Below are 61,905 nucleotides of genomic sequence, written 5' to 3' on the forward strand. Positions count from 1 at the left end.
GGTCAGTGAAAACAATTACTTTAGTACCAAGAAGATATGATCTAAACTTATCTAATGCAAATACAATAGCCAAGAGTTCTTTTTCGGTTGTGGAATAATTCAGTTGGGCATCATTCAACGTCCGTGAGGCATAGTAGATGACATGCGGCCTCTTGTCTTTCCTTTGCCCTAAAACAGCCCCTAGAGCATAATCAGAGGCGTCACACATTAACTCAAAAGGGAGGCTCCAATCAGGTGGAACAATGATTGGTGCCGTGGTCAACAACTCCTTGAGTTGATTGAATGAAGCCGTGCACTCCTTGGTGAATTCAAACGCCACTTCTTTTTGTAGGAGACGGCAAAGAGGTTGTGCAACTTTTGAGAAATCCTTGATAAACCTACGATAGAATCCTGCATGGCCAAGAAAAGAATGAACCTCTCTAACCGAAGTTGGAGAGGGTAAGTGACGTACAAGATCTATTTTGGATTTATCAACTTCAATGTCGTTTTCAGAGATGATATGACCTAAAACTATGCCTTGTTTAACCATGAAATGACACTTTTCCCAATTAAGAACAAGGTTAGTTTCAACACAACGTTTTAGAATCAAACTAAGATTATGCAAGCAACCATCAAAAGAATCACCAAAGACGCTGAAATCATCCATAAAAACTTCAATGATTTTCTCAACATAATCAGAAAATATGCTCATCATGCATCTTTGAAATGTGGCAGGTGCATTACATAAACCAAAAGGCATGCGACGATATGCAAATGTACCAAAAGGGCATGTGAAAGTTGTTTTTTCTTGGTTCTCGGGTGCTATGACAATTTGATTATAACCAGAGTAACCATCAAGAAAACAATAGAAAGCATAACCCACTAACCTTTCAAGCATCTGGTCAATGAACGGCAATGGGAAGTGGTCCTTCCTTGTGTTGGCATTTAGCTTCCTATAGTCGATGCACACCCTCCAACCAGTTTGAATGCGCGTAGGAACAAGCTCATTCTCGGCATTTGCAACCACAGTCACTCCAGACTTCTTTGGAACACATTGCACGGGTGAAACCCACTTACTATCCGAGATTGGATAGATGACTCCACAATCTAGAAGTTTGATTATCTCCTTCTTCACAACTTCCATCATCGGAGGGTTAAGACAGCGTTGAGCCTCTCTAGTTGGTTTGGCCTCTTCCTCAAGAAATATGTGATGCATGCATGTTGTAGGGCTTATACCTTTGATATCGGCCAATGTCCATCCTAGGGCAGATTTGAACTCTCTCAAAACGTGAACTAGTTTCTCCTCTTCTTGGGCCATGAGGGATGAGGAGATGATGGCAGGTAGGGTCTCATTTTCTCCCAAGAAAATGTACTTCAAATGGCTTGGTAGTGGTTTTAGTTCAAGGACGGGTGCCTGAATGATGGGCGGAAGCAAACTGTTAGTCGAAATAGGAATTGACTCACGATTAGGAAACTTACCACCATGCGTAGGCAACAACTCAAGGGCAGCAACCATCTCCCTAACTTCCTCACTAGGAGGCACGGCATAGTGTGATCTAGGTGTGCCGTGGGTTAACCTAGGTGTTACCTCCTCGTTGTTGCGTTCCATGCCTCTTGTAATGGCTTTTTCAAGCGCATCGTCATTCAAATCGTCAAGATATCCCTGCGCCAAAGAATCAATTATATCAATAGAGAAACATGAATGGTCCTCACTAGGGTACTTAATAGAATCAGAAAGATTGAAATTAATAACTTCCCCATCAAATTCCATGGACAAAGTTCCATTAAACACGTCAATCTTGGTCCGAGCCGTTTTCATGAATGGCCTTCCAAGGAGGATGGGTAATGAAGTGGCATGATCCGATTCATCCATGTCAAGAACATAGAAATCCGCCAAGAAGATTAAATGATTAACTAAAACATCTTCCAAAACTCCCTTTGGATAGGCGTTAGATCTATCGGCCAATTGTATGATTACACCATCATTTTTCAATGCTCCTACATTCATAGATGCATAAATTGAGTATGGCATAACATTTATAGAGGCACCTAAGTCTAGCATGGCAGATTCAAAGCGAATATTACCAATGACACAAGGAATTGTAAAACTACCTGGATCTTTGCATTTTGGGTAGTTTTTGTTGCAAGATGGCGGAGACATTTTCACTTACCTTGACAACCTCCTTGGTCGAAATCTTCTTCCTAGTGGTGCACAACTCCTTCAAAAACTTGGCATAGTGTGGAACTTGCTTGATTGCATCCAAAAGGGGTATGTTAACTTGAACTTTCCTAAATGTCTCTAGAATGTCTTTTTCAGCTTCCTCCTTCTTTGTTTGCATGAACCTACTAGGAAAAGGAACATTCAAAGGAAAAACATTAGTAGGAACTGAATTTGACACATTCTTACCTTTATTGGACAGATTGGATGGCTTAGGGTCACTAGAAACTTACGGCAAAGGGAGTTCCACCCTTGCCGTGGGTTTGGTTGTTTCCCCCTCTTCAAAGTGCAGTTTTTCATCCTCTTTGTGACCTGTTTTTGATGAAGAACCTACCCCAACTTCTTTTCCACTTCTCAACAGTATGGCTTTTGCACTTTCGAACCCTCCTTTTGGATTTAGAATGGTAGAACTAGGGAGTTGAACTTGGTCTCGAAATTTACCTACAAAATCTGCAATCTGCCCAATTTGTTTCTCCAAACGATCCACCCTTTTGTCATTGTTTTGCATTGCCTTGGCTTGATTTTCTTGCCCCTGAGACAATTTAGTTAGTAATTTAAGAAGTGTATCATTGTCTAAAGTGTTACCTGAGCTTGTTTGGGCAGATTGTGGAGGTGCTTGTGTGGGTGCGTATGGTTTGTTGTAGAAGCCCGGGGGTTGTTGCCTAAAGCCTCCTTGTGATTGGGGTTGTTGTGGCTCCCTCCACTTGAAGTTTGGGTGATCTCTCCAACCGGGATTGTAGGTGTTGGAATATGGATCGTTCCTTGGTTGATTTTGGCTTTGAAAGCCAATTGCATTCGCGGTCTCCCATCCACCATTCTCAATAAGTTGAGGACACTTGTCAGAAACATGTCCTTGAATAGAACATACGCCACACACCATTGGTCCTTGGATCCTCATACCTTCGGCCATCTGAGACACAATAGAAGTAAGATTAGCTAATTGAGATTGAATATCGGATGAAGAACTTACCTCATTCACTTGTGGCAGTGGGTTATCCCTTTGTCCCACGCCTTCGTATTGTTGTGCATTGTGTGCTCGGTTTACAATTAGAGTTTTGGCATCCAACGGAGTCTTGTCCACTAATGCACCACCCGCCGAGGCATCTAGCATTTGACGTTCCATGGGAAGGAGTCCCTCGTAGAAATATTGAATGAGCAGCTCCTCCTTCATTTGATGTTGTGGACATGAAGCAACAAGTGATTTAAAATGTTCATAATAAGATGGAAACGACTCACCTTGATTTTGTTGGATGCCACTAATTCGTTTCCTCAAGAGAATGATCTTTGCAGTGGGAAAGAATTTCTCTAAGAATGCACGTTTCATACTTTCCCAAGAATTGACAGTTCCGGGGGCCAATTCAAATAACCAATCTTTGGCCTTGTCCATAAGTGAGAATGGAAAGGCTTTCATCTTCAAAATACTCCCATCCACATTGATGGGTGTCATACTTGAGCAAACTACTTCAAATTCCTTAAGATGTTTGTTAGGATCTTCCATGGACAGCCCATGGAATTTAGGAATATGATGTAATAAACTAAACTTAAGTTCAAATTCGTCCGTCTTACCCTGAGCTTCCGTGGGGTATTGTATGCATAAAGGAACGACATTGTCTATACCTGAGGCAGAGAGCTCTTTGATGGTTCGATTGTCCACGGCCATGGTTTGTACTTCCTCCACAAACTGTGCCGTGGCCTCTCCTTCCTCACCTCCTTCGTCAAACTCAGATGTAGAGCTAGGAGACGGTGGGTTAGGATTTTTTTGATTCTTTTGCTTCCTCAAGGTCCGCTCAAAATCGTCGTCAAAGTCAACGATGTGCTCACGAACAGGTTTTGAACTCCTAGTCATAAACTAGGACCTAGAAACAAAAACAAGAATAAGGTCAGTAACTAAAACGAAAATATATGAAAAAGAAATAAAAGAATTAATGAGGGATTAGCAAAGTTGCTAATCCCCGGCAACGGCGCCAAAATTTGATGCGAAAATAGTTAAGCACACAAATTAACCCTCTTGTTGTCAAATTGTAGTAAGGATGCAAGTAGGGATTGTTCTGGACTGGGGATTAGGAGGGCTTGCTAAAACCTCTAAACTGACTCAAAAACATAAGAACAAAGTTAAAAACGTTCACAAAGACTCAAAGGACTCAAAACAAGTTCAAAAGACTCAAAACTGCCTAAAAACACTAACTAGGCAGTTTCTGACCTTAAACACAATTTTGGACGAATTTAAGATTATAAGTTGATTCAAAACACTTTAAAACACAAACTAAACAGATTCTAAACACTATAGAACAAGAAAGTAAAAGGGGGGTTTTGATTTGACGAAAATTGAAATAACAAAACAAGTTATAAAACTAGGCAGATTGTAAAACGAATTTTGAAAACAAGATGATGGATGGATTAGTTAGAGGTCCGTTCTCCACACATGACATATTTATATATGAATCGACTTTCCAATTGCTCTTCACTAACTATGATGCTTAACACCCCAAGTTAACCGTGATGCACTAATTAACCATCAGATTTCCTTATGTCATTAAATTGGATGATGCATGCGACAATTCAAATTATTCTCCAATGGTCCTCAACATGAATGCATAGAAGAGGTATAGTGAGAGATCATTATGCTCTTTGAGAATCATAAGTGTTGACGAGGCAATTGTAACTATGAATGCATGATACTCTTGCCAAGAATTCAATTAACGCGATTGTGACTAGCAACCTTCACTACTCATGTTTATAAACTTGTGACGATTAGGTGAAACTCGTTTATAAACTAGCATCGAGTTCATGCATGAAAACTAAGTATGCATCCTTAATCAACATACACAAACAAGTTTTTAATAAACAGATAATTGAATTGCAATCACAACTTAACAAATCACAATTGGAAGAAATCAATTCATATTTCAAACATGTTCATGGCTTCAAACTTTCCCCTAACTAATTAGGGGTTTAGCCACTCATGATTACAGCAAACTCAGAGAGTAATAACAAAGTAAACATTGAAAACAAGAACGAAGTACACCTAAGAACACTCAAATTTGCGAGCATGAAACGTTCAAGGCCTCCTTCCTCTCCTAATTGCTGCGGCACAAGGGTTTTGGTGAGTTTAGGGGGTCATGGATGATGTAGAATGATGGATTTAGGTTTAGGATGGATGTAGGGGACGGCAAGGGAAGTTTTTGGGCAGAAAATATGGAGAATGGTGAAGTATGGATGTGTTAGAGAGAAGGCATGAATTTCTGGCGTGAATGGTGAATGAATGAATGTTTTGTGGCTGCAACAAGGAGGTTTATTAATAGGATTTCAGGAATTAAAACCCTAGGTTATTTAGGTAATCAGAATTTAAGTCAAAAGCTTTTAGAAATAGGAAATCAAATCAGAAAAGTGAAGGAAACTACCTAAAACCCACGGCAAAGGATTAAACACAAAAGGAATGTGTTTTAATGCAATGAAATAGGAAAGAATCATCTCCCTTGCACGGCAAGGAAGAGGAAAGGTCAAGGGAGATGCACGGCAAGGCTTTTATAGGAAATAAGTGAGTGTTTAATTCCCCAAATCCATTCTAAGAATCAGGAATTAAGTTAAATCCCTTTAGAATAGGTAATTGAAATCAGGAATTAGGGGAAAAAGGGCTAAGTCTTGCGGCAAAGGGAGGAAAAGAAAGGGAAAGTGCAATTAAACTTGCAGATTTTGGGAGAAAATGAATGTATAGGTGCGGCTCAGACTTTTAAGACAAGGATTGGGACATAATCTTGCAGATTTTGGGAGAGAAAAGGAAGGTAACTCACGGCAAGAAAAGAGAAAGGATTTAAAGCCAGAAATTTGGAGAGAAAAGGAAGGTAAGTCACGGCACAATTTAGGACATGTCTAGGGCTTCTAGAACATGTGATTTAGGCAACCAACATTATTTGGAAACTTGCACAATTGGAAACCTTTCAAGAATAGAAACTCCCCATAATGGAAACTGGTTTCCAATTCTTGATTCCTCCTTCTTCCTTCGATTCTAGGCTCACTTGGTCTTCAATTTCGTCCAACACTTTGGCTCCAAGCATAAGCTATCCATCTTTAGCCCAAAAGTGCTCCAAAAGACTCCAAAATGCACCATTTTGCTTCCTTAGCCATATGAACCTAAAAACACACAAAAGAAGCATAAAGGACTAGAATACTAAGGAAACACAACGTAAATGCACGATAACAAGCCAATTAAGTCGCATAAATATGCTCCTATCAATCCACATCCCTCAACTGTTCGTCTCCCACAATATAAGCATACCTCAAAAACTTTTAATAACTGAAGAAAGTAGGCAAACAAACATCCTTCAACACTGTTGTTTGTAAGTAGGTACTAATGGTGAATGATTGATTGGGGATGTTTAAGAAATACGTCTCCATATTTTTAGTTGTTTTTCATAACTCCTCGTCCCTGTTCACCACTAGCACCAGCTTTAGCAGTAGAAAAGCATCAATTTTTGTATTCACACTCTAATGGTCATTGCATTAAAGGAATTAATAGAGCCATCATCAACCCTTACAAGCTTGTCATTGGGTAGAGTAACGTTCTTGATGATCTTCGAGTTCCTAAACTAGATAGGTATCTAAGGGATTTAGACACACATAGCCAACAAAGTTATAGGGTTAGATTCCCTAAACTCCACCATCCAACTTTCCAAATGAAAAATTTGTCCTCTCACATACCAGTGATGGTTGTGCATCACATACTCAACTTTATCTTTGGCAGTGAACACTAGGGTAAACCATTTATGGTTGAAATAGTATGAGAAAAATGTGTTTTTAAAACCAAATTTTCAACTCAAAGTGAGCTCCTTGTAGATGACCTCATCCTCGAAAGGTTTCCCAAACATTTTTCCATTAAGACCCTGGCCTTCATATGCTCCACGTAAATGATGAAAACCTGGTTGGTGTCCACCCTTGTCACACCCTTTTCCAAAACTTACAATTGTCAGTTTTGAAAGTAATTAGAGCATCCCTAGGGTTAGGAATTGGAATGAGTTTGCCCAGAAAGGAAGTATAGGGTTGGAGAATGATCTTCTAAGGTGGGATGAAGTAGCAACAACTAGGAAGTTGTGAGCAATTTTGGGGGAGGTGGGTGAGAGAGTAAGTGACGATCTAAAGTTTTGGGTTTGAATGAAAAAAGGGCAGGGAGATTATGTCATGCACAAATGACACCACCAACAAATAAAGGATAAAAGTGGCGTGCAGAACAATATGAACAAGCAAATAATGATTGCAAATATTTCAATTATCTGTGCATGGAAATAAAGAAACCACACATATGGTGAGTTGCATCAGTATCTATCCATTAATTAGTGTGATCAGATACAAGGTTAATTTCAGAAATCATTGCAGCCAAGGCATCCACATTGTTTTCAATCAGGTTCGCGCGGTTGTTGTTGCCTTGATTTCCTTGACCTTGATCCCTTCGATGGCGACATTCTTGAGCCCAATGTCATTGCTTTCCATAAACCCAGCAACTTCCCTTGATTTTCTTGAAGTCTTTGCCTTTCGTAACAGGGACAAAGTGTTTTTCCTTCTTCTTAGTTTTCTGGAACTTCGGCCTTTGCTTTGATGAACTTCCTTTAACAACATTCGCCTTGGCTTCCATACTCGAAACCAGGGCCTTCTCATTCTTTATGTTATCTTCCTCTATTCTTAGCCTGACAATGAGATTCTCAAGGGTCATCTCCTTACATTTGTGCTTGAGATAATTCTTGATCTCTTTCCAAGAAGGTGGCAGTTTTTCTATAAAGGACGCTAAGCCTCATTGATCACCATCCCTTCAACATGAATGTCATGGATGATTTTCTGGAGATCTTCAGTTTGAGAGACAACGGACTTGGAATCCACCATTTTGTAGTCCAAATATTTGCCCACGACAAATTTCTTCGAACCAGCATCCTCAGTTTTATATTTTTTTCTCAAGTAATTCCCAAAGTTCCTTGGCTGTTTTGCATACTACATAGACATCATACTATGAATCATCTAATGCAATGAGAAAATAGTTTCTGCAGAGGAAATCATTATGATTCCAGGCATCTATAACCATTAAAGTTTCTGCAGAAAAAATATTTTCTCCATCTACAGTAGGTACAGTCTCGCACAGAACATTAGCCAAATTCAAGGTTGTCAAATAAAACATCTTTTGCTGCCATCTTTTGAAGTCTCCGCCCTTAAATTTCTCAGGCTTCTCAGAATGAGGTTTAGTTCCTGATTGTTTCATACTGTTCGAAGATTGTTGGAGAACAATTCAGAAATAAACAAAAAAATAACAGAAATAAACAGAATTTGAAATTCTAATATTTTATTAACTAAAAATACTTGATGTCCAGAATGAAATTATACAATAAATACAGAAACTAATATAAGAATATCAATTATAGTAACTTGATCACAGAAGGTAGAGGCTAGCGTAAAAGTTATGTCCTTCGAACAATATTTTCGTCTCATTCTTGTGCTTGTGGTTCTACAATGTCTGCTCGACCAGGATTCAACTACCTACTTCTACAACCCATACTGGATTCTAGAATTTTAGCGAATTTGCTTTGTGTGCTTACTCTTTGGAAATTTTGTACGAAAGAAAAAGAGGAAGAAAGATGATCTCACTTAGATACTGTGATTGCAAATATATATGTTGTTTCACACCCTTTCAAATACCTGTTCAGTGTATTTGAAAGTATACAACTCTTTCTAATAGCTATGTTTTTTAATCAAAACATTTTTTAATTAATAAATTAATTAAAAAACTTAATCCGAAAATTAAAATTAATGAATCTGATTAATTTTAATTTCCTAGGCCCCAAGTGCCCCAAGGCCCAAAGCCCTTGTCTTGATTAATTAATATTAATTGTATTTAGGCTATATTATATTCAAACCTAATCCACACAACCATAAGGCCTAAAATATTAGAATTTCAAGTTCTGTTTATTTATATTAATTTTTGTTTATTTCTGAATTGTTCTCCAACACTTAACGCTTTCCCCAGCTTCCGTGTTCCTTACTGCCATAACTACATGGACACCGCGCAGTGCAAGAACCCGAGATGTCTCCGCCCCAATACCACTTGAGCCTCCTGAAATTTAAACCAAATGAAGCTCACTATGCCTATATCCCTTATCATATGATACAATCGTATATGAAGTTAAAGATAGAGAATGAACCTGTAACAATGGCATTAGACCAGTTCCATCAATCCCTTCAGTAACTTGCTCGGCTGTCGACCACGAGGAGAACCCAGATGCTCCTTTCTTGCTAAATATCCCACCCATTGATGTCGCAGACGATAATACGAAGTTAAAAATTTTCAATACAGAGAAAGGAGAGTGCCAACAAAGCCACCAGAAGACTGAAGTTATAGTACTCTTGAAATATTGTGTCAACGAGAATAGAGTGACACCCAATGCTACTAATTAAGGATATGGCGATAGCAATTTATAAATACAATAGATTCAATCTGAATAGCTTATATGTTTATACAAGCAAGTCTGTAGCATGCATATATATAAAAATTACAAAAAGGCTGTCATCATAATCAATGATGATTGATAGTAATCTAAGTTAATCATATGCATGCACGAAACAATCGTAAAATGATAAAAACGTTCGTATTGACACTTAAAACAATATGTTGCACGCAAAAAATAAGAAAAATGAGTGTGCATCTATTTCAGAGTGCTGAAAGACTCCGAAGAACATGTGATGTGATCTCACCCAATGCCACTTGCACCTCTTGGTATTAAACAAATTTATACACTAAAAATATTTAAACTTTAATTAACAATCTTATTTTGAGAAGAAAGACTTTTATGATACAAATATGTAATTATCGTAGTGTTTTGCCAATAGACATGTGTAAGTTTCTCTTTACATAACGTTATATCATTGAAAAAAGTGTTGAGAATGAATCCTACATTAATGAAAGCAATAACCTTATATGGGTTTATAAGTAAGTTGATCCACTTCTCATATTACTAATTGATTTTATAGTGAAACTTCAACTTCCTTCACAGATCAATGCCCATGCAAGATGGTATATACATGACAAATTGCAGCTATATATAATAGCTTTTATTACAAAAACAGATCATGTATAAGGACATTTTTTAACTTGTGACGTGGAAGGAAACTCGAAGCCAAATATTTAGTAATTTGTCATTTTTTTATCGGATGTCCCCCTTGTCATCTAGTTTATGGAATATACAATGGAAATTGTTATTGGTACTTCATAATTCACATTTGTTTTTCAAACTTTCTATATTTAGAAAGAAAAATATACTTGTGAGTACAAAATGAGATTTTTGAAGTGTCAATGACAATTTCTTATTACCATGAAGGAATAAGATAATATATATTAGTTTTCTAGGTCCTTTCATGTAGTTTATATACTCCAGTTTCTAGAACAACTGATTAAATTACAAATACAGTGCAAACGGGAACTTTAAAGTATGAGTCGTCCAACGTTTTATCACAGTTCAAAATTTGGCAATTGATTTCACTACACAAAAACTGGTCAATGGTAACGAAGCCACCACAACACGACGAACCAGCAAAGTCTAATACCCCTCATTATTTGGGATTGGTTAAAGTCAAACTAAAATCCCAGAGTTTTGCAGCCAAATCTGCATCTTTTGCCTGAGAGCTCGATTTGGCAATGTTACAGTCTACAAAGTATTCGCCGCTTACTCCCTGTACTTGTGGATGAAGTGCCACAAAGCATGTGGTTGCCGCACCCTACACGGCCATGTACAATGAGATTATTTAACCACATTGGCTATATAAAATGTCAGCGATACAAGATTCCGAACCCCCACGAACCAAACAAAGAAATTAACTGCATCATATTGTAGATCGCATTTCTAATAGAAGTGAGTCCGACTTATACTTTTGAATCTCACCTCTTCAATGATGTGGTCTACAAATATGATGCATGTGGCATTAGTCCCAAAAGTATAACAAAAGATTATATATAGGCACACTTTGTGGAAAGTATAGAAGTACATACCTGCGGAATAGTTTTACCGGTACATATACCGAACACGTTAAATAAACCTGTGTCAAGCCATTAAAAAATAGTCAGTTGATCAGTGGAAAACCAAACAGATACTCAGTGTCAACACAATAGATACTGAGGGAGGGAGAACCAAACAAGGGCCTGGATGCAATGCAAAATGTTCTTAGCAACTTAAGCTACAAATCATTTAGTTATGTACTCAAGAACTTTGGTTATGAGCTAATATGTAAAATGATGCATCATGTATCCATGAAGGTAACCCTCCCTTTGGAACAATATGACGCTGGTAAAGTACAAACGACGAATTCTTACACTGAAAAAAGCAATCATTGCGGGTAATTTTGGTGCCAATTGCTCCGGGATGAAGAGAATTAGCAGTTATCTCTACCCCTTCTTCCTGTTAAAAAATAAGTAACCATGCGAACCAAGAATTAGTGGAGATCAATAATAGCTGTATGAATACTTATATGTATAGATATATGCAGTGTATTGCACTGGGTGACCTAATTAAAATGCTCAATACCTTCATACGCCTTGTAAGCTCATTAGCATGCAAAACGTTAGCAAGCTTGGATTGTGCATAGGCGAAATATCTGTTGTAGCTGTGTAGTAGCAAACAAAGCGGTTGATTATTGACATATATTTATCCAAAACATACACCACAGAATGTTAAAAACGGAAATAAGTACGAAATCAGCATACCCAGCTGTATCATTAATTTTATCAAAACGAATTCCTTCACGGTATCCATATTGATGAAGAAGTGATGATACATTGACAATTCTCCCCTCTCTGTTGCTTTCTCGTGATGTACTTTTCATGGTCTCCAACAGAAGATTTGTGAGAAGAAAATGACCTGCACATTTTATGGTTCGAGCAAGTTGCCCAATGCATTGATAAAATTAAAGCAAATTGTACAAAACCGATCTGTTGGCTGACAGTTCAGAGTTGGAAGAAAGTTGTTAGGCAACTAACCTAAATGGTTAGTTGCAAACACCAGTTCTATGCTGTCTTGAGAGAGCTTGAATGGAGTTGCCCCTGCCCCTGCATTGTTACTTCCAACAAAGAAGAAAGTTTAATACTTAAGTCAGTGCGTTCGCGATGTGCAGATAGAATTCAAACTAATACGATCCAATAGGGTATATATCTCTAGCACAATACACACAAAGTGAAAGTATAAACTGAAGGAAAAAAATTAATAAGGTGGTTGCTCTTACATTAGGATATTGAGTGGAAGGCCGGAGGAATTATAATCTGATGAAAAATTTCTTACAGATGCCAATGAGCTGAGGTCTAACTGCCTGACATCAATTTTTGCGTTCGGAACTTCTTTAAGGATTGTTTCTTTGACGGTCGCCCCAGCATCCATGTTCCTTACTGCCATAACTACATGGAGACCGCGCAAGGCAAGAACACGCGCTGTCTCTGCGCCAATTCCACTTGAGGCTCCTGAAATTGAAGAGAGTTTAGACAATGAAATTCATACAACCTTATATATTACAGAGGAAGACATGATAATTTAGAACCAAAACTGAAGGATATAATATATCCCAGAAGAGACATCTCTATATTACACAAAAGAATTTATTATATAAGAACAAATTGATCATCCAAAAAACTAACAGAAGTACTTAAATAAATGTAAATTAAAATATAACCCATTCGAGCTCACCTTGGCATATATCACAGAATTAGTAAAATTAGTCAAAATCACCTTGTTCTATATCCTTTTTGTATTCTTACATGAGAAAAACCTTTATCACATAAAAGTAAGGTATTGAAGTTGAGTTCCACTTCTAAATCAATTGGCACATTTTACCGTGGAGTTTTCACAGGTTCCACTCCAAAATCAAATGGGTATTAGTGGAGTAGCCCAACTACTTAACAAAAAATCTGGAGTCCTTTAACTTTCCGGTAATTAGTACTTTACTTTATCACATGTATTATACGAAATTTAGAGTCAAGGATGACCTGTAACGATGGCAGTAAGGCCAGTTCCCTCAATCCCTTGAGTAACTTTCTCTGCCGTCGAAGAGGCGGAGAACCCAGATGCTCCTTTCCTGCTAAATATCCCCATTTAATTCTGCAGACGATTATGAAATTACAAAAATTACAACAAACTGAATGCTAAGAAAGTTAAGCTAACATAGTAGAGTTGTAATCTTAAGATATTGGCAACGAAAATAACTGCCAATTACGTGAGGACAACGGATATATTTGATTAATGGACATCCCTACTCCACCAAGTCGGCAACTGTTTTCTTGCTGTTGTTCCTATCCCATGTCTAACGTCGCAAAAGCTCTTGGCATTGTAACAAGAAACGACGTTGTGCCTAGGGCAAAATTTCCAAAATTTTGCAAAGTGTTCTGGACCTATTTTGATAAAAAAATTCAAAATATTCTGATTCTTTAAAGTTATTTACTAAATTTAATTTTTTAATTAATTTTGGTATTTTATTGTTAGTTTTGGATGCATGTTTTCTCGATTGTTTTATGTTAATCATACACATATATTAAAAACAATAAACATACTAGACTTACTAGTATACAACAAAATTAAATGGATTTATACATGAACTTAGTACTACGGTATAATACATGAACTTAAGACTACGGTATAATGATGTTCTTCATTAATGAGTGAGAGATCTTAGGTTTAATTACCCCTATTATGAGACTTAGCTCACTTCCCTACCTTTTAGTGTAGATAACATCGTAATGTATTAAAAAATATATTTATAAGGGCATATACCAAATATTAAGAATTGAACAATAAAAGCTATGAAAAAGTTCGAGAATATTGAAAAACTTGAAAAATATATGAAATTTTTAATTATGTTTCGAAATTTCCGTAAAATACTTAGATTCTAAAAATTGTGAATTTAAATATTGTGGTCTGATCTAATTTTGAAATTTTGGAATGATAATTGGAAACAATGTTTCCCATCCCATTCTTCCGAAAATCATCCATAGTCCCTTAGATTGAAATGCTTAGAAAAAAGCCAATAAATCATATGCATGCATGACGCAACGGTAAAATTAAAAGGCGTTGTTATATATGTGATGCTTCGCTTAATCGAAGAACAACTAACAGAAATGTATCCCTAAATCATAAATACCTTCGAATTAGTGAGAGTACAACTAATAGAAGTGTGTCATTAGAATAAAAAGTTTGATTAATGTTTATTGGAGTAAACCTTCTCGTTCGTCTTTTGTTGATTCATCATTTTATAGATGGTTGGTCTCTTTTTCTTCTTGCATACTCTAAGAGATTAAATAGTAGGTTTTTTTTTGTTTTTAATTTATTTATTTATTATTATTTTTTTTAATAAAGGAATTGCGCTCTATTAGTCAGCTAGAGTGAATCTTCCTGAATAAGAGAGAATTAAGTTATACTTGAATATTTAGTTAACCATTCGTGTATGCTATGACATAAACAACAATTGGTCTTCCATTGTAAGGCGTGTGGTTAATCTAAACAAATCAAGGTATGTTGTGTTGTGACAAGGGGCTATTACAAGTCATGTAATGCTAGGGAGATTAAATTTATAGATTAAATTTATAAATTAAATGATGTGTCACTAATAAAAAATTAGCACGTTTATTAACGTTTAAGTAATTATCCAATCATTAATTTTCATATCATTTAATTTACAAAATTTAATCTTACTAACGATACTCATTACAAGTCATATCAGATCAACGTCCGATGTGTCGTTCGCCCAATAGGTATTCTCGCTTTTTGGAGTCGTACTTCTGTACTTTCGGGATTTACGAAATGATCCACTATGGCATGACTTTAAAGACATTATCTTTTCTTTATTTTGTCAAATGAAATTACTTTCATTAAAAACTAGTACAAGAATAGAGACCAAGAAACCTCTCACAAAACAATAGAAGGTAAAATAAAAGGCTCAAACAAAATAAGATCTGCAATCCAAGATACAATGGGAGGCCTCACAAACTTAGGCATGTAGGTAGAAAAAATAAACAACAAAAAACCCTAATTTGAAGCAGCATAAACCAAACCGCTGATTCCACCACATCCTCAAAGAGAGCCAAACTCCGAACTGAGAAAGTAGATACCAGATTCAAATCTCCTTCACGAACTCGTACAACTATATACAAACAGTGTACCATATGGATAGAAAATGAAGCTAAGAGGGTATGTAAAATACCCTTACTGTGACAGAGGCCACAAAACACATGGCCTCGATGGGGCTTCAACATACCAGTTGTGGAGGGGAAGTGAGGGAGGGAAATGGATCTAATATCCAATTTCAAATCGGAGCATGCAGAACCGAGCTCATGATAGGGGAGATGGAATATCACGGCGAAAGAAGAGGGAGGAAGGAAAAGTAATAGACATAAAGTAGTAAGAATAGGCGAAAAATGCTGGATAAGGGGAATGAAGCCTAAATATGAGACAAGCTCAGAGTTATTGAAACTAAGCTCAAAGAAGATTGGAAAATGGGAAGGAAGATAGGGTGGGAAGCTGTAAAAGGGAAGGGGCAGAGGAGATGGGAGGGGAGGAAAAAAAGGAAAATGCAGAGGAGAAGGGAAGGGAGGAAAAGAGGGAAAGAGCAGAGGAGATGGGAGGGAAGGAGGAGGAAAAGTGGGAGGGTGTAGCAGGCAGTGAGAAGAAATGAAGGAGAAGAGAATAAGGGTGGGATGCCACCAGCACCCAAGCCAAAGGCTAGGGCTAACGACAAAGGAGAATATTGGGTTAGTGTTTCAGCAAAGAGAGAATTTTTTTTAGAGAGATGTTACCTACTTAAGAATAGAAAACCCAAATTCATCTTGTAGACGTGACATTATCTATATTTAAGAAAGTTTTCTTCAATGTAAAAATAGTTATGACATGATCTCCTTATATGATGACATGATCTCCTTATATGAGGTGAGATATATGTAAGAATATTTTAATATTATAGTGTGGTTCACATGACATGGTCTATATGTGATATATTCTGGTTAATAAGTAATGTTTTAGAAGCAATCATGCTGCTTCTATGCCTATAATAGTGCACATACCCATCTAATATGTACACGAATGAAGAACACATATTAGGATTTTAACGTGCAAGCAAGACTAGAGACAGAAACCTAATTTCCTTCAGAGCAACAGCTCGCCTATGGATTGCTCAAGATAGGGATGTGCAATTTACGTATTCGACAACAATCGTTTGTGAAGTTCATGGTGTTCAAGATCTTGGTTCATGGATTGGGTCTTATAAATTTACCTAATTCTAAGTTTTCTTGTTAGAAAGAAAAAAAAGAACAAAAAAAAAAGAAAAAAAGAAATTTACCTGTATCAGAGCACATGATTAAGAACTCCCGTGATTTTTCCTTATCGAATAGAGTCAAAATAATTGACCAGATTGATTGAGCCGCATAATGTTTTGGCAGCTCTATAAGGAATTGGTTTTGAATCCATCACATGGGCACACACACCGTATTGGTTTGGACTAAATAATAGTTTAACAATTCCAGAATTTGATATTATGAATCCGTTGAATCAATATTGCATATACTTTGGTCAGTTTTTCTTATACTACGTTTTTGGGATTTTTCCGTATATGAATGGGAATAATTCGTTTTTCCCTATGTATATGAATTTTGATAAGAAAATTTTATTTGAACTCATATAATCTTACTTTACACCCAACTTACATTACTACAACTAAAACTTTTCGCAACAAAGACAAATTTGTTGCATAAAGACATAGTCCGTCGCATTCACAGGTTGAAAACTTCGTCGCAAAGTAATCGTTGGGCAAAGCTCGTAAAAAAATTGTTTGCGCGACGAAATAATGGTATTCATCGCATAAAATGTAAAGAAACCAAGCCTGTTGTCGTGCAGATAACAAGGGTACGAAACTATGTTGTCATGTTGAGTTCAAGGTGACAACAAAACGTCGTTAGGTAAGACGTTGCGGGACAAAGATCTCTGCCGAGTAAACCTTTACGCAATCCAATTCGACTAATTTTTATAGTATTTAATTATTCCGTTGTTTACCAATTCACACGATGACAACCTTTCTTGCATTTAATCTTATGCGATGGAGTGATCCGTCGCGTAAAGGTTTTTTTTTAATTTTTTTTTTTGTTCGGTTTTCATATTTTAATAGATATAGGGGCTTTTAGATTTGGATCAAAAAACATAGATGGCTTTTAGGAGTGAATTCAGTTATCTAAGTACATGTTTTTCTTTCTTTTATACTCTTTTTATATTGTCTAAAAATATTAAAAATCAATTAAAATCTTTGAATATCTTATAACAAAATAATAATAATAATAATAATAATAATAATAATAATAATAATAATAATAATAAAAACTAATATACCAACATAAATATACCTGCAAAACATTCTACCCTAACTTAAGTAACAAAAATATAAATGTATATTATATCTATAAATAAGACATGAAACCTAGAAAAAAAACTTAATATACCTACAAGCAATACAGATTAATCTATGACAGGTTGATTATAAAAAAGAATTTGTCACATAGAGAGATAAATATAATTAACCTGTGATATAAGTTAATTATAAAAACTAATAAATGGGATCTAACAAGAAATAACAAAATAGTAAATAAAAAGAAATAATCAGAAAGCAACCTCAGGATGAGTGATCCACTGGAAAGTTCTCGTGTGAGTTCCCAAAAACAAAACCGTGAGGGCGTGGCCATGACCCAAGACGGACAATATCGTGCTACGGCTGAGTTGAGACTGGAATATGATAGAATGGTATCAAAGCCACTATGTCGTTCGGTGCAGATGTGTCGGCGAGGACGCCGGGTTCCCCTTAAGTGGTGTGGATTGTAAGATCCCACATCGACCAACGGATAGGAGGTGGTGTGCCTTATATGTACATGCTCCCCTCCCTAGCTATAGCACGAGGCATTTTGGGAACTCACTGGTTTCAGATTCCATTGGAACTCCGAAGTTAAGCAAGATTAGGCGAGAATATTTCTAGGATGGGTGATCCACTGGGAAGTGCTTGTGAGTTCCAAGAAACAAAATTGTGATGGTGTGACCTAAAACGGACAATATCGTGTTACAGTGGAGTTGAGTCTGGGATGTGACATTCTTTTATAGGAACCTTAACACAAAAGTATTTTTTTTTTTTTTAGTGAAAAAGTAAATTTATTACCAACAAGGAAATATTACACCGAAACATTAGACACAAGGAAACCACAATAGTTACAAAAACAACATGGACTTCCAAAAATAAAAACAAACAAGCCCAAGTATATAGTGTAGCTGAGCACACACAAAACACAACCCTAAGTTTCTAAAGCTACTGTAGAAACTCCTTCCACCGCAGACACACCTCATAATGAAGCTTAAAAGCCAACCTCCATCACCATCCAGAAAATCAAAATTGAAGATGAAGAAGAATGCTGCACCATTATCCATAGACCACCAAAACAAACACCACCCAAAAACAAAGGAAACCCGCCGGAAGAAATATCTGATTAGCGACATCACCAACAAGGGCGAACACCAGGAAAGACCAACAAAGGTCAACAAGGGTGATGGTGTGGATACCCGAGCCAAACCTCTCTACACCCTCGCGTTAAAACGTGAAAAATCGCAAGAAAAAGTAAGCAAATCGAATTGACCCACTAAAAGATGATGAGGCCAAATGGTGAGGATGTCATAGGAAGGGGAAGATATGGAATTCGAGATCCAAATGGTGAAAATAATGGCAAGAAAGGTCTAGATCAGGACAGAAAATGGGGTGGGCTTATTGCAGACAACAAAAAGGGAAAAGAAAAGAAGAAAACACAGGAAAAGCATGGACCAGTGTTTTAAAAATCGGCCTAAGCAACCGCCTAGGATGCGTTTAGGCGCAAAATAGTCGGTTACCACCGCGATTAACTTGTAATCAGTCCTAATATCAGAAAGCATATTAGGCAAACGACTAGGCGAAACTAGGCTGGATTAGGCAAAGCTGGGCAGAGTTGGGCAGGGCAGGACGAAGGTTAGGTGGGCGTATGCGCGGTACACAGGAATCTGGAAATTTTCTTGTTGCAGAGCCAGTCTTGCGTAGGGAAGAAGATGACCTCTTTAATGACACAGTTTCTCACTCAAAAGGTTCCCACCATCTTCTATTTTATTTATTTTATACTTCTTTATTGTTTTCTTTAATAGCTGCTGGTAGATACAGACCTAGACTGGTGTGGATAATCATATGGAATCCTAATAAAATATGCAAGTCTTTTCGGTTTTAGTGCTAAGTCGTTTTTTTTTTTTAACAAACGATATTATCTAAATTAAAAGGGAGAGGTTAGACTAAACCTCACAATGAATTAACAATAATATGGTTCAAATTCGTCTTTGGCTAGAATCAAACCTATGACCTCTCACTTACAAGTGAAAATGAATACTACTAAAATGCAGTACTAAGTGGCGTGATAAGTCGCTTAGACATGAAAGCATTTTGTAATTTGTAGGGCTATTTGGGCAATGAACACTGTGGACTCTTTGGGTTCTTTGCATTTTGTAGGCTTTTTCATAGATTGGTACAAAATCAATCTTTAATGTCAAAGATGATAAGTTGTATTCTTCTGTTTTGTATTTTATTTTCTTTGAAATTTTAACGTAATTATATTTTAAATAAAAATAGATATTTATTTATATAATATATAAATAAATATATGTAAATCTGCCTAGTCCACCTAGGTGTTAAGCCCTAGCCTGCTGCCCTACTAGAGCCTAGCATCTTTTAGAACCTTGTCATAGACTACCACCAACCCTGGCCATAGCAAGGGCCTAAGTTGCTCAAATTTGAAGATCTTTTACTGAAGAAGAAGACGTAAATTTCACCGTAAATACCAAAATCATCAAAATTTCGACAACCGTGTCTTAGGGTGTGTCTAAAACATGTCTTAACCGTGCCCAACCAATGTTTGGGGTGTGTCGACGTGTCTGGTTGTCCGACACTCCGACACTTCGGGGTTGGGCAGGCGATTACACAGGAAAACGGATGAGAAAGCTGAAACTCACACTATGGTGAGAAATACTCTCTTGGAGAGAAGACCTCTTATTGGAGGAGAGAACTCTTAGAAAAATGTCCTTTTACCATAACACAGAAGTAATGGAGAGATATAGATGAGGGAGTTGGGGATGTATTGGGAAAGGAAAACCAAAATTTTGGAGCCTCGCGATCAACACCTCCCAAATTGCATCGGAAAGGGAATCGATTTCTGATCAAGAATTCATGAGGATTTGTAGGATTTAAAAATCCAAACGACAATGTACCCATCATCAAAGTAGAAAGGATACGATCACGAGCATTTCCATATTTTTTTCACTCTTTTTTCACACTTGTAAATTAATTATTATGAATGTTTAATGTGCTTTAGAATTTTTTAATCTCACTTATGGGTCATTAAACACTGTTGCTATTATAATAAGTTTTTTTTTTGTAGTTTACAATTATCAAACTAAATTTTTTCTTATCAAGTTGAAATGAGTTACCCATGGGTAAACTAGCTTAACGTGTGACCCAATAATGACCGGCTTAGTTAACGTGTTGATCCAAACCTGTTATTTTCATGTCCCTTCGGATCGAGTTTACATGTCATATAAGAAATTGCCAAGTCTATTTACCATTTAGTACTCAAGTATTATCCTATAAATGTGGTCTTCATAGCCCTTTCCAATGAGATAAACTCATAGGAATATGACTTGTACATATTACTTGTCAGATCACATGGTACACCAATATAGTACAAAAAATATAGTATTCTTAACATTTTTCAAATTTTATTTTTATTGGTCATAGCCATTATGACTTCCTAATCGGAGAGTATGGTTGGAATATAAATTTTATAGGGAGTTTGTAAGATATTTTCTAGTCTTTCAAGTTAAAATTTCATTGAAATAAAGAGTAAATGTGTTTTGTATTGTATATTTTATTTTCTATTATATTGAAATCAGTTCTTTAAAAACAGACATTTACAAAAGTTGGGCAAAAATAGTATTTTCGGCATTTTACATTTTTTAAATATGTTTTCACAAAACAATCTGCCTAATGCATTTTGCACTTTTTTTTGGCAATTACAAAACGAAAAACTATTTTGCAAAGAGTGGTGTTATTCCCACTTCAATGTCTTATCTTCCCATCCACCTTTTAATAAAAAATTTAATTAATTACAAATTTAATTAATTACAAATTTGTTCATTTGTAAATTGACTAATAAGGATATTAATTACCCTCTTTTTGTTGCTGTTCTTATAAGATTGAATGCATTTACTTTAACTTAGCTTATAAATTAAATGTATTTTTATGCAAGTGTTTTTGAAACCATGTCATCCAATTACTCCTATAACAACAAACTGGAAAAGATATTGATCTTTAGAATAGGCTACTCCCTACATTATTCGTATACAATAGTTCATATCTATTCTAGAGAATACTGTCATAAATAGATAGACCGCGGAGCTTGATGAAAATTGAAGTTGGTGCAGTGGTTGTCCAAAATTTTTAAGTTTCCCATTTTTTATTGGTCAATTGTATGACTTGTTTGCAATTTTAAGCTTCAGTTCTGACGTCAGTGAAGACTTTTCCTTGGACACTCCTAGGGGGCGTTTGTTTGACCGAATTAAGGGGGACTGGACTAGACTAGACTGTAGTCCCTTGTTTGGTCGGGACAAGGATTAGGTTTAATGGGACTAAAGGGGACTCGCCCCGATTGAATGTTTCACTAAACGTTCTTAAGGAGACCCCTCGATTTCAAGCGGACTGCTAGTCCCGTTCTTTCCCTCGCCGCTGATCCCTCGTCGTCTCCCTTCTCCTTCGCCATCTCCCTTTTGATCTGCACCTTTGCCCACTCCCTTTGGCCTTCACTATCCGACCTAAAAGCCTAAACCCAGACCTCAAACAAAACTGAAAAACAATCCACTGATTCCCTTCCTTTATTCTTCGTTCAATTCACTTTCTTTCTCAGCAAAATTGTCATGGTTGCAACCACCAGACCACTACCAGACAACCATCATCAAAAGCTCGCCGTCGATCTCCGCATTCGCGCGCAACCCAGACGCAAGTTGGGACCAAAAGCGTACCAAATGCTCAAGCACCTGCGAATCCCCACATAAATTCAAAACAAAAAGGCAAAATCACCAGAGAATCCTGAGATTTTCCAAGAAAATCAGAGGAGGCACTACGTGGAGAGCTCCGATGAATCCTCCATGCGAATCTTCTGCATAAGTAAAAGAGGGAGAGGTTAGGGATAAAGTGGACGAAGGGAAAAAAAGGAGAGGGGAGGGAGAGAGTTGCCGGAAGAAAATAGGGAGAAGTATGCAGAGAGAAGAAGAATATTATGGAAAAATGGTGAAACAGAATAAAAAGATGGAGATGAGAGGGAGAATGGCGGAGGAAAGGAGGAATAGGCTAGAGAGAGATAATTTTAGGAATAAATAAATAAAAAGGTTTTGGCCCTTACAGAAGGATATATGATTCTAGAAACAAATAAAATGATAAATTAATAATAAAATATTAATAAATATAGATAAAATAATATAATATTTGAGTTAGATAATTATCCAACTTTTTAGTCCGACACTGCATCAAACGCTTTACTAAACTAGTGCAGCTTAATCTAGTCTAAGCTAGTCCAGCTTAATCGTTGAAGCTAATCTAGTCCGAGACAGTCCGGTGCAACAAACGCACCACTATAGTCCTATCCGTCGCTCTCTTCCCCTTGGTTCTTGCTCGCTTTTGTTTCTTAATTTTAGTTTTATATAGGGGTGTGATATTCACACATCTCATTTTACTTTTCACACACCTTTTTAATTTTCGGCCGTCGGATCAGATGAATTGAAGAAAATCAACGGATAGAAATTAACAAGGGGTGTGTAAGAAGTAAAATGAGGTGTGTGGATAGCACACCCCTCTATATATTATTTGTTTATATTTTTTAAGAGTAAAATGGGATGTGTGGATAGCACACTCTTTTATATATTATTTGTTTATATTTTTTAAGAGACAATTTTATAATTTTATATGTACGCATATATTAAAGGAAAATTAATGAAAATAACTTGAAACTTTGAGTTTTAACGATAAGGACAAAATAAAGCATAAAGTGAATAGTACCATGATTGACTTTTTAATGTAAAAATATATTTTTTCATTAAAGTGAATAGTATCGTTAAAATTCTCATATATTAAAAGTTATTTTGAGAATAATAGTGAGTGGAAAATAACATTTTAATCTTTTAACTTTTTAAAGTGGGTGGGATAATAATGTAGATGAGGAAATAAGAGAATGAAATGGATCTAGTAGCTCTCGTAGAAAGTTAAAGAAAAAGCTTCTTGCGGAAAGGACGAAAAATCAAACGCATTTTTTTATGGGGCAGTTTGATCCAGGTCCAAAAAATTCACCTGTTTTCGGATTGGGTCCAATTTTATTTGATTTTTTATTACATCTATTTTGCCCCTTGAAAATAAAAAATATTTAAATTTTTTATTTTTGAATTAAAAAAATTTAAAATTTGAATATTCAAATACCTTTATCTACCCATTTTCTAATTAAAAACATTTTAAAAACACATTACACCCAATCTTATAAGTTTATCAAAAATTAAAAGAAACGTTGTCGAGGTACATAAAAAATTTGTGATGTAGGTAGATAATATTAATTAATATATGATATAGGTAGACTATGGATAAAAACCTATCGTATAGATAGATAACACGAAATAATATGTGATATAGATAGACTAATGAGCAAAAACATATCGTATAGGTAGATAAAATACAATTAATCTATAACACAGATAGAATAAACAAAATATACAAATAGATTCATTACAGAAATATATAATACATGTAGATGAACAAAATATACAACATCTATCTTGTGGTTCTGTATTTTGAAGATGGGCTATGGACACGAGTTTTCCTCTACATAATCTTGTGTGATGTTATCGATTTCCACATAACTAGGATCTTCTTTGTTTTGGTTATAGAAAGGGTGAAACTTTTTTTTTTTTTTGCTCGTTCTAGTTTCTATATGCTAGATCCCAACAATGTACATTTTATACATCTTGACAACCACTATACTTGAATTTCATAAGGCGAATGAGTTGGTTTAGTATCCTGGATGTTGACTCGGATCCATCTGCCTGGTTTGGAATTTGTTCAGCCCGAAGTTACTGGTTGTTTCAGTGTTGACAAGTTTTATTGTTTCTGATTTTAGAGTAGTTGAGTCTCTGTTACATTAGGCTTGGCCTTTTCATTCCTTTTGAATTGAGACATTCTTATCGAGCAGGATGTTGGTTTCAATTTCCTTACGCCTGTGGGCTGTGGCTGTTTAATTTATCCTGGGAAGAGAACATTTTTCTGGAAATTTTAAAACTTGAAAGAAGAGGACTGAACAAGAAGGAAGGGGATCAGAGAACACAGCAGAAATTGTATACGGGAGTTATGGAAGAAGAGATATACTTTAAAATTAATTCTACAAGTAGGGGATTATTTAAAGATAAATAATTAATTTCATAATACAAGTAAATCTAGAATTAAAGGATAATGTTAATAGAGGGGTAATTTTGACAAAAGAAATGAAAATAAAATGACGTGGACAATGAGTCACTGGACTTAAATCAATAATTAAATAAAATTGGATTATATCTAGTAATTGCTTACAAATTTGGACTTATTTCAAGTTTCCCTTTTTTTAATTTAGTTTGGCCAAAGAACCCTTGAAGGTGCTTATAGGTCATAAGCCTTCGGTAAGGAAATTAAATTATGTAACGGTAAAAGGCACTTGCATTTTCCAATAGATTTTTAGTTTGACGACCAATCTATTGTTCCCAACTAGTCTGGATCAGTCAGGCTCAAGCTGAAATTCTATAGCTTCTTTGCCAATTCTGCATTTTCAGCCATAGAGTTTCGGATATCCTTTGTTCGACTAGTTTCAAATGACTTTGGAGTCAACGCATATTGCGAGAGAGCGAAACCGGGAAGAAAGGGATATGAGGGGTCACAAGTCGTGATTTGTGATTTCGATATCATTTCATTTTTCTCATTCCTTAATATAAATATATCGTTGTATATAAAGAAATTTGGTTTTTCCCTTGATTTTAAATTTACCAACTTGAGGTTTTGATACAAACACAGAAATTTTTGCACTTTCAATGCAAAAAAAACAGCAGAACTGTGGAAAAACGAAGGAGAAAGATTAAAACTTTCTTCCAGATTCAAGCACAATAATCAGTGGCAGCAAAACACTGCAAGTTATAAAGCAAAAATGCAGAAGAAAGTGTAGACAATATAGACAAAAAAGGAGAAACACAACCTTTCTTCCATGGATAGTCAAAACACTCTAGTCCCAGAAAAATATCCTCCCGACTTTTCAAACAACTAAGGAAAAAAAAAATAAAAAATCAACTAGGCTAAATGCTGAACGGGTTTAGATCCACTTTCCAATTTTTTCCTACTGGCTGCCTCAAATCTTTTGTGAAAATTTTTATTTGAACCCATTGTGTATACGCTGATGCATGCAATGTTCCTTCTTCAATTAATATGGGATTCATTCTCAACATCACTACTTAAATGTCAATGTGTGTAGTCAATCCTAAGGAAAAAGTTGTTGCTGTTTATGTCCTAAATTTACAGGATTCAAACTGAAATCACAAAGCTTCTTTGCCAATTCGGCATTGTTAGCTTGAGAGCTCAGATCGGTTTTGTTGCTGTCCACGGTACATTCACCGTTGAAATCCTTAATATAATGATGCAAAGCCACGGAACATTCAGTTGCTGCTCCCTACAGGTCATGCCAAATATATGAAAAGACAACCAAAATGCAATGAAGCTGGTTCAGCATATCTTGTAAGGATTGGCTGATGGTAACATGCCCGATAACTAAATTTTAAAGACAATTGAGTACAAATCTGAACTTTAGTCTGAATCCAGTATCTGATTACAGCTTGCAATTTGACAATTTTATTTATCGACACAACAAAAAGAACATTAACTCCTGCTACTCTGGATTGGTCAAACTCAAGCTAAAATCCCAGAGTTTTGCAGCCAAATCTGCATCTTTTGCCTGAGAGCTCGGTTTGGCGATGTTGCAGTCTACAAAGTATTTGCCCCCTATTCCCTTTACTTGTCGATGGAGCGCCACAAAGCATGTGGTTGCCGCACCCTACAAGTACGGCCATGTTCAATGAAATAATTTTAACCATAGATGATATAAAATGTTATTACATGTGTGGTTTGTGCCTGAAAAATAAAATTAGCTGCCATTGTTGGTATTTTACAGTTTACTAACTCAATACCAAAATATGTGGGTGATAAGTTTACAAACTCTATCACACCTCTTTCACTTTGCACTCTCAAATAAAATTGGACAAAGAAAGAAATAGAGAAAGGAGGGAAGCAACAAGCTTTGGCAAAACACTTGGACTTTGATATATGAAAAAGGTTTACAAACTATTGGAATAAGAAAGCTTACAAGCTTCTTCACAATTGGAAGTGGGATTTGGATGGGATGATTTACAATGCTTGAGAACTTGGGTATTTATAGCAAACCAAATGATTAAACTAAAATTATTTATTACCACACAAAACACATTAAATGCACCTAATAATTTTTATTCAACCATACCTAACATTGCCTAACTTTCCATGCCTAACTTTGACATTGATTTTCAACAATAGCTAGTAGCAACCTTTTTTTGATTTGAATTTCCAACACACCTCCTCAAATCAAAACGCCTTCATTCCTAGCATTTCACGCAGTAGCCGGAATGTTTCAATTGGCAATGGCTTTGTGAAGATGTCTGCCACTTGTTCCTTGGTGTGACAGTAGACAAGTTCAATTGTCTTTTGCTTCACATGGTCCCTTAGAAAATGGAACCTGGTATCAATGTGCTTGCTCCTTCCATGTTGAACAGGATTCTTTGCAAGTTTGATTGCAGACACGTTATCTACGTGAATCACAGTCGATTCCACTTGTGGATGACACACTGACTTCAACAGATTTCTTAACCAAATTGCCTCACACACGGTTGAGGCTACAGCAACATACTCGGCTTCACATGATGACAAAGCAACAATTGATTGCTTCTTTGAAGTCCATGAGAAAGTTGTTGATCCTAGAAAAAACACATAGCCAGTTGTGCTTTTCCTTTCATCTTGGTCACCTCCCCAATCACTATCTGAATAACCAAATAATTTTGCATCTTCACCAAAATTATAAAATAGACCATAGTTTAGAGTACCTCTTATGAACCTCAAAATTCTCTTGGCGGCCAGCCAATGAGACTCCCTTGGTGTTTCCATGTATCGACTCACGAGTCCAACACCATAAACTATATCAGGTCTTGTGATTGTAAGGTACCTTAGGCTTCCAACGAGGCTTTTGTACACTGTTGAGTTTACAAACTCACCCTCTCCTCCTTTGGACAGCTTCAATCCAGTTGCGACTGGGGTATTGACAGTGTTGCACTTGTCCATATTGAACTTCTTCAATATGTCTCTCATGTACCTTTGTTGAGAGATGTAGATACCATCACTTTCTTGCTTCACTTCTATGCCAAGAAAGTATGACATTAATCCATTGTCAGTCATCTCGAATTCACTGAACATGGATTGCTTGAACTCATGGAACATTGCCTCATTGTTTCCTGTAAACAATAAATCATCTACATAGAGACAAATAATTAAGAACTCCCGTTTTTCACCATTCTTCATGTAAACTGAATGCTCGTATGGACATTTCTGAAATCCATTTTGGTGAAGGTAGTTGTCGATCCTTGAGTTCCAAGCTCGTGGTGCTTGCTTGAGGCCGTACAAAGCCTTCTTCAAACGATACACCTTATCTTCTTCTCCTTGTACTTGGAAGCCTTCCGGTTGTTCCACGTACACTTCTTCCTCAAGTACTCCATTAAGGAAGGCTGACTTGACATCTAGTTGATAAATTTTCCATTTATGATGTGCGGCAAGAGAGATTAGCAATCTTACCGTGTCAAGTCTCGCAACTGGAGCATAGACTTCATCATAGTCCACTCCATACTTCTGTTTGTAGCCCTTTGCTACAAGCCTTGATTTGTATCGATCCACACTCCCATCTGCAGTGCGTTTGATCTTGTAAACCCACTTGACACCAATAGCCTTCTGATTTGGTGGGAGCTTTGTCAGCTCCCAAGTGTCATTCTTCTCGATGGCATGGATCTCTTCTTCCATGGCTTTCTTCCAACAATCTTCTTCCACAGCTTCATTGAATGAGAAAGGCTCGTGGTCTGCATACAAGCAGAAAAGGTTGGTTTCTTCTTCTTCTTCTTGTCCATAAATCTCTGTGAGACTCCTTAACCTCACTGGAGTTGAGGAGCTGCTTTCCTCACTAGATGTAGGACCACTCCTTGCAATTCTGTGCACTGGAGTTGTTGTGATTGTTTGAGCAGGCTGTTGCTCAATCGGTAGTACAACTTCTGGTTCTTCAAAATCAGTGGAGACGATCTTCTCTTTACTGACTTCTTTGTTGTTCCACGTCCATGTCTCTTCCTCACTGAAGATGACATCTCTACTAACCACTAGTTTGCCAGTTAGTGGGTTGTAGAGCTTGTATGCCTTGGACTCTTCACTATAGCCCACAAACACACACTTCTCACCTCTATCATCAAGTTTCCTCCTCTTGGCTTCTGGAACTTGAGCATATGCAACACACCCAAAAATTCTTAGGTGTGTAACATTCGGCTTGTATCCACTCCAAGCCTCTTGTGGTGTCATCCTCTTGACACTCTTTGTTGGACATCGATTCAACAAATAAATCGAACAAGCTACAGCTTCTGCCCATAACTCTTTTGGCAAATTCTTCTCCTTAAGCATGGACCTTGTCATGTCAAGGATGGTTCGATTCTTTCTTTCGGCTATCCCATTTTGCTGTGGGGTATAGGCAGCAGTAAGTTGATGCCTAATTCCTTGCTCCTTGCAGTATGCTTGGAAAGCATTGGAGGTGTACTCTCCACCTCTATCTGATCTCACAGCCACAAGCTTGTGGTTACTTTTGCCTCTGTGAGTGCCTTGAACTCCTTGAAAATTTTTAGGGCAGCTGACTTCTCCTTGAGAAAATAGACCCAAGTCTTTCTACTGAAATCATCAATGAAGGTAATAAAATACCTATTACCTCCATAAGACATGGGATCCAATGGACCACATATATCTGTGTGCACCAACTGCAGTGGTGCCTTTGCTCTCCATGTATCACCAACAGGGAACGATAGTCGTGCTTGCTTGCCAAGCACACAACCTTCACATACTTGGCGTGTGGCTTCAATCTGGGGTAGACCACGAACCATTCCTCCACTTGACAGCAACTTTAGGCCATTGAAATTAAGATGGCCAAATCGAAGATGCCATTTCCATGACTCATCTTCCATTACACCGATGTTGCAGCTTCCAATCTTTGTGTTCAAATTCAACGGAAACATCCGGTTCTTTGACATTCGAACACGTGCAATAAGCTTTCTCCTTGCATTCCTGAGAGTGAGAAGCATGTCTCCATATGTATAATGTACCCTTTCTGGAGCAGTTGACCAATGCTCAGAATGTTGCTCTTCATACCTGGTATGTAGTAGGTATCGGAGATGTATTCTTCTCTTCCATCCTTCTGGATGATCTTGATCTTCCCTTTGCCTTCAACTGGCAACTTTGAGGAGTCACCAAGACTTACAGATCCATAGGCCCCTTCTTTGAGTTCGGCAAAAAACTCCTTCTTTCCACACATGTGATTGCTTGCACCAGAGTCCAAATACCAAACATCTTGTTGGCTTCTGGAATCATGGTGTGCTAGTAAGACTGTAAGTTCTTCATCAGTATTTCCACTTGATTCTGCCATGTTGACATGCTCACCATTTTTATGTGAACATTCATTGGCATAATGTCCATATTGCTTACAGTTGTGACACTGGATATGCGCCTTTCCTCAAGTAGATCTCCACTCCTGAGACTGACCTTGATTTTGTGCATAGCCTCGACCTCTTCCTCGGGCTCGTCCTCGGCTACGGTTGGATGAGCTCCCACGACATGAGTTCCACTGCCCACGACCTTTATTTGGTTTGTCAATATTCAACTTTGACTCCAAAGCTTGCTCTAGCGTTGTGGGGCTTGCATTCTTCTGAATGCGTTGCTCGTGAACTAGGAGGGATCCTAGTAGCTCTTCTGCGCTCATCACCTCCAAATCCTTGGATTCCTCAATGGCAGTCACCACATGCTCAAACTTAGATGTGAGTGACCGGAGTATCTTCTCCACAACTCGTACTTCATTGAGTCTCTCGCCATTTCTCCTCATCTGATTTACTATCACAATGAGCCTTGAGTGATAGTCGGAGATGCTCTCCCCTTCATTCATATGAGCAGTTTCAAAATCTGCTCGAAGTGATTGTAACCTCACTTTCTTGACTCGATCTACTCCTTTGTAGATTGTACTGAGTGTATCCCATACTTGCTTGCTCGTTGTTGCTTCTGCAACCTTCTCGAACGTTGAATCTTCCAAACCCTGGTATAGAAGATACAGCGCCTTTTGGTCCTTCTTTCGTAAGTCCTTGAGAGTGTTCCTTTGATCCGCAGTATATACGGCTTCTTGCTCGGCAGTGGGTACAACATACCCACTACTGACAACTTCCCATAGCTCCTGTGATCCAAACAATGCTTTGAATTGGATGCACCATCTTTCATAATTTTCTTTCTTCAATGTGGGAACTTGGAGTTGCACTAAGTTGGACGCCATAACTGCTGCACCTGCCAGAATGGTATTCTGGCTCTGATACCAATTGTTGGTATTTTACAGTTTACTAACTCAATACCAAAATATGTGGGTGATAAGTTTACAAACTCTATCACACCTCTTTCACTTTGCACTCTCAAATAAAATTGGACAAAGAAAGAAATAGAGAAAGGAGGGAAGCAACAAGCTTTAGCAAAACACTTGGACTTTGATATATGAAAAAGGTTTACAAACTATTGGAATAAGAAAGCTTACAAGCTTCTTCACAATTGGAAGTGGGATTTGGATGAGATGATTTACAATGCTTGAGAACTTGGGTATTTATAGCAAACCAAATGATTAAACTAAAATTATTTATTACCACACAAAACACATTAAATGCACCTAATAATTTTTATTCAACCATACCTAACATTGCCTAACTTTCCATGCCTAACTTTGACATTGATTTTCAACAATAGCTAGTAGCAACCTTTTTTTGATTTGAATTTCCAACAGCCATATAGTACATAAATAGTTCAAAGTAAAAGAAGTACGTGCTCAACTGTTTTGGATACCAATATTCCCAGCACCTTAAGCAGACCTGTGTCAAGCCAAAGGGAACATAAATTGATCAGTCGAAAACCAGACAAAAGTTTCACTGTCGAGAACATTCAAAAGTGATCACAGTTGTAGAGTATAGGAGCTGAAACTTACACCGTAAAAAGCAATCATAGCGCATAAAATTAGCTGTTACCTCTGCCCCTTCATCCTGTTTAGTTTGTTTCGAAAATAAGTTACCGTATCAATCAAGAATCATTTTAAAGTGCATTAACAACTTATATGAATATATATGCTGAAATAAAAGACATAATGATTGATGATTTTAAGGAATTCAATACCTTCAGACGCCTTGTAAGCTCATTAGCATGCAATATGTTAGTAAACTTGGATTGTCCATAAGCATAATATTTCTGGTATCTAAAAATTAGCAAGTAAAGAGGGCAGATTGTTGATCATTATCTAACATATACCTCTAAGGCTCGAACAATTAAACAAAAAAAAACAGATGCCAACTTATTAAACCAGCAAATATATACCCTAAATGCTTCAAAATGATGCTGCATATACAAAAGTATACCTTGAGTCGTCACTAATTTTGTCAAAACAAAATCCATCACTGTATATATATCGATGACCTAGTGATGATACATTAGCAATTCTTACCGCTGTTTTTCTTTCTCGCGATGTGGTTTTCATGGTCTCCAACAAAAGATTTGTGAGGAGAAAATGACCTACACATTGGATGGTTTTAGTAATAATATTAAATAATGAAAGAAATTTTGTTAAAAACTTGATCCATTGGCCTCTGGGAAAAAATTCATTAGACATGTTAGGGAGCGTACCTAAATGGTTAGTTGCGAAATGGAGTTCTATGTTGTCTTTGGAGAGCTTGAATGGAGTAGCCATAATCCCTGCATTATTACTTCCAACCGAAATGAGAGAGTGTTAATACTTCATCGTCATAGTATAAAATAAACAACTGTTTAGTTCTGCCTATACGACGGTGAGATCTCTGTCCTTATTAAAAAAATAAAGAGAAACTGGTTGGAATCGCAGTAATAAGAATGAAAATGTTGCTTATCTTACGTAAGGATGTTCTATGGAAGGCCGGAGGAAGTATAATCAGTTGCAAATTTTCTTACAGATGCCAATGAGCTGAGGTCTAACTCCATGACACCGATCTTAGCATTGGGAACTTCTTTAAGAATAGCTTCTTTGATGTTCGACCCAGCTTCCATATTCCTTACTGCCATAACAACATGGACACGGCACAATGCAAGAACACACGATGTCTTTACGCCAATACCACTTGAAGCTCCTGAAATAAACAAAGTTCACACACACTAAAGTATTTAGCAACCTTACAACCTTAGTTTGAGAGACACAGGCAATGAAGTTAATTATATAAAGCTTAAAGAAGAACATGACCTGTAACAATGGCGGTAAGACCGCTTCCGTCAATCCCTTGAGTAACTTTCTCTGCGGTGGAAGAGACAGAGAATCCAGATTCTCCTTTCTTGCTAAATATCCCACCCATTGATTCTGCAGACGATGATATGAAGTAATAATTTGCAACACAGATGATGGAGTTCTTTTTCCTTGAATTATTTTCAATGGGATTTGGACTTACAGCGAATGTCAAAGACAAAACTATGGTTGGTGTGCCTCAATAGTTATAGATGCCAAATTTAATTTAAATAATTTTATCTAATTGATTGTTTAGCCAGCCTAAGCAATATTGTTTGTCATGTTGTTCTACTATTTAAAAAGAAGAGATTCATTTTTATTACGAGCTATATTATTACTTTAATCTACATTAAGAGATTCTTGAGGTGTTTCCAAACCCTTTTCAGTTTAAGGGCAGCTCGCCCTGTTGAAGTACCACAAAGGCTTTCTAGGCTTACACCGTTGTCTTAGCAGTGTTATCGAGTGTATACAATTATGTATCTAATATCTCTCATCATTAATAGATGGCAATGCAAATAATTTAATTTAAAAATAACCAAGGAAATCAGAAGAAAAACTAAGGGATTAATAAGAAAGCAGCTTATATCTATGCTGACGGCTTTCCTACAAGCCAACAAGGCTCCGGCCATAGCCTATATAAGTTTTACTTGATCATTCAACATTTTAGGTTCAACTAAGTCTCGAACCATTGTTGCCAAATATGGAGTACGGTTTGTTGCCAAATACAGAGTACGGTTCGAGTTCGTGATTTGTTTGGGTACGGAATTCCCTAGTAACTACAGTATCATTCGTTATAGAGTACACATAGACAATATGATATTCAGTTTGATTCGTTAAATATATAAATAGTTTGATTGTAAAAACATTTATAATTATACATTTTGCAACTATTATTTATTATAAGGAATTATTTGTGTTTTATGGAATTGATTATTTGTAAGCAATTATTTTTTTACAAATGAAAGACAATTAATTTACTTAACTGTTTAAACAAAATATAATAGGGAGATCAAATTTTTAAACCAAATTGGCAAATCAAATGATGTGTCACTAATAGAAAATAATCCAATTATCAACATCCATATCATCTGTTTTATAAAAAATTGGTTAAAAAGTTTAGGTAATATTAGGGAGACCAAATTTTAAAACCAAATTGTATAAACCAGATGATGTGTTTTAGACATGGCAATTAATTCCTCAACCCACTAACACGACACGAAAACGACACCAAAATAACGGGTTTCAAATCAACATAACAACTAATCATGTCATTATCAGGTCACTCGTTAAAAACTCATTAATAACAGGTCATTAACAGGTTTACACAAGTTACCATCAGTAACCCATTTCGACCGATTAAGAAAAAAAATTATTGATGATTTTAGAGTTAAACTACTAAAAAAGCTTACTATAGTGTATATTTGGACATTAAATATGTATTGTTGTATTATTATTCTATATAAGTAAAAAAAAAAAATGGAAATTGACATAAATAGGCCATTTTCTTAATCTTTGGACCAAAATAGGACAAACCAGCCATGCACACCATGCATAAAAGTGAAATGATGAAAATACCCACATATAAATTGTAAAAACTCACAGCTCATTATGCCATTTTTCAATTTCAAATTTGGGGGAGGGAGAGCTGTGAGCTGTGTGGGCTTTTGGGTTGAGCTCAAATGTGTGAGGTTTGATTTCGAAGAGAATGAAATTGAGAGAGAGATGAGAGGAGCGAGCTGGGTTTTGTGTTGAGCTCATAGCTTTAATTTCAAACACAGGGATGTCAAGAGAAAAGTGAAAAGAGTGAGGTCGGGGTTTTTTGGGTTTGAGGTTAGATCTGTGAACTTTGTGTATTATTCTTCGATAACCAAATACAATAGATTATTCCATACTTAAAGATAGAACATTTGTGCCATATTTTTTGTTTTGGCCGGAAAGTTCTATTTTTTCCTATGATTGAAGCTTCGGCAGGCATAGCAAGGTAGGGTGTTTAGTTCCAAGTTTTTATATTAATAATTTATGGAATAAATGGGTTGTTTCTAAGATGAACTAATACTTAAAAGTTAAATTAGGGTTTGTGTTTCATGTTGGGGCCTATGGGTTGTGGAAAAAAACATTACCTTTTGACATGCTAGAATATTGGGTATGTTCCAATTTCTGTTTCAAGTGTCCAATTACAGAAATTTGTGAAAAAATTTCCATTATGTGCATATGGCGTGCATAGTGTGCAAGGCTATAACTTAATATGAGAAGCAAGAATGTTCTAAGGCTGGAGTAAGGTGGATCAGAATACGAATACCTTTGAAGTCCGGTCATGGACTCAACATGCTCCGCTGCAAAGCTAAATACACAGAGCAGCGATGCCACCATCATCTTGTTCCAGAATAAGTGGGCGAAGTCTGCATCGTTAAGATTGCCCATGCTTGTACATTTCCACCTCTCACGGTGATGCACAAATTTGGTTCTAACACCTCAAAAGTCCAGTAATTGATCAATAGCTTTGGACTCATCGAGCTGCATAAATGAATCAGCGATGCCACCATCATCCAGTTCTATATAAGTGGGCTAAGTCCGTCGACTTTGTTGAGATTGATCATTCTTGTTCGGAAATATACAAAAACCTGATCTAGTATGGAGTCAATAAGGTTTCTATATTCTTTGAAATTCCTACAATCTAGGGATTTGGCTTGCGCCGCAAGTAATCACACTCCTAAGACAATGCAATATTTACTAAGGGTGGGCAAACGGGGTGGGTTATAGGGATTCGGGGCTGGTTCGGGGTTGGTCCAAATAATTTATAAAGAAAATGGGGCGGGGCGAGGCGGGTTCAAGTAAATAGTGGGGTGGGGTGGATCCAATTTTGAATACAAGGGCCCCCAGCCCAGACCGTATCACACACATACAATTCACACGGGTCTTCTCACTAACTCAATTCTCACTTTCATGATCTTTCTCATGAACCCAAACTAAATCTCCTCAACCCTCCCTCTCGAATCTATATAGTCGATAGTCAAGTTCTTCTGCTGGTCCATGGATCCAGGTGATGAGTTTCCAGCCTCCTCGTTTGATATATTCTTTAAATGTAAGTACTAAGTCATTTGCAGCCGCTGCCGCCGCCTCCTCCTCCTCCTTCTATTGCTTCAACCTCAGTACTCCATCGAACCTCTGACCTCACCACCTCCTAGGCCCTTGTTTCTCTTCTTCTCGCCACCCAATTTCAGTTTTATTTTATGAATTCGAATTTGGGGATTTAGGAATTAGGGGTTAATTTCCTAAATTATTCGAATGAGGGATTCAATATTGCTATTTGTGTGTTGTGGCTTTGTGGATTATCAAATGGACCATTTGTTTTCAATTGATTTTTGTATGATTTTATTTTTCGTTAATTCTGTGGTTGGGGCCTGTGAAATGCTTGAAAAGTGTTAGATTTGTTTTGGATTTGTGCGTTTCATTTCACCTATTGGATTTCTTTTGGTTTGGGGCCTGGGAAATTCTTGAAACTTAAAATGGTTATTAACAGGAAAAAAATAAAATAAAAGACCCATGGGCCCATAGGAAAAGACCCGTTTCAGCCCATTTTAAATAGGCCGAGTTAGGTACGGTTTCAAATTTGAAACACCCACCACCCGCCTCACCCCACCCCGTTGCATTTACAAACAGGTTTGGTCTGGTCCCTCTAATTTTGGGCCTGGCCTAGCCCGTGCCGACCCCTAATATTTATTTTTAGATATCCTCTAGGATTCTTCCGGTTTAGCATGGATTCTATATCCAAAAAGGCCTTTCTCTTGACTAATATAAGTACAACCCTTTAGGGTTCAATTATGGTAGCGCAATTATAACATATTTTATTTCGTTGCCTACTGGTTGTATCTTATCAATTGCTTACTAACTTGACTGTCGGAGAGTTTTTGCCCGGCACCCCACTAGTTCCAAGGTTACTTTGTGGTTATTTGCTATTTTACGAGTAATGGAGTCTGGGCATTTCCACTCCACGCGGTGGTGCGTGAATTTAGGTCCAACAATTTCTCTCTCTCTCTCTCTCTCTCTCTCTCTCTCTCTCTCCAACGACTTATGCAATTATCCTTTTTTTTTTTTGTTTTTGTTTTGTCAATTTTAGCTTTTAAATCTTAAGATAAAAATTTGTAGGATTAATCCATGTGGCACCAAATGATTGGATAGTTGGAACATACTTGTGTGCCACATCAGCAAATTGATGTAAAACTTGACGGGAAGCTAATGGAAGGACCAAATGGATTTGTGAAACTCATTTTCTGGGACCAAATCCTGATAAAACCCTATTAACATTATAATTGATAGTTAAATTTGTACTTCTGAGAACTTTTTTTTTAAGTGGAATAATAAATTGGTATCGAACTTGACATATATGAGGTTCAAACCTAATATTTATCAATTGCAAATGAAGAAAAAATATCACTAAATCATAGTACTAAATAACTATATACTTCTAAAAATTTAAACCAACTGTGCCATTATCATGAAACACAGTTAATAATTGTATTATCTTCAAGTTTGGAAAAACTGAAGCAATTAACAATTATGCGTGTTAGAAGTAGTGGATTGCCTTAATAGGTATGGTTTGCTTTTTTAACCCACTGCATCACAGGTTTAGATCTTCGCCAAATTCTAGTGTAATTTAAAATAGTAATATCCCTAATCGTGTTCTTGTCAAATTCCCCAAGTGTGCTGTGTTCATTTCGAAATGATCCTGCCCTTGAACACAAATACTTCCTAATACTGTATTTGAAGCAGTTCGAATTCCTTATGATCTGCAACTGAAAAAAGTTCTTGCTAATGGTAAAAAAGGAGTTTTGAAAAGCTCACTACTTTTTAGCCTTTAATGCGCCCTACAGGAGATTTCTACCAACGCGATTTTTTCTAATAAACGCCTGTCCAATTCAAAAAAGTTTCTCTCACCCAGCAGCTATTTCTTACTGTCACCCCCAGATAGTGATCTAGTCTCTCGTGGGGTAATATGTTACTTAAAAGAGAAAACCTGAGGCTAAGGGTACGTGAGCTTCAAAGCTGGAATTTCTGAGTCTATATACATATATTGAGAATAATTGAGAGCAATGAGATTAGAGTGAATTAAGAGGAACAGCCTATTTTATCTTCATTTGTAATCTTGTTTACTTTGATATTGGATCACTCAGAAGTGAGCCTAACTTACGGTTAACCTCATTATATCTTGTGTTTGTGGTTAGCCATCTTTAGGAAATATTTCCTAGCAGCACCGTTTTTCCTTTTAATCTAAATTATTGAGCCACTTAATATTATGGTCTAATAGTATTCCTCTTTACTTATAAGTGAGAGGTTTTAAGTTCGATTATCGCCAAAGACGAATTTGAACTACATTATTATGGCATGCCCATTGTAAAGCTTGGTCCACTCCAACCTAGACCTGTAAACGGGTCGGGTTTATTGGGTGTGGGTCGGATTTGACCCGACCCGTTAATTTAATGGATCATCCGAACCCAACCCATTAAGTTAACGGACCACCCGAACCCAACCGGTAAACTAATAAGTCACCCGTTTCACCCATTTCACCTGTTAACAATTTTTTTGTTTTTGCATTTCATCCAAAAACAAGAAAAGATTGGTGCTTTCAGTTGTTTTCTTCTGCTACCTCAAAACCCAAGTCTCCCTTGCAGCTGACTCCATCACCGCCAACCAATATCTTCAATGCGATTCAAAACCCAAGTCCTTACCCTGTCCCGGTACGCTTTACTTCGTCCTCCAATTCTTATATCATTACAATATACATATATATACCTCTATATATATATGTATATTATATTTTTATTCATTTCAGTTCTTTGCTTGTAACACTGAGATTTGTACTCTCTCTACCGCAACAGCAAAAGTCTTAGCATTTCAGAGACACCCAAAAGATTTTACAGTGCAGAGAGAAATAAAGAGAGAGAGAGAGAGAGAGAGAGAGAGAGAGAGAGAGATTTGGGTTTTGAGGTTGAGGTTCCAGTGGAGTTCGATGTTGAGGACCTGAAGTCTGGGCAGAGTTCCCAGTTTTGAGTAAAGTTCTTGTTTTTGTTTTTTTGGTAGTCTTAGGTTTACGAAATTGGACAGAGTGAGGGTTTTCTATTAGGAATATTGAAATTACACAAGAGTCCTCAATAACGGGTGTTAACGAATAGTTAATGGGTTTCGCAGGTTCACTCAAAATGATCCGTTATTTAACGGGTTGATCCGTTAACCACCTGGCCTGTTTAGCACTCATCCGAATACTAATTTTAACGGATTGAATCGGATTAGGTTAACGGGTCGAGTTGAAAATACCTGGTCTACTCCAACCCACCCCTTGGTATATAGAAGATATCATTTGGTCAAAAGAAAAAAAAAAAAAAAAAAAAAAAAAATTATTGGAGAAGGACTTGGGTGGACCGGGGACTCTCCCACGGGCTAAGTTCAGTAATACATAAACCTTAACCCATAAAATAAATTCTACATTCAAAACATGTCACAGACTTCGAATACATGATTGATTAAGTTGTACTGCATACTGAATCAATTAAGGGGGCGAAGAAGACACCAAAAAGCGAGAATGGGACACTAATTAAAAAGTAGAGATGTTGAAGAAAATTAGCTCCTGGACTTGAAAGGAATGGCCCTGATGACTATCTGGTGGTAGATAGCAGCTAGAGCAGCACCAATGAATGGTCCAACCCAGAAGATCCACTGCAAACAGAATAGATTGTATACAAAACCATCATTAATAAACCGAAAACTCATCACGAAATTGCCTAATTAGTTTTGATTAATTCACTTACGTGGTCATCCCAAGCGTGCTCCTTGTTGTAGACAATGGCCGCTCCAAGACTCCTGGCAGGGTTGATGCCGGTTCCAGTGATGGGGATGGTGGCCAAGTGAACCAAGAACACTGCAAAACCAATGGGAAGCGGAGCCAAAATCTGCATACAGATATAAATACACTCCAAGTTAAATCACAGTCCAAACTCCAAAGGAATGATCTTTCTATCCACAAAGCTTCAGAGAATGATATAGTATTAACTTAGGCTAAACAAAATTAACAATTGTTCGAAAGTGTCATCATTTGGTCAACTCCTGGAATGAGCATAATTTGGACAACGATCCGATACGTATCGTGGGTATCGGATATTGACCCTCGTCCAAATTTAAAGTATTTGTGCAGCATAGGTAAGAGACCATACAAATTAGATTGCCAAGCACATGTATAATTTCTTGTTGCTATTCTTAAAAGGTAGGTCACATTGCCTAAACAAGGATTAATCTAACACCCGCTTTTCCATTTATACGCATATATACAAAGAAGGAGGATTCTCTTCCCTCGTAATCTTTCTCTCATTTCCTCTCCTCCCACTTGAATGGTCACGGTTAAACCACGTCAACATTTTATATTAATTTTTTCATAAAGATAATAAGACAAAAAGTAATATGTGAAATGATAGAAGGAAAAGGAATGGGAATAATAAAGGTGAGAATCCTACTTCTTATACAAAACCCACCAAACACCAGTGTGGGACTCACATGCACGTGAAACCTTCTGGGTAACAGCAGAATTTTCCACCTTAAAGGCACCAGAAACAAACAAAAGCAAGCACATGGCAAGCATCATTGTTTCCCAGGATTCACAGAACTGGAGAAATGACAGATTTTACAGTCCCAATGACTAGATCCAATAACAATTTCATCCATTTGGGCAGCTTGGATGGAATTATATACCCATTTAAACATAATCTCAGAAAAGCCAAATTCTGGAATGTACCAGCTCAAACAAGAATCACAAACAATTTAATCCAACAGACTATTAATTAACCAAAAGATTCGGCACCAGCTCAAAGAAGTACTAGTCCATGGAAAAAGTAATCAACTTCTAATTCAAATTAGCAAAACAATTAACAATTCTAGAAGCTTCAAAAGCATACATATAAGTCAGAGATGATAACAAAGATTAGTAAAAATAATAATACTTACAGGGACATGAGAGTCTCTGGCATTCCTCTTGGCATCAGTAGCGGAGAAGACAGTGTAAACAAGGACAAAAGTACCAACAATCTCAGCTCCAAGGCCATCACCCTTGGTGTAGCCATGGTTAACAAGGTTGGCTCCACCACCCAAAAGCTCATACTGGTTCTTCTGAAAGCCCTTCACAACAGCAGCACCAGCAATTGCACCAAGGGTCTGCATCACTATGTAGAAAACGGCTCTGGTAAGGGAGAGTTTCCTTGCCAGGAAGAGCCCAAAGGTCACTGCTGGGTTGATGTGCCCTCCTGGTACATGCAATTGAAAACACACAGATCTTGTCACAAAAAGTATTTTATCACAACATTTCAAGCATCAAAGGTAGCAAATCCAAACGTACAAAAAATTACCCTACAGTGAAAAAATGACGAAACCCATGAAATATACACCAACAGAAAGATGTTTTCCAGTGAAAGTTACCCAACTTCATGCAAAAAATTGAAAACTGAAGATATGGGAAGGGAGGAGAAGAAAAATAAAGAAAACCAATATCAAAGTAATTTGAAAAAAAACACAAAATATTTATCCAAAAAAAAAAAAAAAAAAAAGGGAAGAAATTCGACCCATGAAATGTACACCAAAAGAAAGCATTTTTTCAGTGAAAGTTACAAACTTTATGAAAAATATTGAAAACTGAAGAGATGGGAAGGGAGAAGGAACAGACCTGAGATACCAGCAGTGGAGTAAACAAGGGCAAAGATGGTCCCACCAAAGGCCCAAGCAATTCCTTGGATGCCCACAGAGGCACACTTGCTAGTAGTTCTATTGACACCCATGACAGTAAGGATGGTGATGTAAAGGAACAGGAAGGTGGCAATGAACTCAGCAATTCCAGCTCTGTAGAAGGACCAGGAGGTGAGCTCACCTGGCTCAAACAATAGAGCTGGTGGTGGCTCCTTGTAGTCCTTGTGTGTCTGTGCAGAGGTCCCAATGGGTTGCCTCTCTGGGAACTTGTTTGCTCCAAGCTTCACATCTTCTTCCTTGCCCTCCATGGCTGAGCTTTCTCTCTCTAGGTGGTCAGGTTTTACACTCAGAGCTAGGGTTTTGTGAGTTGCAAGAAAAGGCTGAGATATGAGGCGAACTTCTATGGCTGAGTTATAAGGCGAACTTTTATGGCTGAGATGGATAATATCAGTCTATTATTATTATTATTATTTATTTTTAACGAACGATATTTTTTATATTAAAATGGTATGCTTAGTGTTATAGTGAAATAATAATAAATAGTTTAAATTCGTTTTTTACGATAATTGAATCTAAAATCTTATACTTACAAGTAATAAGAAATATTATTTTTTAAAATAAAAAACATTATTTGTGGTAGTCCTTAATAAAACTAATGTAATTAGTGCTAATTAATGTTTAGAATAATATTAATGAAGTGGGCTTTAGAGATTTTGTTTAGGACAATATTAAGGAGAGGGTTATACAGATTCGGAGATGGTTCTGGAAGGGGCAGGACTTGCCGAAGGATTGCTGACACGTTGTGGTTGGTTTGTTTTTATGTTCTTATACTCTACAACAGTTTTCCTTAATTATTTATCTGGATTTGTGGGGCTTTTAGAAATTAAGGAATAGCTTCGGTTCGGTAATCCATACCAAAAATTGAATCAAACTAGTTTAAGAATTAAAAATCTGTATTGAAACCAAACCGTATTTTTTAGGTTTTCAAAAAGAGAATTATTATTGGAACTCTAAAAATCTCATTTTGCACTCCAAATTTTCTATAATTAGAAATAAAAATATATTTATGAGGAGTGTAGATTAAAACTTTTGGAATATTGATAGTAGTTCCCTTCAGAAATTCGAGAATCGAATTGGTTCAGTAAAAGCATATCGAAAAAGAAGAAGACAGGAGAAATTGCGGGAGGATTCCAAATAGCAGCAAGCTTGCAAATAAGAAACAACCATCAAATTTTTAAACTCTCAAATTCAACTCATCCCCTAATAATTTATCCCAAATTAAAACCCTCAATTTTGAAATACAACCCCCATTTGGAAATTAAGACCCAAATTCCCTTTCACAAATTCTTAAACCTTGAAATTTATCCCATGATCTTAGTAATTTATTCCAAATTAAAACCTTAAATTTAAAATTTATCCCCAATTTGAAATGAAGATCCTTAATTTCTCAATTTCATAATTCGTAGTTAGACTTACTTTGAAGGAGAGAGACAAGCGGGACAAAGTGGTGTTGGCTGGGTGCCGTCTAGAACAAGGAGAGAGACAATTGAAGGAGTGGTAGTGGTGATTGGGTTCAAGATAGAGAGAGAGAGAGAGAGAGAGAGAATTGACTCTTGTTGTGAGATTGTATCGTGTGGTATATTGTTGCTGGAGAAAAGGATAGAGAGAAACTGTCGGAGTCTAAGGAGAGAGACTGTCAGAGTTGAGAGAGAGAGAGAAAGATGGGTGAAGTTGTTGAGTCGAGAGAGAAGATGACAAGTTCTGAGGTGAGGTCGAGAGAGAGTTGAGTTTAATTCAATGGTTGAGAGTAAATCACAACTAATCTAACGACAAAAGGGTTAGCCCTTCAAAAATCTCATTCTACTCTTCACAAATGTATTTTTTTTTTTTAAATATAGACAGTTTGAAGTGCAAAATGAAAATTTAAAAGTGTCCATAACAATTTCCAATAAAAATTATACCTCGGTTTTCCCCAACTAATGTGTCTGTAATCTTTAAACACATACTGAGTTTTTTGGAATTTTTCGGTTCGGTTACCAAATGGTTCAATATAATGGGCTCGATATTCTTTCGAGTCTGTTTTGTTACGATTAAGATCGGGTTTGATTTTTTCGATCATTTTTCCAGCCCTATTTGGAAAGCTATTTCATCAGTTGTTCTGTTAAATTCATCTAGGTAGCGTTTGGTACGTGGGACGGGATGTAACGTAGTGGGAAGAGGCGTTCCGTCCCACATTTGGTGCGCCAAATTGACTGGGACACGTCATCCCATGGAATGAATTTTAGTCATTTTTTGATTCCACTTTACCCTCTGGAACGACTTGTTCTAGCCCATGGGACACAAAATTATAATTTTTTTGGACAACAATACCCCTCATCCTTTTCATTAATTCCACTGTCTATCCCTCTCTTTCCCGTAACCTCCCTCTCTCCCGTAGCTTCGTTACCCTCCCTGTCCCTTGTAGCCTCCTCCACCACAAACCCAACAACCCAAAAGCAATCCTTTTTTCTGTGAAAATCACTCTTTGTGGACAAGGATAGTGATGAAATGTTAAGAACACTCAGAACAAATTATACCACACGAGTTTGAATGAAAGCACTTATTTATTGCAAACAAACTGTAGGCATATATAGCCTTTTACAAAGAGATAAAATCAAAATAATAGCCCACGTTTACAACATCCTAAAACGTGGTAATAGACTAAGAGGGAATCGTCAAAGCACTAACCACTAATCCCTGAAGAATAGGACTTATTAACAAACTGAAATAGCTAAAAGATCGGATCTATCATTCCCTCCCTTAAACTGTATGCAGAATGCATTCAGTTTATATTAGGAACTTCACACACGCCTAGCAAACTACGAAGCTTTAAAAACACCTCCAACCTGAGCGGCTTTGTCATAATGTCAGCTACCTGGTCTTCAGTATTACAATGTCTCAGATCAACCACACCATCTTTTACCAATTCACGAAGAAAATGAAACTTGATGTCAATGTGCTTGCTTCTACCGTGAAGAACAGGATTCTTGGAGAGTTTTATAGTTGAACTGTTATCACACAGAATTATAGTGCATTTCTCCTGTTCATGATCAAGCTTAGCTAAAACTCTTCTTAACCAAACACACTGACAAGCACATGAGGCAGCTGCAATGTATTCGGCTTCAGTGGTGGATAGGCTAACCACAGGCTGTTTTTTGGATGACCATGACACCGCTCCAGAACTAAACATGAATACACACCCCGATGTACTCTTACGTTCATCTACATCTCCAGCAAAATCACTTTCTGAATAGACTGTGAGTTGCTTACAGCCTCCTTTCTTGTAGAAAATCCCCAGATCAGTCGTTCCTTTCAGATATCTTAGCAGTCTTTTCGCTGCTAACCAGTGTTGCTCTGTAGGACACGACATGAACCTGCTAATAAGACTCACACCATACATCAAATCAGGTCTGGTTGCAGTTAAATACATAAGACTACCAACCACCTGCTTGAACATGCTTGCATCAACCTTAGCTCTTTTTTCGTCCTTTGACAATTTGCTACCTGGAACTATGGGGTTCTTCACCATGTTGCTTCTGTCCATGCCAAATCTTTCTAAAACTTCATGAGCATATTTTCTTTGACACACATAAATTCCATCAGAATTTTGTAGTACTTCAATCCCCATAAAATATCTCATCTTTCCCAAGTCAGACATGTCAAATTCTAACATCATCGACTTCTTAAACTCTTCACACATGCTCTTGTCATTCCCGGTAAAAATTAAATCATCAACATAAAGACTGACAATTAAAAGTTTACCTTCTTCCTTCGACTTTGTGAAAAGGGTGTGTTCATACTGACACTTTTCGAAGCCTTCTTTAGCAAAATAGGCCTCAATCTTGTTGTACCAAGCTCGTGAAGCTTGTTTGAGACCATACAACGCCTTATTTAGCTTATAAACCTTGTGTTCCTCGCCCTTCTTCTCATATCCTTGAGGTTGTTGAACAAACACCTCCTCACTAAGCTCACCATGCAGAAATGCGCTCTTTACGTCAAGCTGAAAAATACTTCAACCTTCTTGAGCTGCTAGGGCAATTACCAAACGTATGGTATCTAGTCTTGCAACTGGAGCATAAACCTCTGTGTAATCAATCCCATATTGTTGCGCATATCCTTTTGCCACAAGTCTAGCCTTGCACTTATCTATCTCACCACTTTCATTGAGTTTTGTTTTAAAAACCCATTTAACTCCAATGGTCTTCACTCCTTCAGGTAGAACAGTCAGATCCCATGTTTTATTACGTTCAATGGCCTCAATCTCTGCATTCATGGCATCTCTCCATTTCTTGCTCTTCACAGCTTCCTCGAAAGTAATGGGATCAGCTTGTGTGAGAACCGTCATGGCACTCAAGTTTTCTTCTTCTGACAAACCTTCTCCGGTTTCATAATCTTGCATCCAACGTGGAACTCGTCTTGCCCTCCCTTCAACTGGACCCGAGGAAGGCTCATCATATGACTCACTGGAAGGTGAGCTAGTGCCAGCTCTATCTGTGCCATTTGAACCAGCTTCTTCATTCTCGTTAATTTCTGCTCCAGATTCCACTTCATTCTCGACTTCATCACATTCTTCTTCACTATCACCCCATTCTAACACATCCGAATTCATTTCTTCCCTGCTCATGTCCCATTTCCAGCCCTCATTCTCCTAAAAAACAACGTCCCTACTTACAATTATCTTCTTAGAGATCGGATCAAACAATCTATAAGCTTTCGACTCATCGCTTACTCCCAATAAAACACATTGAATGCTTTTGTCATCTAACTTGATCCTTTTTTGATCTGGTACGTGCACATGAGCTAGGCACCCAAAGACCCTGAAATACTCAACTGTAGGCTTTATACCACACCATGCTTCCTCTGGAGTTCTATTTTGCACAGCTAAAGTAGGGCACCTGTTGAGAACATGCACACACCACCTCACAGCTTCTGGCCAGAAAGCCTTTGGAACCTGCTTCTCAGTGAGCATACAACGTACCAAATTCATCACAGTCCTATTCTTCCTCTCAGCAACTCTGTTTTGCTGAGGAGTATAGGCTGTGGTTAATTGCCTGGTTATGCCATTTGCCTTACAAAATTCCCCAAACTCATTTGAGGTGAACTCACCACCTCTGTTAGTTCTCAAACATTTAAGGTAAGCACCTGTTTCCTTTTCAACATAAGCTTTATAACTTCTAAACATGGTAAAAGCCTCTGATTTTTCATGCAAGAAGTAAATCCAAGTCTTACGACTGTAATCATCGATAAAACTCAAGAAGTACCTTTTGTTGTTGTTTGATGCAGGCTTTATAGGACCACATATATCGGCATGCACCAGTTCCAGCTTATGTGACGCCCTCCATAGACTTTTTTTTGGAATGGATTCCGTGTGCTGCTTTCCAACTAAACACGTTGTGCATAACTTTGCAGGAGTTTTAAGAGAAGGCAAGCCACTGACCATCTTTTTGTATTGTAGGGTTCTCAACCCTTTGAAGCTCAAGTGTCCGAATCTGCAGTGCCATAAATAACTCTCATTTTCTGTCACAGCTTGAAAACAAGTAGTAGCTTTAGGCATCATCGCTGCAAGCACAACAAACATCTTGTTCATGCTCATCTCAGACTGAATAATTAGACCCTGACTAGGATGAAAAACTTTGCACGTGTCATGTTGAATCAGAATTGCCACACCTTTTTCTTGAAGCTGCCCCATACTTAACAGATTATTTTTCAACTCAGGAATGTAATAGACCTCAGAAATTACATGAGTGATGCCATTCACTTGCATTCGAACGTTTCCTTTCCCCACAACTGCCATCCTTGAGTTGTTGCCTAGTTTCACAGTCTGCCTGAATTGACGATCCAAATCTGAGAACCAGTCTTTATTCCCACTCATATGATTACTACATCCTGAATCTAGGAACCAGACTTCTTCTCTCTGAGCATGGTTACGCTCTACATAGGACATTAAGAGCAGCTCTTCTCCTTCATCTAGTTGAGCGTAGTTGGCTCCATTCTCCCAATTGGGACACTCATACTGAAAGTGTCCTAATTTGTGACACTTAAAGCATTCAATAGTAGCCTTGTTGAAAGGTTGTCTGCCACGACCTCTTCCTCTTCCTCTGAACACCCATCGACCTCTTCCTCTGCTAGTGTTGTCTTCATGAGTAACCTTGAGAACCTGCTCCTCTCCACGATGGCCATTCATTCTTTGTTCATGGACTAGCAGACTGCTTTGCAGCTCATCAATAGTCATTGTGTCCAAATCATTTGATTCTTCAATGGAGCAGACCACATAATCAAATTTTGAAGTCATAGACCTCAAGACCTTCTCATTGATAAGAGTTTGGCTCATTGTCTCACCATGAGCCTTCATTTTGTTGGCTATAGTGAGAGTACGAGCAAAGAGATTGTCAACAGTCTCACCCTCCTTCATGTGTAGAGTCTCAAAGTCCCTCCGAAGTGCTTGCAACTGTGCCCTTTTCACCTTGGTAGAGCCTTGATATTTATGTTTCATAGAGTCCCAAATACCCTTTGATGTTGTAGACATCGAAATTTCGGTGAAATGAATGTTAACCAATAATTAAAATTTCAACGCTTACGTGTCACATAAATTTTACATGTAGCGTGTGACTCAACGAAAAATCGAAATAAATTGGAAAGGTCATCAAATAGGACACGTGTCAATATCTGGCAGAAATGATTTATTTCATCTGATTATTTAAATCCAAAAAATCAAGTTTTGGAATTCTATAAATAGGAGGCCAAGGCATTCATTTCAGGAGGAAGAAAGAAAGGAAGAAGAGAAAGAAAGAAGGGAATTTACATCACACCAAAACCTTGAAGCCTCGAAACTCTAAAGCTCTCAAGCAAATCCCGAAGGATCAAGAAAACACTCTTCGTTCTTCGTCAAATCCTCCTTCAAAGGTCAAGCCCCAACGGCCCTTGAAGAACTTCCACCGACTCAAGATCAAGCCCCGACGGCCCCTTGAAGAAAGTGTTCATCATCCGTTCATCCTAAGATCAAGCCCCAACGGCCCTTTGGATCAACAACCTCAACAAATCCACACATCCAATCGTTCTTCAAGATTAAGCCCAAAAGCCCTTGAAGATCCGCTCATCCATCAACCTTCAAGATCAAGCCCAAAAGCCCTTGAAGAAATCCATACATCCAGTCTTCAAGATCAAGCCCAAAAGCCCTCGAAGATCCGTTCATCAACTGTTCATCCCTAGATCAAGCCCCGACGGCCCTTTGGATCAACAGCTCATCCACAAACCTTCACCCTACGAAGATAGAATCAGAGGATCAAATTACAAAGAGATTGTAACCCCAAAATCAATACAAACAAAAAATATATTTTGTACCCGTATTCTTGTCTCTTGTTTCAGGAATTTTTCGTGTTTACAAATTTGGCACGCCCGGTGGGATAATCTCTACCTCTCATCTCTGTCTCCGTTCAAGATATTCAAGCACAGTCCATGGCTTCAAACAAAGAACAAGTCATGACTATCGGCACTACCTCCATTGAAAAACAGCTGGTTCAGATGAAGGAAACAATTGCAAGGCTGATAAAGACTGCAGAGGAGAAAAACTTGCAAACCGCCGGACTCATCAACCGTCTGGAGGCGCAACATGGTGTCATGGTGAAACCAAGCTCTCTTCCAACTAAAAGGACCGAAGAAGGCTTCAACCCAAATGCCTACGAACTCATGTCAAAGGCTAGGCATGACTTTGCTTCCTCTTCAAATCTTGGAAAGAAGGTTTCAAACACCGTCAACGACAAAGATCGCGACCTCACCAAAACTCAAAAGAAGTTGAAGGAGCATGGTTACGGAGTTGACAACAACCAAAGCACACCTCCAAAATCAATGGCATCAAGCAAGGGACAAGCCGTTCTTGCAACCACCAAGGGAAGAAGCATAAGCACTTCCGCCACGAATGGAGCATCTATTGGCACCACAACCACTCATCAACATGCCGCTTCAAAATTGGTACCGCTAAGCGAGCAAAGGGAACATCAAAGGCGCGAGTCTATCATCAACCTAACCTTGCTGGGGGCACCAAAGCATGCTACTAAGGCGCATAAGATGACATCCCAAAATGGCCAATGGGTTTCTTCATCAGCACCCTGGATGTCTGAAGGAAAGTCATGCCTATTGGTTGCACAAGTCATGACCATCGGCGTCACCTCTGTTGAAGAACAGCTAGCTCAGATGAATGAAGCAATCGCAAAGCTCACACAGACTGTGGAAGAGAAGGACTTGCAGATTGCCGCACTTGTCAACCAACTAGATGCGCTGCCCGACGTAAAAGTCGACCCAAATATTGGCCTATTAAAGAAAGAAGGTGACGAAGAAGAGGAGCCACCAGTGGAGAAAGTTGAAGAGAAGCCGAAGCCAGACCAAGCAATGACATCCATGGGATCTCTCTCTATCCAGCAGCTACAGGAGATGATTGCAAGCACTATCAAGACACAGTACGAAGGAAGCTCGCACGACTCCGTACTGTACTCAAAGCCTTACTCCAAGAGGATTGATGCTTTGAAGATGCCAAGGGGTTATCAGCCCCCAAAATTCATGCAGTTCGATGGAAAAGGCAACCCGAAACAACATGTCGCCCATTTCGTTGAAACTTGCAACAATGCTGGGACAGAGGGAGACTACCTCGTCAAACAGTTCGTGCGTTCGCTGAAAAGTAATGCTTTTGACTGGTACACTGACCTCGAACCTGAGTCTATCAACAGTTGGGACCAGCTAGAAAGGGAATTCCTCAACCGTTTCTACAGCACTCGTCGTACTGTAAGCATGCTAGAGCTGACCAGTACGAAACAGTGGAGAGATGAGCCTGTCATCGACTACATAAATAGATGGCGTTCATTAAGCCTGGATTGCAAAGATCGGCTTTCTGAAACCTCCGCCATCGAGATGTGCGTTCAAGGCATGCAGTGGGGACTACACTACATCCTTCAAGGCATCAAACCACGAACATTTGAGGAGTTAGCCACCCGCGCCCATGATATGGAGTTAAGCATCACCCGTCATGGGAAGAAAGAACAGATCGCCGACTACAAGAATGACAAAGTTTTGGGGCCCAAGGTGGATAAGGCTGCGTGGAAACCCACCAAGGAAGTAATGACGCTCAACACAACTCCAGTCAAAACCCATACACGAGGCAAGGCGATTCAAACCGAAGCTTTTCGTGATCAAGAGGTACGTAGACGCACTTTGAAGGAGCTTGAGGAGAAGACTTATCCATTCCCCGACTCTGACGTGGTTGCCATGTTAGATGACTTGCTGGAAAAAAAAGTGATCAACCTACCTGAGTGTAGACGGCCGGAAGAGATGAACCGTACTGACAGTCCAAGGTACTGTAAATTCCACCGCTTCATTGGTCATCCGACGGAAAAGTGCTTTGTGCTAAAAGATCTCATCATGAAGTTGGCTTAGAAAGGAATCATCGAGCTAGATCTTAATGATGTGGTGAAGTCAAACTACATCACCGCCACTTCTGGCTCTTTGAACTCAAAATCTTCACCTCAACCGCTGGGGGCATGCTCCAAAACCATGCCAGTCAAGTCAAGTGAAGTTAAAGGATGGACTTATGTCACTCCAAAGAAAATGCACAAGAAACATAGGTCTCCTCCACAAGTTCACCAATCGGAAAGGGGGCAAAGCAGCTACCGTCAACCTTCAAAGCTACATGAAAATGTTGAGGATGATGAAATTATGACACAAAGATCGTCCGTTGCCATCACGATGCGCGATTTCTTCCCAAAAGACTTCTTCAATCACTCAGTCAAGACTCCTTGCTATGAAGATTGCAAGGAATGCCTCTCTAAGATCGCTTGACAACAACGATCAAAAGCTCCTCGTTCGCACGAGCCTAAAAGGTGACACCAAAAGCTCCTTGTCTGCATGAGCTGAAACTGCAAACGGCACCAAAAGCTCCTTGTCTGCACGAGTTAAAACTGCAAACGACACCATAAGCTCCTCGTCCGCACGAGCCTAAAAGGTGACAACAAACGCTCCTGGCCCGCAAGAGCATAAACTGTGTACGGCAAAATCATCATAAAAACCATCACTCATTTGAACTACGTCATGACTTGATCTCTTCTTTGGAAGAGTACGTAGGCAACTTGAAACTTCAAAACTTCAAGTACAGTCACAACAAAATAAATAAATAAATGTTTCATTAAAGAAAGTCAATTTTATTACAAAAGAAAAAAAAATACATATGTTACTATGTATTAGAAAAAAAAATATATTCTCTATTCAAAAAAAAAAAAAAAAAAAAAAAAAAAAAAAAAAGGGAATGCATGTATATGTGTTCTCCCAAAATCAGCAAAAAAAAAAAAATAAATAAAAAAAAATCAAGTCCTTAAAGTCCAAGCCCAGCGGCCGAATCGGCCCAAGTCACCATCTTCTTCTCTCCTTCACTAGCTCCGAATCCAGCTTCAAAGTCAACTCATCCAACAGCAGCCGCATTATCAGCCATGGACCTCTCTCCGACGAGGAAGCCCTCTACATCAAGCACCGCCAGCTCTTCTACTACCGCGACGAGTTCGGTGACCGCGGCGAGCATGTGACGGTCGACCCCTCGCTGGTCTTCAAGAACGACCGGCTCCGGAACGCTTACATAGCTCTGCAGGCGTTGAAGCAGGCCATTCTCTCCGACCCGTTCAACATCACGGGCAATTGGGTCGGATCTAATGTCTGCAAGTACACCGCTGTTTTCTGCACCAAGGCGCTCGACAATAGAACGATCCGGACTGTGGCGGGGATCGACCTCAACCACGGCGACATTGCCGGGTACTTGCCGGAGGAGCTCGGGCTGCTCACGGATCTCGTATTGCTCCACATCAACTCCAACAGGTTCTGTGGAACTGTACCTCACAAGTTCAACCGCCTGAAGCTGCTGTTCGAGCTCGATTTGAGCAATAATCGGTTCGCCAGAAAGTTCCCTCGGGTGGTTCTCCGGCTGCCGAAGCTGAAATTCTTGGATCTGAGGTTCAACGAGTTCGAAGGGACGGTGCCGAAGGAGCTGTTCGACAAGGACTTGGACGCCACTTTCATCAACCACAACCGGTTCCGGTTCAATCTGCCTGATAACTTCGGGAACTCGCCGGTCTCCGTCATCGTCCTCGCCAACAACAAGTTCCACGGCTGCGTTCCGGCTAGTTTGGGGAACATGTCAAACCTCAACGAGATTATCCTGATGAACAATGGATTCCGGTCTTGCTTGCCGTCAGAGATTGGGATGCTGAAGAACTTGACGGTGTTCGACGTCAGCTTCAACCAGTTTCTGGGGTTGCTACCGGAGACGATTGGAAGGATGGTGAGCTTGGAGCAGCTCAATGTGGCCCACAACTTTCTGTCGCTGGAACTGTTCTCTATGTATTGTCCTTTTCATTTGGCGCTGGCCCTGTGCCTGCTCTTCTTCTACCAGAGATTTTTGCTTCAAGAATCAGAGCAAAAGCAGTTTCTTTGTCATTGGGCATGCACTGGATTTCAAACTTAGTCATAGGCCTCTACTTCTTGAGCCTTGTAACTAAGTTCGGGATCGGCACAGTGTATTTTGGATTCGCTGGCGTCTGCCTTCTGGCTGTCTTGTACATAGCTGGTAATGTGGTTGAAACGAAAGGTCGTTCGTTGGAGGAAATAGAGCGTGCTCTTAGTGTTGTCACTTGATTACGATATGATTCAAACTACGAGCAAAAATCTCCAGCAGCTTCGGATTTTGGCCTTAAGCACTGACAGCATCACCTCCTTTTCTTGCTATGCGGACTAGTTCATTCCTCACTGTTTCAGGAGAGGTAGACACCAAGGCCATTGAGAAGAGCGCCAAGATTGGGTTGGCTCTTGCTCTCAAGCCATGAGCGGGTTGATTGCTCACTGCAGCAGGGAGCAGAGTCCATATGGTAGGGGAAATCGTTCTGTTTTGATGGCATTGATTATGGTGGCAGCATTGGGTTGAATCGCAATGGTGATGGTGGAGCTTTTTCCTCTGTCTCCTCACGGCTGTGCTCCATCTTTAGCTCTCCAAACTCCATAGCCGCAGCAACAACATCCACTAACTACCTCAAGCTTCTCACTCTGGCCACCGTGGTCAAAATCGGCGAAGAACTTCAGTGACCGCTGTCAAACGACTAGCCGATCATGAAGCTCGACGCCTTACACTCTGCTTCAAGCTCTGGCTGCTTCTGCACTTCCGCCATGGCTGCTGCCTGTGAATGTGATTAACAAAAACAAAGTTTGTCAACTCACATCTGCTTGCCTCTGCTGCTGCCTGTGAATGTGATTAACAAAAACAAAGTTTGTCGACTCACATCTGCTTGCCTCTGCTGCTGCCTGTGAATGTGATTAACAAAAACAAAGTTTGTCAACTCACATCTGCTCGCCTCTGCTGCTGCCTGTGAATGTGATTAACAAAAACAAAGTTTGTCAACTCACATCTTCTTGCCTCTGCTGCTGCCTTTGAATGTGATTGACAAAATCAAAGTTTGTCAACTCACACCCAAAGATCTCCTCCGTCTTCTCTCAGACTCGGCCTGGGTTTTCACCCACAAACTCAACCTTGCAGATCACCATATAAAGAAAAAAAAAAATGATGGAATCTGGATGGACAGCACCATCCCAAAAAAAAAAAAAAAAAAAAAAAAAAAAAAAAACATATATATATATATATATATATATAAAATAAAAACAATGATGGTGCTTCTGGAACCATGTGCAAAAAGAAAAAAAAAAATATATATATATATATATATATATAATAAAAAGAAAGAAAAAAAAAAAACAATAATTGTGCTTCTGGCACCATCTGAAATATATATATATATATATAAATGAATGGTGGATTAGTGCCACCGAAAGCAAAGAAAAGTAAAAGAAAAATAAAATAGAATAAAATAAAATAATAATAATAATAAAATAAAATAAAAATGAATGATGATGGATGGTGATGTATATGTTTTATTTGTATTTAGCACAATACACTGAATAAAATAAAGCATGTCCATTAATCTCCAAGAAATTACAAGTGTGTACAAAAAAAAAAAAAAAAAAAAAAAAAAAAAAAAAAAAGATGGAGCTTTCACAAAGGATGTTCACGTGAAGCCCCATTACTTGGCAAAACTCTAGAAGCAGAAGGCATCGGAGCAGAAGGCATCGGAGCAGAAGGCATCGGAGCGGGAGGCATTGAAGCTAGAGCATTCCAGGCCTCAATACTTGGCCAAACGCTGGAAGACCCAGGAAAAAGGTGCCTCTGGAGGAAAGACGAAAACCTTTGACGGTCACTTTGAATCCGACCTTCAGACTCTTGCAGCTCATCAAGCTTCCTCTTCATGCCCGTTGAATAGTTGTTTGCAAGCACGTGCAAACTTCTATTCTCATACTTCAGCTGCTTGATCTCTTGCTTGAGACTTTCCACCTCTGCCATCAACGATTCAACCTGACGGGAGCGAGCAAGTAGGCGTTGGCCCATGTTGGACACAGAGCCTGCACACTGAACGCTGAGAGCGAGGGACTCTTGAACGGCCAACTCATCGGACCGTCCTGACAGCAGCCTACTATCTTTTGGAGTGAGGAGGTTCCTAGCTACTATTGTAGCTGTTGTGGCGTCCTGCATCACGGAGTCTTCACCTGTAAGAGGACCGTTAGAAGATAAGAAAGAAGGGCGCCATACGTTACCTTGACGCGGCACGCCCGTATCACTGCTGAGACTCAAGTCTAAGCTAAGGTTCGATGGGTTTGCCATTTTTCAAAAGTGTTCAAAGAGAAGGGGTGGATGGAGATAATTCTCAAAAGGCCGGAGACGATTTTCAAGAATGGGCAATTTTCAGAGTGTGTAGGTTGGAGTGATCGATACCTCTGTAAAAAGCCAAGCGACACGACCACCGATTCAAAAATCCGGATTTTCCTGCGTGAAGTTCGGCGACGCGTTCGCGGCTTTTCAGAAAACGCGTTCAACTTTGTCAAAAGATATCTGACAAAGTCGAGAACACGTGGAGGCCATCATCGCAACTACACGTCTTTAGCCGACAAGCGCAAAGTTCGGCGACGCTTTCTCTGCTTTTCAGAAAACGCGTGCAACTTTGTCAAAAGTGGCGCTCGTTCAGAAATCGAAGAGGCGTCGTTCAGAAATCGAAGAGGCGCCGTTCAGATATCGAAGAGACGTTTGTCGACAAGGGTAAAAGAACGGTACCACCACTTGCTATTAAGAAATCCCTATATGTGTCGACCTTCGTCTCTTATGGCAAGGCAGACCTGAAGAAAATGCCCAACTCTTCCTCACCTCTGAGGGCGCACTCCCAGCAAAGCCTCTCGAAATACTCAATTCTTCTTCTTCCCTTGAGAAAACCTATTCAACCTTTGAAGATACCAGATGCCTGGGGTACAGATGACCCAGGAGGAAACGATAGATTGAAGCATGTGCTGATTCATTCACCGCTTCTTCAAAAGCAAAGGTATCTCATATCATCAAGGGCGAAAGCATAGGTATCTCATATCATGCTTTTTCCCTATCTTTTCCTTTGCCCTTGTTCTCACCTGCCAAGACAAGGACAGAGGAAGCAATATGTCGGAACCTCCACTCAAACCAGTTGCCACCAAGGAGTGAAGCACCATTTAAATGCAAAGGTTGCATTCAACTCCTGCATCGGAGGACAAATACTACAAGAGAAGATGCTAAACCTGCATAAGGAAATACCACTTCTGCAAAGGGGAGCAAGTAAGGCAAGCAAAAATGATACATCGAAGCATGTGGAGACAAGCACAACAAATATATGTGCTGATTCATTCGCTGCTTCTTCGAAAGCAAAGGTATCTCATATCATGCTTTTTCCCTGTCTTTTTCTTTGTCCTTGTTCTTACTCGCATGGCAAAGTGAAAGAAGCAATCAGCCGGCACTTGGAGTCAGTCTTCCGAACTGGAACCGACTACCTGGAATCTATTCCTGATTGCTTACCTAGTATTGCTCTCGAGTAGTCATCTTCAACGGTTGATACACTGTCAGAGAAGGGACAAGGAAACTTCAATCTTTCTGATTCGTATTCAATACAAATTGGAAAGATTGAACAAAGAAACAGGTCAGCACCTCCACCTCGTACTTGCCTGCCATATCCTGAAACCGCTCGTAGACCTTCGGGGGGAGACCAAAAGAATCCTGCTGCCCAGTTCAAGAGTAGCACAAAGGAAAATCAACGAGCGGAGGAGACCAAAAGAATCCTGCTGCCCAGTTCAAGAGTAGCACAAAGGAAAATCAACGAGCGGAGGAGACCAGAAGAATCCTCCAGCCCAGTTCAAGATCAAGCCTCAATGGCCCTTGAAGAAATCACAAGTCCGATTCAAAATCAAGTGTTCACCACCCTTGAATCAAATTCAACTCCAGATAAAAAGAGTAAGTTCAGACCTTCGGAGGAGACCAAAATAATCTTCCAGCCCAGTTCAAGATTAAGCTTGTGGAAAATCAACGATTGGAGGAAACCAGAAAATCTTCCAGTCGAACTCAAGATCAAGCCTCGATGGCCCTTGAAGAAATTTCCAGCTCAATTCAAGATCAAGCCCCGACGGCCCTTGGGTTGACATCTACATTAAGGGACTTCAAAACGCATCTTCTACACGTGACAAGCACATGTCAACGACGCGCCTTGAAGTGGGGGCATTTGTAGACATCGAAATTTCGGTGAAATGAATGTTAACCAATAATTAAAATTTCAACGCTTACGTGTCACATAAATTTTACATGTAGCGTGTGACTCAACGAAAAATCGAAATAAATTGGAAAGGTCATCAAATAGGACACGTGTCAATATCTGGCAGAAATGATTTATTTCATCTGATTATTTAAATCCAAAAAATCAAGTTTTGGAATTCTATAAATAGGAGGCCAAGGCATTCATTTCAGGAGGAAGAAAGAAAGGAAGAAGAGAAAGAAAGAAGGGAATTTACATCACACCAAAACCTTGAAGCCTCGAAACTCTAAAGCTCTCAAGCAAATCCCGAAGGATCAAGAAAACACTCTTCGTTCTTCGTCAAATCCTCCTTCAAAGGTCAAGCCCCAACGGCCCTTGAAGAACTTCCACCGACTCAAGATCAAGCCCCGACGGCCCCTTGAAGAAAGTGTTCATCATCCGTTCATCCTAAGATCAAGCCCCAACGGCCCTTTGGATCAACAACCTCAACAAATCCACACATCCAATCGTTCTTCAAGATTAAGCCCAAAAGCCCTTGAAGATCCGCTCATCCATCAACCTTCAAGATCAAGCCCAAAAGCCCTTGAAGAAATCCATACATCCAGTCTTCAAGATCAAGCCCAAAAGCCCTCGAAGATCCGTTCATCAACTGTTCATCCCTAGATCAAGCCCCGACGGCCCTTTGGATCAACAGCTCATCCACAAACCTTCACCCTACGAAGATAGAATCAGAGGATCAAATTACAAAGAGATTGTAACCCCAAAATCAATACAAACAAAAAATATATTTTGTACCCGTATTCTTGTCTCTTGTTTCAGGAATTTTTCGTGTTTACAGATGTGTCTCTGTCGAGTATAGTCTCCAAGATACTCCGGTCTATAGCTTGAAAAAGGTAATTTTTTACCTTTAAGTCCTTCAGCTTCTGCCCCTCGATCAATTTGCTTTGTGCTTCTCCCTGGTTCTCAACCCTTTGTGTCACCACCTGTGAAATCCCATTCTCGATGAGATCCCAATACTCCTTGGAATGGAGAAAGTTCTCCATCAACATTGCCCAATGATCGTAATGTCCGTCAAATTTGGGAATGGTCGGCTGCACAAAACCACTGCTATTGCTTTCTGCCATTCTGCTTGACTCCCTTACTCTGAAAGAAAACTGCAGTTTCCTTCCACACACACTCACAATCAGGCCCCTGTGATGGGGCTCTGATACCAAATGTTAAGAACACTCAGAACAAATTATACCACACGAGTTTGAATGAAAGTACTTATTTATTGCAAACAAACTGTAGGCATATATAGCCTTTTACAAAGAGATAAAATCAAAATAACAGCCCACGTTTACAACATCCTAAAACGTGGTAACAAACTAAGAGGGAATCGTCAAAGCACTAACCACTAATCCCTGAAGAATAGGACTTATTAACAAACTGAAATAGCTAAAAGATCGGATCTATCATGAAATGTCCGTATTCAATTTGAAAGAGCAAGAGAAAGACCTTGATTTATTGTAATTACAACTCTTTGGGAAAACGCAGATGTTGCTTTTTTTGTTTTGATGACGATGATGATGCCAGGACAACAACAGCCTGGTTTTGCTCAAAAATTCTGCCATCCATGGCCGATCGATCGATCTTTGAATTCAATTTCCACCAAAACCCCCAAACAAACAAACACCAAACCCGGTTCTATCGCATAGCAGAGAGGAGACCACGGCCGTCGGTTCAGTCCCTCCGCGATCCACCTTCTTCTCCGGCACTGTCACCTTCGCGCTCCACCTCCTTCTTCGACGCTCCGACGAAGCCTCTGTAAATTGAAAAAAAAAAACAATTTGGGATTTTTCTGTCTTTGGTTTGAAGAGAAAGAAATTAAAAGAAGAGAAATATGGGTTTGAATTGAAGAGAAAGTATGGGTTTGATTTTTACTGGGATCAATTTGAGCATGCAAAGAACAAGAAACATAAGGATGAAGAGAAAGCACGGAAACGGGAGAGAGAGAGAGAGTCAAATAAAAAGGGTAAGTTAGTCATTTAATCTCGTTTCGTCCTGTTCCATCTTGCCAGTACCAAACATGACACAAAATCTTTGTTCCGTCCCATTCCATCCAGTTCCGTCCCGTCCCGTCTGTGTACCAAACGGTACCCTAGTTCCCACACCTAATGCCCAATAAACAATGTGTAAATAGAATTTGGTATATATATGTAGTTACATGTTGTGGTCCAATTTTCTAATTATTTAAACAATTTTTTCTAGTTTCTTCTTGGGGAGGGGAGATAGGTGGTCCTTTTTTTTCTTACCAAGTAAAAGCTGGTTGTTTTATATGATAACTGTATGCCTTGCATGTTGCAATATAACGGTATAATCGTTAAATTAATCGTTAAATTAATCGTTAAATTATGAAATAAAAGTAGTTAAAAAACCTATAATCACATCGAGCAGTGATATATGTTCAAATTTATCAATTACACTGTTAGTCTAGCATCACAGATACACACAATTGAATTTTTGTTTGGACACTGATTACTGGCCAGTTTAAATATAATTTTGTGGACTCAATTTTTGTTCGGACACATTATTAGTCGCCATTATACACACAATTGTATTTCTGTTTGGACAATTGAATTTTCGATCATTGGATTTATATACATTTTCAGTTTATATTTCTCAGTGGTTTAACAAATTTATGTGAGTATATATGGTGTGACATGACAAAATCTCTCCTCAATATGACCTTTTTATTGTTTGGTTCAATCATTTACAAATTTTTTTGGGTTTAGAATTCTAACTTTTTACCACTTAGTACTACAGTTTAGTGATATTCCTCTTCATTTGTAAGTGATAAGTTTTAGGTTTGACTTTGACTAAAGGTGAATTTAAACCACATTTTTGTTAGCTCGTTGTGAGACTAAGCACATCTCACTTTAATATACACAAAATTGTTTTTTGTAGGAAAAAAAAATTCCAACTATTTTTTTTAATCTATTTCCTTTTTAATAGGGTTTGACGTTGCAAAAATTGGGGCAGTAAATGGTGAGGTGTCTAAGTTCGTTTGTGAATCTCAACGGCACGGAAAGCAGAGCTGCCTACAACTTGAGTTCAACGGGCGGGAAATATATGGCTAAGAAAATTTGGCCGTTAATTTTGTGACCGTTTTCGAAACTGACAACCCTTTGTAAACCACATGAACACCCAATGACGTACGACATGATCGCCGGGTACTATACTATGACAATAGTTTTGCTTACAATTCTATTTATTATTGTTAAATAAATTTAAATTTTAAATTTTACGTAATCGATAGATACAAATTTTAAAATTTAAAATTATCCAATGAGTAGAACAGTGAGGATTACCAACACTTAAACATAGTGAGTAAAAATACACTCCTCTACTATATACTGATGCATAATATCTATGTCGAACAACAAGGACAGGACCATATTGTCCACAACTCCAAGCCTACAGTTGAGATGGTGAATAAGTAATCTCATTTACTACTAAATACCATGTTTTGGTTTCGAGAAAGCTGATTACGGTCAATTGCTCATGTGTTTTGAATGACTTTTAATCATTAATGCACAATGCATCTAAAACGCACAATGCATCATAGTCTTAAATCACCCGAAAATTTTGTGGACAATCGTCAGTAGCATTATTCTTAATTATATGAGGAGATTTTAACTTTGATGTAGAGTGTGCAAATAGCTATAGCTAGTTCAATTACGCTCATGTTTGCATACTTGATTTAAATTTAAATTAAGTGTGTATATCACAGGAAAGAGTATATGTTATTGCATTGAATCGCAATATAATGTTTTAATCCTCTTCATATATTTTTCGATTGAATGTTCAAATTCTAACATGTTTATAGAATAGAGAATGTGTATTATACTACTATAATTATTCATAATCAGTGATTACCTAGTAAATGAACATTAACCTAATCATCTACAATATCTAACCCAAACAAAAATAGAGGAGTAGGGGCAAGTTTATCGTGGACAACTCAAGACTCATGGTCATGGGATGCCTTCTTGTTCTTGGTCTTCTGCCGCAACTCACATGCAATGTCCAGCCCCACAATGCAGCCTTAGGCCCCGTGACAACTATATGTGACATTGAAAACAACAAAAACCAGAAATAGGGCTCTCTATATCTCAAAATCCCATAAAGAAAAAAGATATTCGATATAACACGGCAGTTGGCGTAACATGTTGATCCTTATCTTTTGTGTTTCTCTACTTTTCTATGTCAAAATAGACACCACCCATCAACTAGGATCACCAAACCCCACTTAAGCCAAGGAACCAACAATTGAATAAATAACATAAGTTTAGTCAGGCAACAAAATAAGTGACACCAAAAGTCAGATTAACAATATTTTGTGTCATGTAAACTGCTCTCAAATGAAGACTTAATGTATATGTGTGTGTTTTTTATGTTTTATTGGTTTAATTGTATAAGAAATGTATGTAATAGCCGTGTTAACTTAAACC

General features: G+C 38.3%; 2 protein-coding genes and 2 pseudogenes across 3 annotated transcripts; 1 reads left to right on the plus strand and 3 right to left on the minus strand.

Moving 5' to 3' along the window:
• Positions 1-10,780: 10,780 nt before the first annotated feature.
• On the minus strand, positions 10,781-13,302 carry LOC137712230 (short-chain dehydrogenase TIC 32, chloroplastic-like). 2 transcript variants are annotated; one of them, XM_088684460.1, is made up of 8 exons: positions 13,197-13,302; positions 12,443-12,674; positions 12,201-12,280; positions 11,928-12,081; positions 11,749-11,827; positions 11,538-11,622; positions 11,217-11,263; positions 10,781-10,945 (listed from the first exon to the last, which is right to left on the minus strand). In XM_088684460.1, exons 1-8 carry the CDS (start codon positions 13,300-13,302, stop codon positions 10,781-10,783), a joined length of 948 nt encoding a protein of 315 aa, XP_088540586.1. The 2 variants fall into 2 exon arrangements, with proteins under 2 accessions (XP_088540586.1, XP_088540585.1); XM_088684459.1 differs by having other exon boundaries at positions 11,928-12,105.
• Positions 13,303-26,228: 12,926 nt separating this feature from the next.
• LOC137712229 (short-chain dehydrogenase TIC 32, chloroplastic-like) lies at positions 26,229-33,054 on the minus strand (annotated as a pseudogene).
• Positions 33,055-39,442: 6,388 nt separating this feature from the next.
• On the minus strand, positions 39,443-42,616 carry LOC137713000 (aquaporin PIP1-3). Its single transcript, XM_068452227.2, has 4 exons — positions 41,686-42,616; positions 40,974-41,269; positions 39,788-39,928; positions 39,443-39,695 (listed from the first exon to the last, which is right to left on the minus strand). Exons 1-4 carry the CDS (start codon positions 42,011-42,013, stop codon positions 39,600-39,602), a joined length of 861 nt encoding a protein of 286 aa, XP_068308328.2. The 5' UTR covers positions 42,014-42,616; the 3' UTR covers positions 39,443-39,599.
• A 7,043-nt stretch (positions 42,617-49,659) lies between these two features.
• LOC137723180 (leucine-rich repeat extensin-like protein 4 pseudogene) lies at positions 49,660-53,598 on the plus strand (annotated as a pseudogene).
• Positions 53,599-61,905: the final 8,307 nt, after the last annotated feature.

This window comes from Pyrus communis, chromosome 14 (genome assembly GCF_041283825.1).
Source record: "Pyrus communis isolate YQ-2024b chromosome 14, ASM4128382v1, whole genome shotgun sequence".
Classification (NCBI taxonomy): domain Eukaryota; kingdom Viridiplantae; phylum Streptophyta; class Magnoliopsida; order Rosales; family Rosaceae; genus Pyrus; species Pyrus communis.

Excerpts from the sequence above, each read along its gene's own strand:
- LOC137712230 (XM_088684459.1), bottom strand. The coding sequence starts at position 13,302 with ATGGGGATATTTAGCAGGAAAGGAGCATCTGGGTTCTCCGCCTCTTCG. Across the intron at positions 12,106-12,200 it reads GTTTGCAACTAACCATTTAG|TTGCTCGAACCATAAAATGT; the intron begins GTTAGTTGCCTA and ends GCATTGGGCAAC. Across the intron at positions 10,946-11,216 it reads CCGGTAAAACTATTCCGCAG|GGTGCGGCAACCACATGCTT; the intron begins GTATGTACTTCT and ends ATGGCCGTGTAG.
- LOC137713000 (XM_068452227.2), bottom strand. The coding sequence starts at position 42,013 with ATGGAGGGCAAGGAAGAAGATGTGAAGCTTGGAGCAAACAAGTTCCCA. Across the intron at positions 41,270-41,685 it reads CTCCACTGCTGGTATCTCAG|GAGGGCACATCAACCCAGCA; the intron begins GTCTGTTCCTTC and ends TGCATGTACCAG. Across the intron at positions 39,696-39,787 it reads AGCACGCTTGGGATGACCAC|TGGATCTTCTGGGTTGGACC; the intron begins GTAAGTGAATTA and ends TTCTGTTTGCAG.